Here is a 72089-nt window from a genome sequence, read left to right as displayed (position 1 = left end):
TGGTGTCACCCAGGTCTGGCCTGCAGGCTGCCTGTGGTGTCACCCAGGCCTGGCCTGCAGGCTGCCTGTGATGTCACCCAGGCCTGGCCTGCAGGCTGCCTGTGGTGTCACCCAGGCCTGGCCTGCAGGCTGCCTGTGGTGTCACCCAGGCCTGGCCTGCAGGCTGTTTGTGATGTCACCCAGGCCTGGCCGGCAGGCCGCCTGTGGTGTCACCCAGGCCTGGCGAGCAGGCCGCCTGTGGTGTCACCCAGGCCTGGCCTGCAGGCTACCTGTGGTGTCACCCAGGCCTGGCCGGCAGGCCGCCTGTGGTGTCACCCAGGTCTCGCCTGCAGGCCGCCTGTGGTGTCACCCAGGCCTGGCGTGCAGGCCGCCTGTGGTGTCACCCAGGCCTGGCCTACAGGCCGTCTGTGGTGTCACCCAGGCCTGGCCTGCAGGCTGCCTGTGGTGTCACCCAGGCTTGGCGTGCAGGCTGCCTGTGGTGTCACCCAGGCCTGGCCTGCAGGCTGCCTGTGGTGTCACCCAGGCTTGGCCTGCAGGCTGCCTGTGTTGTCACCCAGGCCTGGCCTGCAGGCTGCCTGTGGTGTCACCCAGGCCTGGCCTGCAGGTTGCCTGTGATGTCACCCAGGTTTGGCCTGCAGGCTGCCTGTGGTGTCACCCAGGCCTGGCGTGCAGGCTGCCTGTGATGTCACCCAGGCCTGGTCGGCAGGCCGCCTGTGGTGTCACCCAGGCCTGGCGTGCAGGCCGCCTGTGGTGTCACCCAGGCCTGGCCTGCAGGCTACCTGTGGTGTCACCCAGGCCTGGCCTGCAGGCCGTCTGTGGTGTCACCCAGGCCTGGCGTTCAGGCCGCCTGTGGTGTCACCCAGGCCTGGCCTGCAGGCCGTCTGTGGTGTCACCAAGGCCTGGCCTGCAGGCCGTCTGTGGTGTCACCAAGGCCTGGCCTGCAGGCTGCCTGTGGTGTCACCCAGGCTTGGCCTGCAGGCTGCCTGTGGTGTCACCCAGGCCTGGCCTGCAGGCTGCCTGTGGTGTCACCCAGGCCTGGCCTGCAGGCTGCCTGTGATGTCACCCAGGCCTGGCCTGCAGGCTGCCTGTGATGTCACCCAGGCCTGGCCTGCAGGCCGCCTGTGGTTTCACCCAGGCCTGGCCTGCAGGCTACCTGTGGTGTCACCCAGGCCTGGCCTGCAGGCTGCCTGTGGTGTCACCCAGGCCTGGCCTGCAGGCCGCTGGTGGTGTCACCCAGGCCTGGCCTGCAGGCCGCCTGTGGTGTCACCCAGGCCTGGCCTGCAGGCCGCCTGTGGTGTCACCCAGGCCTGGCCTGCAGGCTGCCTGTGGTGTCACCCAGGCCTGGCCTGCAGGCTGCCTGTGGTGTCACCCAGGCGTGCTTTGCAGGCTGCCTGTGGTGTCACCCAGGCGTCCTTTCCAGGCTGCCTGTGATGTCACCCAGGCCTGGCCTGCAGGCTGCCTGTGGTGTCACCCAGGCGTGCTTTGCAGGCTGCCTGTGGTGTCACCCAGGCGTGCATTCCAGGCTGCCTGTGGTGTCACCCAGGCCTGGCCTGCAGGCTGCCTGTGGTGTCACCCAGGCGTGCTTTGCAGGCTGCCTGTGGTGTCACCCAGGCGTGCTTTCCAGGCTGTCTGTGATGTCACCCAGGCCTGGCCGGCAGGCCGCCTGTGGTGTCACTCAGGCCCGGCCGGCAGGCCGCCTGTGGTGTCACCCAGGCCTTGCCTGCAGGCTACCTGTGGTGCCACCCTTCCCTGGCCTGCAGGGATTGGGAGTCGTTCTTGATCTGATATCTGGCGACAGTACAAACTTCCTCCCTTTATTTGGAAATGATTACTGCTCAACCAGCTCCTTAATGAACCTTATTTGTGGATAATTAACGTCATTACTGTCATTTGAGAGTGTGTTTGTGCCTAGATAATGAGTGGAACTGCGAAGTCGAACTTGTTATAACTCGGGGTATAATGCTCTCCAGATGATGGTGCGCCACTGAAGCTGTCGTGATCATTAATGCTGGTTATCTGCCACTGGGTTTTCGTCGTCCACACACACACACACACACACACACACACACACACACACACACACACACACACACACACACACACACACACATTCCTCCTGTATATGTTCGAGTACCATTTCATGACCCGATTGTTATTTTCATTTTCTCTCCTTTCTCATGTAAGCAGTATGAGGTTGACGTTTTTCTTATGATGAGGATGTGAGACTGACAAAGTTTTCTCGTGGTGAGGATTGTGAGGTAACAAACGTGGTCAGGATCATGAGGTAAGGACGTGGTCAGGATCGTGAGGCAACACGTGGTTAGGATCATGAGGTAAGACGTGGTCAGGATCGTGAGGTAAGACGTGGTCAGGATCGTGAGGATCAAGAGGTAACAAAGTGACCAGGATCATGAGGCAACAACGTGCTCAGGATCATGAGGTAACATCGTGGTCAGGATCATGAGGCAACAACGTGGTCAGGATCATGAGGTAACGTGGTCAGGATAATGAGGTAAGAACGTGGTCAGAATCATGAGGCAACAACGTGGTCAGGATCATGAGGCAACAACGTGGTCAGGATCATGAGGTAACGTGGTCAGGATAATGAGGTAAGAACGTGGTCAGGATCATGAGGCAACAACGTGGTCAGGATCATGAGGTAACGTGGTCAGGATAATGAGGTAAGAACGTGGTCAGAATCATGAGGCAACAACGTGGTCAGGATCATGAGGTAAGAACGTGGTCAGGATCATGAGGCAACAACGTGGTCAGGATCATGAGGTAACCACGTGGTCAGAATCATGAGGTAAAACATGGTCAGAATCATGAGGTAACAACGTGGTCAGAATCATGAGGTAACCACGTGGTCAGGATCATGAGGTAAAACATGGTCAGAATCATGAGGTAACAACGTGGTCAGAATCATGAGGTAACCACGTGGTCAGGATCATGAGGTAAAACATGGTCAGAATCATGAGGTAACAACGTGGTCAGAATCATGAGGTAACCACGTGGTCAGGATCATGAGGTAAAACATGGTCAGAATCATGAGGTAACAACGTAGTCAGGATCATGAGGTAACATCGTGGTCAGAATCATGAGGTAACCACGTGGTCAGGATCATGAGGTAAAACATGGTCAGAATCATGAGGCAACAACGTGGTCAGAATCATGAGGTAACCACGTGGTCAGGATCATGAGGTAACATCGTGGTCAGAATCATGAGGTAAAACATGGTCAGAATCATGAGGTAACAACGTGGTCAGAATCATGAGGTAACAACGTAGTCAGGATCATGAGGTAACAACGTAGTCAGGATCGTAAGGTAACACGTGGTCAAGAGCATGAGGTAACCACGTGTTCAGGATCATAAGGTAACAACATAACGAGGATAACTGGCCCACCATCATCGACCAAACGCGTCAGTCGTTACCTTACCTGGTGACCTCCTGACCTCACCTATTGTGGCCACCTATCCTGACCTGGTGACATCCTGCCTTAACTCGATGACCTGTCTTTTTACCTGGTGACCTTCTGCCTTGCCCTGGTGAGCTCATGTTCTTACCTGATGAACTCAAATTCTGACCTGGTGACCTACTTGCTTGACCTGGTGACCTACTACCCTGACCTGGTAACCTTCTACCCTGACCTGGTGACCTGCTACACTGACCTGGTGACCTTCTACCCTGACCTGGTGACCTGCTATCCTTACTCGGTGACCTCTTGCTCTGACCTGATGACCTTCCTTAACTTGACGACCTCCTATCTTGACCTGATGGCCTCCTGATCTGACCTGGTCTCCTGACCTGGTGACCTATTGTACATTCTAAATTAGGGGATGCAGTAATAACAAGCGGGAAGTCGTATATCATGGTATGCAGTAATACCAAGCGGGAGGTCGTACATCATGGTATGCAGTAATACAAAGCGAGGGGTCGTACAGGAAAGTATGCAGCGCTTTCAAGCGAGATGATCGTGGGTGGAGGTATGCACAGATCTGAGGGGGAAGTCGTGCCGGTAACGTAACGACATCAGTCACTAGGGGTCGTGATGAGGACATCAGACACGTGGGTCGTGATGAGGACATCAGACACCAGGGGTCGTGAAGAGGACATCAGACACAGGGGTCGTGATGAGGACATCAGACACCAGGGGTCGTGAAGAGGACATCAGACACAGGGGTCGTGATGAGGACATCAGACACCAGGGGTCGTGAAGAGGACATCAGACACAGGGGTCGTGATGAGGACATCAGACACGTGGGTCGTGATGAGGACATCAGACACCAGGGGTCGTGAAGAGGACATCAGACACAGGGGTCGTGATGAGGACATCAGACACAGGGGTCGTGATGAGGATATCGGACACCAGGGGTCATGATGAGGACACCAGAAACATGGGTCTTAATGAGGACATCAGACACCAGGGGTCGTGATGAGGATATCAGACACCAGGGGTCGTGATGAGGATATCAGACACAGGGGTCGTGATGAGGATATCAGAGACAAGGGGTCGGGATGAAGACATCAGACACATGGGCCGTGATGAGGATATCAGACACCAGGGGTCATGATGAGGACATCAGACACCAGGGGTCGTGATGAGAACATCAGACACAGGGGTCGTGATGAGGACATCAGACACCAGGGGTCGTGATTGAGAACATCAGACACCAGGGGTCGTGATGAGAACATCAGACACATGGGTCATGATGAGGACATCAGAGACAAGGGTCATGATGAGAACATCAGACATCAGGGGTCGTGATGAGAACATCAGACACATGGGTCATGATGAGAACATCAGACATCAGGGGTCTTGATGAGAACATCAGACACAGGGGTCGTGATGAGGACATCAGAGACAAGGGTCATGATGAGAACATCAGACATCAGGGGTCGTGATGAGAACATCAGACACATGGGTCATGATGAGGACATCAGACACCAGGGGTCGTGATGAGAACATCAGACACATGGGTCATGATGAGGACATCAGACACCAGGGGTCGTGATGAGGATATCAGACACCAGGGGTCGTGATGAGGACATCAGACACAGGGGTCGTGATGAGGATAGACACTGGGGTCGTGATGAGGTCATCAGACACATGGGTCGTGATGATAACATCAGACACCAGGGGTCGTGATGAGGATATCAGACACAGGGGTCGTGATGAGGATATCAGACACCGGGGGTCGTGATGAGGATATCAGACACCAGGGGTCGTGATGAGGACATCAGACACCAGGGGTCGTGATGAGGACACCAGGCACATGGGTCGTGATGAGGACATCAGACACCAGGGGTCGTGATGAGGACATCAGACACCAGGGGTCGTGATGAGGATATCAGGGACAGGGGTCGTGATGAGGACAACAGACACCAGGGGTCGTGATGAGGACATCAGACACCAGGGGTCGTGATGAGGACATCAGACACCAGGGGTCGTGATGAGGATATCAGGGACAGGGGTCGTGATGAGGACATCAGACACATGGTGCGTGATGAGGACATCAGACACCAGGGGTCGTGATGAGGACATCAGACACTAGGGGTCGTGATGAGGACATCAGACACCAGGGGTCATGATGAGGATATCAGACACTAGGGTCGTGATGAGAACATCAGACACCAGGGGTCGTGATGAGGATATCAGACACCAGGGGTCGTGATGAGGATATCAGACACCAGGGGTCGTGATGAGGATATCAGACACCAGGGGTCGTGATGAGGACATCAGAAACATGGGCCTTGATGAGGGAATCAGACACTAGGGTCGTGATGAGGATATCAGACACATGGGTCATGATAAGGACATCAGACACCAGGGGTCGTGATGTGGACATCAGTGACAGGGGTCATGATGAGGACATCAGACACCAGAGGTCGTGATGAGGACATCAGACAGGGGGTCGTGATGACGACATGACACATGGGATGTGATGAGGACATCAGACACCAGGGGTTATGATGAGGATATCAGACACATGGGTCGTGATGAGGACATCAGAGACAAGGGGTCGTATGAAGACATCAGACACATGGGTCGTGATGAGGACATCAGACACCAGGGGTCGTGATGAGGACATCAGACACCAGGGGTCGTGATGAGGACATCAGACACCAGAGGTCGTGATGAGGACATCAGAGATAAGGGGTCGTGATGAAGACATCAGACACATGGGTCGTGATGAGAACATCAGACACAGGGGTCGTGATGAGGACATCAGACACCAGGGGTCGTGATGAGGACATCAGACACCAGGGGTCGTGATGAGGACATCAGACACATGGGTCGTGATGAGGACATCAGACACCAGGGGTCGTGATGAGGACATCAGACATCAGGGGTCGTGATGAGGATATCAGACACAGGGGTCGTGATGAGGACATCAGACACATGGGTCGTGATGAGACATCAGACACCAGGGGTCGTGATGAGACATCAGACACCAGGGGTCGTGATGAGGATATCAGACACCAGGGGTCGTGATGAGGACATCAGACACCAGGGGTCGTGATGAGGACATCAGACACCAGGGGTCGTGATGAGGACATCAGACACCAGGGGTCGTGATGAGGGTATCAGACACCATGGGTCGTGATGAGGACATCAGACACCAGGGGTAGTGATGAGGACATCAGACACATGGGTCGTGATGAGGACATCAGACACCAGATGTCGTGATGAGGACATCAGACACAGGGGTCGTGATGAGGTCACCAGACACATGGGTCGTGATGAGGCATCAGACACATGGGTCGTGATGAGGACATCAGACACCAGGGGTCGTGATGAGGATATCAGACACCAGGGGTCGTGATGAGGACATCAGACACAGGGGTCGTGATGAGGATATCAGACACTGGGGTCGTGATGAGGTCATCAGACACATGGGTCGTGATGAGGACATCAGACACCAGGGGTCGTGATGAGGATATCAGACACCAGGGGTCGTGATGAGGATATCAGACACCAGGGGTCGTGATGAGGATATCAGACACCGGGGGTCGTGATGAGGACATCAGACACCAGGAGTCTTGATGAGGACATCAGACACATGGGTCGTGATGAGGACATCAGACACATGGGTCGTGATGAGGACATCAGACACCAGAGCTCGTGATGAGGACATCAGACGCCAGGGGTCGTGATGAGAACATCAGACATAGGGGTCGTTATGAGGACATCAGACACAAGGGTCGTGATGAGGACATCAGCCACCAGGGGTCGTGATGAGGACGTTGCAGTGATGACAGACACAGGAACTGTGATGGTTAAGGCCACTGCAGTGATACCAGGAATAGTATGTATAGTATGTATACACAGCTTCATACATCACCCCTTCCCTTTCCCCCCTCCCCAGAGAGTCGTGTGGACAGGACATACATGCAGTATTACCAAGTAGAGGGGTTATTCAGGGAGAAATGCCTGCAGTAATACCAACATAAAGATTGAGGTATACAATCATACTAGACAAGAGGGACGTGGAATAGAATACAAATTGAATGGGTTATGGTAGAGGGAGTTGGAAATGCTTACTGAAGTGGTGATGGATGAGAGGTTTGCACTACCGGCTGAAGTGTGTGGTGATGGAGAGGCAGATAATCCAACTTGTGTGGTGTATGGAGGGGTTTACTGGACATAGTGAAGTGGTGGTGGTGGCTGTGGTGGTTGTGGTGGAGGGAAGTATAAAAGGTCATTCCAGCTGGCTGGGTTGTTAAGGGTTGCTATATACAGTAAAACCCGCGATTGTTGTGGTCGTTGTGTAGTGACCATTTGTGTGTTACGGGGAAAGAATTTTCACACTCGAGTTGCCCAGTCTCTTAACCTTGCATGTGTCCCATGTCCTTACTCACACACACACACACGGAGCGGTTGGTCACATCGTTTACCTGTTTCATTAATGACGAAAACAACTACGATGCTCTGTTTTGTTGTTGTTGTTGTTGTTGTTGTTGATGTTATTGTACCGGCAGGCCGTAGCCAGGCACCGGCGCTTGGTTTTGGACGGTCCATCCCGGTTTCTCGCTGGCTTACCAGACGACCTGCTCTCGTTGGGCAGGTGAAGTGCTTACACCTGGGCAGAGGGAGGCTGACTTGTGTAGATCTTGGGCAGAGGGAGTCTGACTAGTGGAGATCAGAGGCAGCACATTAATGATTAGGGACCAGTGAGGGAAACGTTTCAGTGACAGACACAAATTGAAGACGGTGGTACAGATGTTGGTGTGGGTGGATGTATTAGGTCTTATGACACAGGAGTCGCCTCCTGTCCGCCATATTCGTGATAAACGGACACATTGTGTGCCACACAGTACACTACACTACACTACACCGTGAATGAAGGCTATAAAAGAAAGTTCATCTCACAGTAATCCTGGTAAACATTATCTTTCTAATTCTCACTCTCACTTAGCAGTTCCCCCAGTCTTCACAAGCACCTGTACTTGTTCTGGACTTGTAACTGGAAGTTATGAGCGCGAATGATTCGTCTAAGTACCATGTGGTTATGTCATATGAGTCGACGTCAGTACAGTGTGCTCCAGGTGTGTTGTCTCCTCATATCGTGTCTCACTTGCCCATGTGGCATCGTCTCTCTACTCCTGTAATGAGGGAGTTGATTGCTAGAGTGGTTTCCTGATAATTGTCTCGCTGCGTACTAATATGCGAAGGAATGATCCTCAGCGGAAATAATACACATGTTGGAGTTTCTGTGATGGTCGTATATTTCATTAAGAAAGATAAGCTTCTGAAAATGGAGTGTGAGAGGAAGGGTGAGGGGGAGAGAGGGAGAGGCTGTTCTATCGAGCTGTTGTGGAAGCTGCTAACATAATCCTGCCTCACACCTGCCTGGCTGGCGCCACACCTCATCAGATGGATCATCAACCACAACTGGCGTCACGGGCGAGAAATGTTGCCTGGAGAAAGTCTGGCTACAAGACTGACCATAGCAGGAGAACTGGGAATACCAGAACCTGCTACAGTGCAACGTTGGTGTGGAGGATGGGAGGAGAGTGGAAGTCTTCTAGATCGACCAAAATGTGGCGGACCAGGTATGACCACCGCCGCCGATGATTACATAATCTTGGCTAAGGCGACAAGAACCCCGCTGACAGATGCAGTTGCCATCAGAGAACGACTCTAACTGGACATTTCTCCTGGATCTGTGAGGAGGCGGCTTAACGAGGCAGGGAGTAATCACAGGGACACCGGCTATTAAGGCGGAGTTAGAACCGCCACTGTAATGCCAGACTCCAGTGTGCCCACCAATACGCAAATGAAGGACTCGATTTTTGGAGCGAGGTAATCTTCCCGGACGACAAGACATTATACATCCATCACCCACGGTCCTCCTCCTCTGCTGGCGGACCAACAACACCAGATATGCTTACCAGAACATCTTCCAGGGGACTAGAAGCGGACACGTCACCTGCGACGTGTGGGGACGGATACACACTATACGGCACGGGTCGATTGGCAGACACTGGAGGGAGATTTCAACCGACTATTATCGCAGATTTTACAGCACAAGTGACGGTCCCCTCAGCTCCAGCCTATACTCTCCCGTATCCCGAGGATATAATATTGATGCTGGTATGAATAATGTTTTACTACACTGCATAAACTATGGTTTCTGGTGAATATATATATTATTATTATTGTTATTTTGCTTTGTCGCTGTCTCCCGCGTTTGCGAAGTAGCGCAAGGAAACAGACGAAAGAAATGGCCCAACCCACCACCATACCCATGTATATACATACACGTCCCCACACGCAAATATACATACCCATACATCTCAATGTACACATATATATACACACACAGACATATACATATATACACATGCACACAATTCACACTGTCTGCTTTTATTCATTCCCATCGCCACCTCACCACACATGGAATAACATCCCCCTCCCCCCTCATATGTGCGAGGTAGCGCTAGGAAAAGACAACAAAGGCCCCACTCGTTCACACTCAGTCTCTAGCTGTCATGCAATAATGCCCGAAACCACAGCTCCCTTTCCACATCCAGGCCCCACAGAACTTTCCATGGTTTACCCCAGACGCTTCACATGCCCTGATTCAATCCATTGACAGCACGTCGACCCCGGTATACCACATCGATCCAATTCACTCTATTCTTTGCCCGCCTTTTACCCTCCTGCATGTTCAGGCCCCGATCATTCAAAATCTTTTTCACTCCATCTTTCCACCTCCAATTTGGTCTCCCACTTCTCCTCGTTCCCTCCACCTCCGACACATATATCCTCTTGGTCAATCTTTCCTCACTCATTCTCTCCATGTGCCCAAACCATTTCAAAACACCCTCTTCTGCTCTCTCAACCACGCTCTTCTTATTTCCACACATCTCTCTTACCCTTACATTACTTACTCGATCAAACCACCTCACACCACACATTGTCCTCAAACATCTCATTTCCAGCACATCCACCCTCCTGTGCACAACTCTATCCATAGCCCACGCCTCGCAACCATACAACATTGCTGGAACCACTATTCCTTCAAACATACCCATTTTTGCTTTCGGAGATAATGTTCTCGACTTCCACACATTCTTCAAGGCTCCCAGGATTTTCGCCCCCTCCCCCACCCTATGATTCACTTCCGCTTCCATGGTTCCATCTGCTGCCAGATCCACTCCCAGATATCTAAAGCACTTTACTTCCTCCAGTTTTTCTCCATTCAAACTTACCTCCCAATTGACTTGACCCTCAACCCTACTGTACCTAATAACCTTGCTCTTATTCACATTTACTCTTACCTTTCTTCTTTCACACGCGTTACCAAACTCAGTCACCAGCTTCTGCAGTTTCTCACATGAATCAGCCGCCAGCCGTATTTAGGGAAGCAGTGATGGCTTGCGCAAAAGATGCTTGTGGCATGAGAACATATATATATATATATATATATATATATATATATATATATATATATATATATATATATATATATATATATATATATATACATATATATATATATATATATATATATATATATATATATATATATATATATATATATATATATATATATATATATATATATATATATATATATATATTTGGTTTCAGAAGTGGCAGAGGATGTGTGGATCAGGTGTTTGCTCTGAAGAATGTATGTGAGAAATACTTAGAAAAGCAAATGGATTTGTACGTAGCATTTATGGATCTGGAGAAGGCATATGATAGAGTTAATAGAGATGCTCTGTGGAAGGTACTAAGAATATGTGGTGTGGGAGATAAGTTGGTAGAAGCAGTGAAAAGCTTTTATCGAGGATGTAAGGCATGTGTACGTGTAGGAAGAGAGGAAAGTGATTGGTTCTCAGTGAATGTAGGTTTGCGGCAGGGGTGTGTGATGTCTCCATGTTTGTTTAATTTGTTTATGGATGGGGTTGTTAGGGAGGTGAATGCAAGAGTTTTGGAAAGAGGGGCAAGTATGCAGTCTGTTGTGGATGAGAGAGCTTGGAAGTGAGTCGGTTGTTGTTCGCTGATGATACAGCGCTGGTGGCTGATTCATGTGAGAAACTGCAGAAGCTGGTGACTGAGTTTGGTAAGTGTGTGGAAGAAGAAAGTTAAGAGTAAATGTGAATAGGAGCAAGGTTATTAGGTACAGTAGGGTTGAGGGTCAAGTCAATTTGGAGGTAAGTTTGAATGGAGAAAAACTGGAGGAAGTAAAGTGTTTTAGATATCTGGGAGTGGATCTGGCAACAGATGGAACCATGGAAGTGGAAGTGAATCATAGGGTGGGGGAGGGGGCGAAAATCCTGGGAGCCTTGAAGAATGTTTGGAAGTCGAGAACATTATCTCGGAGAGCAAAAATGGGTATGTTTGAAGGAATAGTGGTTCCAACAATGTTGTATGGTTGCGAGGCGTGGGCTATGGATAGAGTAGTGCGCAGGAGGGTGGATGTGCTGGAAATGAGATGTTTGAGGACAATATGTGGTGTGAGGTGGTTTGATCGAGTAAGTAATGTAAGGGTAAGAGAGATGTGTGGAAATAAGAAGAGCGTGGTTGAGAGAGCAGAAGAGGGTGTTTTGAAATGGTTCGGGCACATGGCGAGAATGAGTGAGTGGAGGGAACGAGAAGTGGGAGACCAAATTGGAGGTGGAAAGATGGAGTGAAAAAGATTTTGAGTGATCGGGGCCTGAACATGCAGGAGGGTGAAAGGCGGGCAAGGAATAGAGTGAATTGGATCGATGTGGTATACCGGGGTCGACGTGCTGTCAATGGATTGAATCAGGGCATGTGAAGCGTCTGGGGTAAACCATGGAAAGTTCTGTGGGGCCTGGATGTGGAAAGGGAGTTGTGGTTTCAGGCATTATTACATGACAGCTAGAGACTGAGTGTGAACGAATGTGGCCTTTGTTGTCTTTTCCTAGCACTGCCTCGCACACATTAGGGGGGAGGGGGATGTTATTCCATGTGTGGCGAGGTGGCGATGGGAATAAATAAAGGCAGACAGTATGAATTATGTACATGTGTATATATGTATATGTCTGTGTGTGTATATATATATGTGTACATTGAGATGTATAGGTATGTATATTTGCGTGTGTGGACGTGTATGTATATACATGTGTATGGGGGTGGGTTGGGCCATTGCTTTCGTCTGTTTCCTTGCGCTACCTCGTAAACGCGAGAGACAGCGACAGAGCAAAATAGATATATAAATATATATATGTATATATATATATATATATATATATATGTATATATATATATATATATATATATATATATATATATATATATATATATATATATATATATATATAAATATATATATATATATATATATATATATACATATATATATATATATATATATATATATATATATATATATATATATATATATATATATATATATATATATATATATATATATATATAACATCATCTTATTAAACTGCATATAATATTGATTTATAAAAGATTAGCTACTTTAGACAATTATATAATTCCCAATTATCTTTAACGTTAGTATCACAGGATAATTCCCCGACACACACTGCTTGGATCATCAGACGGCGGTGTGACGAAGAGCCCGACGTATACAACTTGTGGAGTGGCCTAGTGAGGCGTGCGACCATCCAGAACGTATGGGGAACCATCGTGAGATAGTGGGGGAACGGACGATCACCAAGCTCGTGTAACAGAGCAAGGAAGAGTGGCAGCGTCATCGCACAAATCGGCAATATATCCCGTGCAACACTGTAGCCTCTCCTCCAGACAGACTGCAGGAGGTAATGACAGGTAATGGTGGGTAGAGCAAGCATTAAACTAGCAATTGGCTGGTCACCCCGCGGATTCATATAATACTCCCTCCACCTGTTGCCTGACCCGCTGAACAGAACTAGTAATTCTCTGTAATACTCAATAAAGCATTACTGACGAACTGTGATAGCCTTAATTTTGTGATCTAGATTTTTGTCTAAAAAAAAACCCGCCACTGAAACAACGCGATTTTTTCTGTAATAAGTATCAGAGCTGCATAAATTCTCGTATCATCGTATGTTATTCATAATCATGTATGACTATATCTTCTCTCTCTCTCTCTCTCTCTCTCTCTCTCTCTCTCTCTCTCTCTCTCTCTCTCTCTCTTGCGCGCGCTCCACCAACGTCGTAATTCAGGGGTTCTGGTATTCCCAGTTCTCCTGCTATGGTCAGTCTTGTAGCCAGACTTTCTCCAGGCAACATTTCTCGCCCGTGACGCCAGTTGTGGTTGATGATCCATCTGATGAGGTGTGGCGCCAGCCAGGCAGGTCGTAATTCAGGGGTTCTGGTATTCCCAGTTCTGCTATGGTCAGCTCGGTGGAACAGCCTCTCCCTCTCTCCCCCTCACCCTTCCTCTCACACTCCATTTTCAGAAGCTTATCTTTCTTAATGAAATATACGACCATCACAGAAACTCCAACATGTGTATTATTTTCACTGAGGATCATTCGTTCGCATATTAGTACGGACAGGAACAAGAATTAGGAAACCACTAGAACAATCGTTTCCCTCATTACACTTGTAGCGTGACGTCCCACACGAGGAAGTAAGGCAGTATATGGAGTGAAACACATTACACAATAGGAGCCGACTGCATATATCCATACAATTAGAAATGATACAGTTGTCTTTATAGAAGCGTACGAAAGGAGAAACATTTGGGCACCCACGAATCATGGTCCGTCATTTAAATACTGCACTTTGGTTCCGGCACGTGTGATGTTCACGTGATCATCGAATATATATAAGAAGCGACACTTTTTCCCCCCTCCCCTTCCTGGTTGATATTGCGCTGAACACCGCCGGCACCTCCCTGCAGCGACCAGCAACACCTCCAAGGCCATCTTTCACATGCTGTCTACAAGCCCGTGTCTACAGACGCCGTCTACTTGTCGCCACCCGTGACGACCTTCCTACAAGCATGATGAGCCTCGTGACAGCAAGGACGACGACCCGTCTAGCAAGGCACGACGTTGCCCTCCTGGAGGGACGGTTCGCCAGGTGATGTAAGGCGGGGATTTATGCTCGCCGGGTCCACCCGCCGAGCTTTGTTTACGAGGTAAGTTGGTGTGTTCGATCCACACCTGGCTGGTAGTTACCCCCCCCTCCCCCCTCCCCTACTGACACGACATGGGTACCAGATGACGTGTTACGTGAGGCCAAGTGGTTTAGTGACTATATTCGCACTCTAATTAACTGTACTTAACCCACTATGATAATTAGTTGATCCACCGGTATAATGACTCTAGGTGGCTGTTGTAGGTGATTATGTTGTGCCGTTCAGTATGATTATTCTCTTGGTAGCAATTAATTTTTTTCTTATCTGAATCGTAGTTATTTCATATACACGTGATGCAAGTACTGTTCGTGTGTCTGCCTGAACGCAATAGCTGTCTATAACCACGACTGACCCAAGGATAAGTGTGTGTTTAAGTTGCTATCGTAAAACTGTTGTGTGAAAGTACTATCTGTGTCTTGCTGGCATCTGTGAATGCACATACGTCTTTGATATTGCGTGTCCATCAGTCGAGGTTCGCCGACGCAATGGAACCAGCAGATCTCGCTAGTTTGAAGGTGCGTCAGCGTTACCACAGAACTACGTATATTTCCAGACTTGGCAGTGTTTGTAAACGGTCAGTAATTGCAAGAAAAAAATGAGTGAGCTTTGGGGAAGATAGAAACTGCGACAAAAAACTTACATTTGAAAACAAAAGGTTGCAACGGATTTGCAACATGGCGGGAGAGGCCGTGGGTAAAGGACGACATACGTACGTGGTCGACCAGGCCTACAGTGAGAAGTTTAGGGTATATCCTGCAGGGAACTGTAGGAGGAGGAGGAGGGTATGATTCTACCAGGTACTGCAGGTTGATCGTTCATCTGCTTCGTGGATGGACAGATTTAGATGATCAAGGACATGAGGATACAGGCAGTGCAAGGCGCGTGGAATGAATGAACAGTTCTTGGAAACGAGTCGATTTTTTTTAATGTATGTAGTCAAGTTTAAGATGTGGCATGTGAGGGGACGGTAAGAAACGAAGGTTATCGAAGATAAGGGAGGATGGAGAACCGCTTGATAACATCAGGGATGAGGAAAATAGCATTGGTAAAGGAAGGGCAATATCCTCAGCCTGTAGGGGGACGAGGAGGCGACAGTGGGCAAAATGGAACATAAGGACATCAGCTGAGGGGGATAAGGAGGATGAAGTCGGTAACGTTTATGGGTCTGAAGGCGATCGAAATGTTCAAAGGGCGTGTCATAGGTTGAAAGAGGATCTGGCACACTTGACAGGTTGGCTCTAGCTACAAACTAATGGAAACCGTTTCCTGAGCAGCTCAGTAAATCTGGAACATGATAATGAGGCGTGAGCTGGAAACAAGTAGGTCGATTATGGATTTTGGACCACAAGATCTTGCGTTGAGACCAGGAAGGACATACCTCAGGAAGAGAAAATCGAGGTCATATCGGAAACTCTTGGCACTAAAATAGACCATTTACAGAACAGACGAGTCTCGCGTTTGATCTGCTTTCCCTCCTCGTAGAATAGATTACCTAAAATCAAAGCATAGACAGCCTCTTCTCGTGAATCATAATGTATGACTGATCAGTATGTTGATCGTACATTAATCGTGAATTATAATCGAATATCAGCAGGATGAGCTGTCACGATACAAGTGTCATATATTCACCTTCCAGTATAGTGCGAACGAAATAATAGTAAGACACACTTAGCCATGGTAGAAGGACGCTTGTGTCAAACGTGAATCACTGTAATGACCTGTGACAAGTTAATTTGCGGTGCGGCGGCTCATACTACCTAGTTAGCAGCTTCATTAATCACCGGTGCCACCGCTGACTGTGTCGCTTACGACTGCGTTGCAAAGTTGAGACCAGAGGGTTGATTGGTTTGCGAGGAGCAGGGGAAAGAACGTGATTGGCCGAGGAATGAAAGCGAGACTGTGGACTGAGACAGAACACAACAGAAACTCGAAGCACTGGGTCCGTTTTCAGGCCACACAGGCCTTAGGGTGTTCTAATTTTTCTTATCTTCTCGTTTCTGTGATTGTATGCGCCAGTATCAGGCAGCACGTTAGAGTGGACGAGCTTTTGTGGTTTTCCAGCACTGGCGTGATGTCTTGTGATTTCTCTATCCTGCATGGCAAGCTTTCCTCTAAGAAGCAAACTTCTATATATGTTTTGCGTCAGAGATTACAAACGTCAGCGAGGGTTATCGTAACTCTCATTAGGGACACATAATACGAAATGAATGTGGCTTTTTTTTTCTTTTACGTCTGCTAAGACGGCCCAGGCTACTAAACACGTTAATGACGGTCATTACCCTGCATACATAAACAACTGGGCCTAAGCCAGGTGCCTACTTTATCGATCAACGCCAAGGGGAGGATAAACCGCTAGGTGAACTGCAGGTCGATTGCCCCCTCTTCCCTCAGTATTCGAACCTATACATGCCTGTCTGGGTGTCGGGGGTAGTGTGAAGTCTACTTTGAAAGTGGTGGAGGTTGGTATGGAACCCATGGCAGACTACAATGGGCTCGAAGGTCCGTACGGTGCCGTAACGCAAGCCGTAGCGTCAGGTTATATCATCCCTGAGGGACCATTCAAAGTATGTGAGACGGTTAAGACCCAGGTCTGCCTGAAGTTCCGAGTATCCCAAGTCTGCTGTGTGCCTGTGAACTACTGGGCAGTGTGTATTCTCTATATGTTTGGGGATTAAGACACAACATCATTTCTAATCGGTGTATTTTTGCTTTTGTTGTTTACATTTCTTTAGATATGAAAGGTAACTTGTTACTGAATTTTTGTTCGTGTAGTGGTGGTTTGTGTAATCCCTTCACACAGTCAGGTATCGCACTGGATTACCGACCGAGATGTAACTATGAAGATGAGGGTATAATATCAGGGATGGAGAGGGACGCCCTAACTTAAAAAGTTAGATATAAATGGATTAGAAAGCTAAGAGGAGGTTCTTAAGGCGGGACTACAAGCAGGTAGACGGCGAGGAATTCAAACGGGTGTATATCTAAAGAAAGACAGATCGAGGGAGGAGCTGACGAGATTGAGAGAGAAAGGAGAGGGTGCTAAAGAGGTAGGTCAATGATAACCATAAATGGCAGATTTCCGTCGGATGTGTCACAAGAAGAATTAGCCAAGTAAGGTCGTTGTTAACGATCATGTGAATTGATATTTGGTGGGAAATGAAAAGAAACTTGAAGGATCGAGTGCAAGAAAGTCAGACATGATAGGGAAAGTCGCAACTAAACTCATCTTAGAACATCAAATCACACGTGGTTTCCCCACAGGTGTATATGATAGCAAGATACTGGAGAGAGAACATGGTTTCCCTGGAGGTATATACGATGGCAAGTAACTGGGGAAGAACGTGGTTTCCTCAGAGGTATAGACGGTAGTAAGATACACGAGAGACCATGCTTTTATCTAGATTATACGATATCAAGAGTCAGGAGAGAGAACATGGTTTCCCAGAGATATACACGATAACAAGATAACAGGGTAGACAGAAGATGGGGAGGGTAGGTAGGTCTTGCCTCATCTAGTGAGTTGAACTATAGATTTCCATGAGGACATTTGAACCAATCGGGTCTGCTTCTCTCTCTTCCCTAATCCATAGCTTCCTCTCCGCTGTTCCACCACAGTCCTCATTGCGGAACAGCTCCCCCCAACCCTCCTCCTAACCTCCTTCCATCATCCTACCAACAGCGGGTGTTCTACTTTATCGTTTTCTTTTAGTCTGATTTGTGCCGGTGTCCCTGGCAAATTTATAGTGCACCCCATGCTCATCCTGTGAGCGGTAGCGCCAAGGGATTACAGGGGTCACAAAGGGTCTTACTCAGACCCCAGTGGGTTGATATTACATGCTACAATGCGTATCTCGGTACATACATTACTATGACCCTCTGTCCTTACCTTCTTACCCCGTTCACTCGTGTTCTAATAATCACACCACACTAACTCTTCCTTCTCTTATCTTTCTGGTATCATTTCTTTCTTTCTTAAACTAACTATAGCTCGTTCCTCAGTTCGGACCTGTGCAATGTCTCAGAAGAGGGAAGCAGTAACCAGGTTAGATTTTGATGGTGCAAACACTCGATTTCTTTCTAAAGTCTTTGTCGAGGAATTGTTCATATCCTTCTGTTCAACTTCACCATAGTTCAGCCCAGTGATGTACACAAATATTTAAAGACATGAAGATGACAGATAAACATTAACTCGTTGGTATTGTTTGTGTTGATAGTAGAACCAGCACATCATGCAGAGGATATATAACGTACAGATACTGAATCTGAAGCTTAACGAATATGAATACACGCACGAAAAAAGTGTAAATTTTGAATTTTGATGTGTACGTGCATACCTAAACAGCAAAGGAGAGTTGACGAATGGAGGTGGAGACAGAGGGTAACTGAAGAGGAACTGTAGGGAGTCTGTGAAGGAAGAAGAGTCGTAAAAGACTGCTAAAGGAGCTGGAGATAAAGAGGATCCCTAAAGTGAGTGCGGTTGGGGTGAGGGCGGTAAAATAGGAAACACAACTGAAGAGTGAAATTGAAAAGGGGACACGCAGGAGGCGGGATCGATGATGGTTGATGCTGAAGGCCAACAAAGGAATGGGGGTGGGGGGGTGGGGGGGGGGGGGTGGGAGAGAGAGAGACATCATCTGTGCTAATGATCAAACTGGGTTGGGGAGGGGGGAGGGGAGGGGGGGGGGGGGTTGGCAGCACCAGACTTAAAACATCCAGTTCGCTCACTGTGTAAACACCACGACTGGTGATGATGAGTACGGGCAAGGGGCATGGTAGATTAACTCCTGGAGTATGACGGTACGACGCTTGAGCACGACGAAGGCACGATACTTGAGCACGACGGCACTACCCTTGGATAAGATGCCATGGCTTTTGACCTGACCCAAAGGCCAAGCCATCATATTCAAGGGTCATGTCATCTTGCTCAAGAGCCGTACCGTCGTATTGTGCCTGTTGACGTAAACTGTTGTGTTCACGAAACCCAGTGTAGCGTATACAGCTAACAATCCCAGTGTAGCACAGTATACTTCACTTTTCCTCTGTGTAACACTATATATGCTGCAGTGCAGTATAGAAAACTGCGGCTCATAGCTATTAGTTTATTTACGATCGTAACTCCTTTCTGAAAGGGTTCTGGTGTTATCCCAGGAGCCCCCCTCCCTCTTTTTATTTTTCCCGAAAGGCTCTTGCAGCTGCAAGCTACACTGCACTCAGTAGCAGGGCTAGGATGAACCTACCTAGAAGCGAGAAGTTCTCTGACTACTCTATACTCTGTCTCGTCTAATTGTGATGCAGTCTCGTTCTTGGTGACTTCAACTCGCTGTAGAACCTCAAGCAAGCAGGGTCCGGTAACACGTTTTTGTAACGCAAGATAATGCTCAACGACGCAGTCCACTATTGTGCTACATAGTACCTTGTAGCACAAGGCAGTACATTATAATGCCAACTGCCGAACCATATTGTAAACAAAAAACATAAGAAAGGTTGTTCAAGACACACCCAGCTACCCAGGTCAACCCCCGCCACATGACCCCTCCTTAATCACTGTCCCTTACAATGGTTATGGCCAGACAAAGCGGACAGTAGTTGGTGCATACAGATTGGTGCTGGATGGCGGGAATCAAGTTTGATGTTGGAATCTAAATAACTTAAGTACTGGCACCTGATGAGGTGGATTCTCTCCACGAAACATGTCGTGCCATATGTATAGAAAAATTACATGTTAAATGAAATTGTTTGAACTACTGAAGAGTGATTTCACCTTCATATATCTATCTAATCATCATACTTAACCGCTGTTTCCCGGGTCAACGAGGTAGGCAAGAAACGGACGAATGGCCCGACCACACACACACACACACATACACACACACACACACACACACACACACACACACATAAACGCCCATATATATATATATATATATATATATATATATATATATATATATATATATATATATATATATATATATATATATATATATATATATATAGGTAGGCAAGAAACAGACGAATGGCCCGACCACACACACACACACACACATACACACACACATACACACACACACACATAAACGCCCATATATATATATATATATATATATATATATATATATATATATATATATATATATATATATATATATATATATATATATATTATTCCTGGGGATAGGGGAGAAAGAATACTTCCCACGTATTCCTTGCGTGTCGTAGAAGGCGACTAAAAGGGGAGGGAGCGGGGGGCTGGAAATCCTCCCCTCGTTTTTTTTTTTTAATTTTCCAAAAGAAGGAACAGAGAATTGGGCCAGGTGAGGGTATTCCCTCAAAGGCCCAGTCCTCTGTTCTTAACGCTACCTCGCTAATGCGGGAAATGGCGAATAGTTTGAAAGAAAAGAAAGAAAAAAAAAAAAAAATATATATATATATATATATATATATATATATATATATATATATATATATATATATATATCCCTGGGGATAGGGGAGAAAGAATACTTCCCACGTATTCCCTGCGTGTCGTAGAAGGCGACTAAAAGGGGAGAGAGCGGGGGGCTGGAAATCTTCCCATCTCGTTTTTTTTTTTTTAATTTTCCAAAACAAGGAACAGAGAAGGGGGCCAGGTGAGGATATTCCCTCCAAGGCCCAGTCCTCTGTTCTTAACGCTACCTCGCTAACGCGGGAAATGGCGAATAGTTTGAAAGAAAGAAAGATATATATATATATATATATATATATATATATATATATATATATATATATATATATATATATATATATATATATATTCTTTTTTTCTTTTTCTTTCAAACTATTCGCCATTTCCCGCATTAGCGAGGTAGCGTTAAGAACAGAGGACTGGGCCTTTGAGGGAATACCCTCACCTGGCACAATTCTCTGTTCCTTCTTTTGAAAAAAAAAAAAAAAAAAAAAAAAATATATATATATATATATTGGTTCTCAGTGAATGTAGGTTTGCGGCAGGGGTGTGTGATGTCTCCATGGTTGTTTAATTTGTTTATGGATGGGGTTGTTAGGGAGGTAAATGCAAGAGTTTTGGAAAGAGGGGCAAGTATGAAGTCTGTTGGGGATGAGAGAGCTTGGGAAGTGAGTTAGTTGTTGTTCGCTGATGATACAGCGCTGGTGGCTGATTCATGTGAGAAACTGCAGAAGCTGGTGACTGAGTTTGGTAAAGTGTGTGAAAGAAGAAAGTTAAGAGTAAATGTGAATAAGAGCAAGGTTATTAGGTACAGTAGGGTTGAGGGTCAATTCAATTGGGAGGTGAGTTTGAATGGAGAAAAACTGGAGGAAGTGAAGTGTTTTAGATATCTGGCAGCGGATGGAACCATGGAAGCGGAAGTGGATCATAGGGTGGGGGAGGGGGCGAAAATTCTGGGAGCCTTGAAGAATGTGTGGAAGTCGAGAACATTATCTCGGAAAGCAAAAATGGGTATGTTTGAAGGAATAGTGGTTCCAACAATGTTGTATGGTTGCGAGGCGTGGGCTATGGATAGAGTTGTGCGCAGGAGGATGGATGTGCTGGAAATGAGATGTTTGAGGACAATGTGTGGTGTGAGGTGGTTTGATCGAGTGAGTTACGTAAGGGTAAGAGAGATGTGTGGAAATAAAAAGAGCGTGGTTGAGAGAGCAGAAGAGGGTGTTTTTGAAGTGGTTTGGGCACATGGAGAGAATGAGTGAGGAAAGATTGACCAAGAGGATATATGTATCGGAGGTGGAGGGAACGAGGAGAAGAAGGAGACCAAATTGGAGGTGGAAAGATGGAGTGAAAAAGATTTTGTGTGATCGGGGCCTGAACATGCAGGAGGGTGAAAGGAGGGCAAGGAATAGAGTGAATTGGAGCGATGTGGTATACCGGGGTTGACGTGCTGTCAGTGGATTGAATCAAGGCATGTGAAGCGTCTGGGGTAAACCATGGAAAGCTGTGTAGGTGTGTATATTTGCGTGTGTGAGTTTATATAAAATATATATATATATATATAAAATTCATACTTGGCTGTCTTCATCCATTTCCCGTCGCTACAACCCCCACAGGAAATAGCACCCCCCCCCCCCCCCCACCGAGAGGAAGCGCCAGAAAAAAAAAAAAAAGGGCCATATTCGCTCACCCTATAGCTTTTTATATGTAATGCACCCAAAAACCCCAGCTCCCCTTTTTCCCCCTCCAGGCCCCACAGACCTGTTTCAGTCTATTGACTACGTCGACCCCCGGTATACCACATCATATATATATATTATATATATATATATATATATATTAAAATATTATTTAATTTTATATATAATATTTTTTTTTTTTTTTTTATATAAAAAATAATAATTTTTAAAAATCTGGCAGGGGAGGGAAAACATGGAAGCGGAAGGGGAAATCATAGGGTGGGGGAGGGGGCGAAAATTCTGGGACCCTTGAAGAATGTGGGGAAATTTTCGGAACTTTTTTCCCGGAAAGCAATCAGTGTGTAGGTTTGCGCAGGGGTGTGGGGATTTTTCCAGGGGTGTTTAATTTGTTTAGGGTTTGGGTTTTGTTAGGGAGTAAATGCAGAGTTTTGGAAAAAGAGGGGAAATTTAAAGTCGGGGGGGGATGAGAGAGTTTGGGGAAAGTAAAGTTGTTGTGTTCGCTGATGATCAGCGTGGTGGCTGATTATGTGAGCAGAAACTGCGGAAGTGGTGATGAGTTTGGAAAAAGTGTGTGAAAGAAAGTTAGGGTAATGTGAATAGAGCAAGGTTATTGGGTTTACGTGGGGGTTGAGGGTCAATAAAATTTGGGGGGAGGGGGTTTTTTTGAATGGGGGAAAAATGGGGGAGTGAAGTGTTTTAGAAAATCTGGCAGGGGAGGGAAAACCATGGAAGCGGAAGTGGATCATAGGGTGGGGGAGGGGGCGAAAATTCTGGGACCCTTGAAGAATGTGTGGAATTCGGAACATTTTACCCGGAAAGCAAAAGGGGTTTATGTTTGAAGGAATAGGGGTTTCCCAACAATTGTTGTAGGGTTGCGAGGCGTGGATATGGATGAGTTGTGGGGCGGGGAGGATGGATTTTGCTGGAATGAGATGTTTGAGGACAATGTGGGGTTTTGTGAGGTGGTTTGATCGAGTGAGTTAGTAAGGGTAAGAGAGATGTTTTGGGAAATAAAAAGGGTGGTTGAGAGACCCGAAGAGGGTGTTTTGAAGTGGTTTGGGACTTGGAGAGATGAGTGAGGAAAAGATTGACCAAGAGGATATATGTATCGGAGGGGGGGGAAAAACGAGGAGAAGAAGGAGACCAAATTGGAGGTGGAAAGAGGGAGTGAAAAAGATTTTGTGTGATGGGGGCCTGAACTGCGGGGGGAGGGTGAAAGGAGGGAAAGGGAAATAGAGTGAATTGGAGCGATGGGGTATACCGGGGTTGACGTGCTTTTCAGTGGATTGATCAAGGCATGTGAAGCGTCGGGGTAAACATGGAAAGCGGTGTAGGGTGTATATTTGCGTGTGTGGACGTATGTATATACATTTGTATGGGGGTGGGTTGGGCCATTTCTTTCGTCTGTTTCCTTGCGCTACCTCGCAAACGCGGGAGACAGCGACAAAGTATAATAAAAAAAATAAAATAAAATATATATATATATATATATATATATATATATATATATATATATATATATATATATATATATATATATATATATATATATATATATATATTCATACTTGCTGTCTTCATCCATTCCTGTCGCTACACCACCACACAGGAAATAGCACCCCCCCCCCCCCCCCCCACAGAGAGGAAGCGCCAGAAAAATGAAAAAAAGGGCCATATTCGCTCACCCTCTAGCTGTCATATGTAATGCACCGAAACCACAGCTCCCTTTCCACATCCAGGCCTCACAGACCTGTTTCAGTCTATTGACTACGTCGACCCCGGTATACCACATCATATATATATATATATATATATATATATATATATATATATATATATATATATATATATATATATATATATATATATATATATATAAATGTATATATATATATATATATATATATATATATATATATATATATATATATATATATATATATATATATATATATATATATGTATATATATATATATATATATATCATTTTATTATTATTATACTTTGTCGCTGTCTCCCTCGTTAGCGAGATAGCGCAAGCAAAAAGGAAACAGACGAAAGAATGGCCCAACCCATCCACATATTCATATACATAAACGCCCACACACGCACATATACATACCTATACATTTCAGCGTGTACAGACATATACATATATACACATATACATATTCATACTTGCTGCCTTCATCCATTCTCGTCGCCACCCCGCCACACATGAAATGGCACCCCCCTCCCCCGCGCGCGTGCGAGGTACCGCTAGGAAAGACAACAAAGGCCACATTAGGCCAAACTCATTCTCTAGCTGTCATGTTTAATACACCAAAGCCACAGCTCCCTTTCCACATCTAGGCCCCACAAAACTTTCTATGGTTTACCCCAGACGCTTCATGCCCTGGTTCAATCCATTGACAGCACGTCGAACCCGATACACCACATCGTTCCAATTCACTCTATTCCTTGCACGCCTTTCCCCCTCCTGTATGTTCAGGCCCCGATCCCTCAAAATCTCTTTCACTTCGTTCTTCCACCTCCAATTTAGTCTCCCACTTCTCCTCGTTCCCTCCACCTCTGACACATATATCCTCTTTGTCAATCTTTCCTCACTCATTCTCTCCATATGACCAAACCATTTCAATATACCCTCTTCTGCTCTCTTAACCACATTCTTTTTAGTACCACGCATCTTTCTTACCCTTACATTACTTACTTGATCAAGCCACACATTGTCCTCAAACATCTCATTTCCAACACATCCATCCTCCCCGCATAACCCTATCTATAGCTCACGCCTCACAACCATATAACATTGTTGGAACCACTATTCCCTCAAAAATACCCATTTTTGCTCTCCGAGATAACGTTCTCGCCTTCCACACATTCTTCAACGCTCCCAGAACCTTCGCCCCCTTCCCCACCCTGTGACTCACTTCCGCTTCCATAGTTCCATCGCTGCTAAATCCACTCCAAAATATCTAAAACACTTCACTTCCTCCAGTTTTTCTCCATTCAGTCATCCCTGCGCGTCGTAGAAGGCTATCACAAAGATCGGGCAGGTTGCTCACAGGGAAATCGATATCATCAGTCCCATGTGTTCCGCACATGTTGCACGGCGAGGGAGTTTTACACTTGTGGGACCCTAACCCTTGAACATTACATTCTGTTATATACAACCTCTTAAACGTCTGTATGTTGTCCACATTTAGCACCTCCTTGTTCAGCTTCTTCCATTCATCCACCACTCTATTACAGTACTTATGTACATCATTTCTAGCAAGTTTTATTGAGCTTAATTCATGTTATGTCCTCTGGTTGTTCAATCCCTACATCTTTCGAAAACTGATCAAAGCCCACATCATCAATCTGGCCGAAAAAAAAGACTTTTAAGGCTGTGAACAGGTCGCCCCTCACTCATCTCTTCCACGGTGGCTTTGACACATGTGCGAGTGTGTGTGTGTGTGTGTGTGTGTGTGTGTGTGTGTGTGTGTGTGTGTGTTTACCAAATGGCGTCCTAGCTTCGTCTATTTGATGTATATCAACTGACTTATATTTTTCTCTTGTCTCTCCTCTGATGTGACTATTGCACGAAAGTGCACTTGGAACTTATCGGGTTTCATTTTCCCCGTGGACTCATAGGAATATATATATATATATATATATATATATATATATATATATATATATATATATATATATATATATATATATATATTCCCTGCGTGTCGTAGAAGGCGACTAAAAGGGGAGGGAGCGGGTGGCTGGAAATCCTCCCCTCTCGTTTTTTTTTTTAAATTTCCAAAAGAAGGAACAGAGAAGGGGGCCAGGTGAGGATTTTCCCTCTAAGGCCCAGTCCTCTGTTCTTAACGCTACCTCGCAAATGCGGGAAATGGCGAATCGTATGAAAAAAAAAAAAATATATATATATTTATTTATTTTGCTTTGACGCTGTCTTTCGCGTTTGCGAGGTAGCGCAAGGAAGCAGACGAAAGAAATGGCCCAACCCACCCCCATAAACATGTATATACATACACGTCCACACACGCAAATATACGTACCTATACATCTCAATGTACACATATATATACACAGACAGACACATACATATATACCCATGCACACAGTTCACACTGTCTGCCTTTATTCATTCCCATCGCCACCTCGCCACACTTGGAATACCATCCCCCTCCCCCCATATGTGAGCGAGGTAGCGCTAGGAAAAGACAGCAAAGGCCCCATTCGTTCACACTCAGTCTCTAGCTGTCATGCAATAATGCCCGAAACCACAGCTCCCTTTCCACATCCAGGCCCCACACAACTTTCCATGGTTTACCCCAGACGCTTCACATGCCCTGATTCAATCCACTGACAGCACGTCAACCCCGGTATACCACATCGATCCAATTCACTCTATTCCTTGCCCGCCTTTCACCCTCCTGCATGTTCAGGCCCCGACCACTCAAAATTTTTTTCACTCCATCTTTCCACCTCCAATTTGGTCTCCCACTTCTCCTCGTTCCCTCCACCTCCGACACACATATCCTCTTGGTCAATCTTTCCTCACTCATTCTCTCCATGTGCCCAAACCATTTCAAAACACCCTCTTCTGATCTCTCAACCACGCTCTTTTTATTTCCACACATCTCTCTCACCCTTACATTACTTACTCGATCAAACTACCTCACACCACACATTGTCCTCAAACATCTCATTTCCAGCACATCCACCCTCGTGCGCACAACTCTATCCATAGCCCACGCCTCGCAACCATACAACATTGTTGGAACCACTATTCCTTCAAACATACCCATTTTTGCTTTCCGAGATAATGTTCTCGACTTCCACACATTCTTCAAGGCTCCCAGGATTTTCGCCCCCTCCCCCACCCTATGATTCACTTCCGCTTCCATGGTTCCATCCGCTGCCAGATCCACTCCCAGATATCTAAAACACTTTACTTCCTCCAGTTTTTCTCCATTCAAACTTACCCCCCAATTGACTTGACCCTCAACCCTACTGTACCTAATAACCTTGCTCTTATTCACATTTACTCTTAACTTTCTTCTTTCACACACTTTACCAAACTCAGTCACCAGCTTCTGCAGTTTCTCACATGAATCAACCACCAGCGCTGTATCATCAGCGAACAACAACTGACTCACTTCCCAAGCTCTCTCATCCCCAACAGACTTCATACTTGCCCCTCTTTCCAAAACTCTTGCATTCACCTCCCTAACAACCCTATCCATAAACAAATTAAACAACCATGGAGACATCACACACCCCTGCAGCAAACCTACATTCACTGAGAACCAATCACTTTCTTCCTACACGTACACATGCCTTACATCCTCGATAAACACTTTTCACTGCTTCTAACAACTTTCCTCCCACACCATATATTCTTAATACCTTCCACAGAGCATCTCTTTCAACTCTATCATATGCCTTCTCCAGATCCATAAATGCTACATACAAATCCATTTGCTTTTCTAAGTATTTCTCACATACATTCTTCAGAGCAAACACCTGATCCACACATCCTCTACCACTTCTGAAACCACACTGCTCTTCCCCAATCTGATGCTCTGTACATGCCTTCACCCTCTCAGTCAATACCTTCCCATATAATTTACCAGGAATACTCAACAAACTTATACCTCTGTAATTTGAGCACTCACTCTTATCCCCTTTGCCTTTGTACAATGGCACTATGCACGCATTCCGCCAATCCTCAGGCACCTCACCATGAGTCATACATATATTAACCTTACCAACCAGTCAATAATGCAGTCACCCCCTTTTTTAATAGATTCCACTGCAATACCATCCAAACCTGCTGCCTGGCCGGCTTTCATCTTCCGCAAAGCTTTTACTACCTCTTCTTTGTTTACCAAATCATTTTCCCTAACCCTCTCACTTTGCACCACCTCGACCAAAACACCCAATATCTGCCACTCTATCATCAAACACATTCAACAAACCTTCAAAGTACTCACTCCATCTCCTTCTCACATCACCACTACTTGTTATCACCTCCCCATTTGCGCCCTTCACTGAAGTTCCCATTTGCTCCCTTGTCTTACGCACTTTATTTACCTCCTTCCAGAACATCTTTTTATTCTTCCTAAAATTTAATGATACTCTCTCACCCCAACTCTCATTTGCCCTCTTTTTCACCTCTTGCACCTTTCTCTTGACCTCCTGTCTCTTTCGTTTATACATCTCCCACTCAATTGCATTTTTTCCCTGCAAAACTCGTCCAAATGCCTCTCTCTTCTCTTTCACTAATAATCTTACTTCTTCAATCCCACCACTCACTACCCTTTCTAATCAACCCACCTTCCACTCTTCTCATGCCACAAGCATCTTTTACGCAATCCATCACTGATTCCCTAAATACATCCCATTCCTCCCCCACTCCCCTTACTTCCATAGTTCTCACCTTTTTCCATTCTGTACTCAGTCTCTCCTGGTACTTCCTCACACAAGTCTCCTTCCCAAGCTCGCTTACTCTCACCACCCTGTTCACCCCAACATTCACTCTTCTTTTCTGAAAACCCATACAAATCTTCACCTTAGCCTCCACAAGATAATGATCAGACATCCCTCCAGTTGCACCTCTCAGCACATTAACATCCAAAAGTCTCTCTTTCGCGCGCCTGTCAATTAACACGTAATCCAATAACGCTCTCTGGCCATCTCTCCTACTTACATACGTATACTTATGTATATCTCGCTTTTTAACTTTCTAAAATGGGAAACAGAAGAAGGAGTCACGCAGGGAGTGCTCATCCTCCTCGAAGGCTCAGACTGGGGTGTCTAAATGTGTGTGGATGTAACCAAGATGTGAAAAAAGGAGAGATAGGTAGTATGTTTGAGGAAAGGAACCTGGATGTTTTGGCTCTGAGTGAAACGAAGCTCAAGGGTAAAGGGGAAGAGTGGTTTGGGAATGTCTTGGGAGTAAAGTCAGGGGTTAGTGAGAGGACAAGAGCAAGGGAAGGAGTAGCAGTACTCCTGAAACAGGAGTTGTGGGAGTATGTGATAGAATATAAGAAAGTAAATTCTCGATTAATATGGGTAAAACTGAAAGTTGATGGAGAAAGATGGGTGATTATTTGTGCATATGCACTTGGGCATGAGAAGAAAGATCATGAGAGGCAAGTGTTTTGGGAGCAGCTGAATGAGTGTGTTAGTGGTTTTGATGCACGAGACCGGGTTATAGTGATGGGTGATTTGAATGCAAAGGTGAGTAATGTGGCAGTTGAGGGAATAATTGGTATACATGGGGTGTTCAGTGTTGTAAATGGAAATGGTGAAGAGCTTGTAGATTTATGTGCTGAAAAAGGACTGGTGATTGGGAATACCTGGTTTAAAAAGCGAGATATATATATATATATATATATATATATATATATATATATATATATATATATATATATATATATATATATATATATATATATATATATATATATATATATATATATATATATATATATATATACATATATATATGTATATATATTTATATATATATATATATATATATATATATATATATATATATATATATATATATATATATATATATATATATATATATATATATATACAAGTATCATGTCTTTAACCTTATGAATATATGCGCGCGCACACACACACACACACACACACACACACACACACACACACCATTCTAAGTTGTGTGTGTGTTTGTGTCTGTGTTTGTGTGTGTTTCTCTAAATTTTTCTGTCTTTTTCATCGAGCTGTTACCATCTTTGATTCTCTCTCTCTCTCTCTCTCTCTCTCTCTCTCTCTCTCTCTCTCTCTCTCTCTCTCTCTCTCTCTCTCTCTCTCTCTCTCTCTCTCTCTGCCACAAATTATGCCTGTCTATCCCTCCCTCCCTCCCTCTCCTCCTCCCACACCAGTAAGTTAGGCCGGCTACAAATCTCTCTCCTCGCACTCACTCTTGCAAACTTGCCACTCGAGAGTCTAATTCATCCTCGCAACTTGGCCCGTTCCTCTAAACTTATGGTGCCTTTTAGCCATTTCATCCACGCTTTTCCGCGAGGCTGGCCGGCTGGCTGGCCGGGAAAAGGAGAAATTTTCCTCCTTTTTTTACCTATACCAATAGACCTGTGGAAGGCGCAAGATAATGTCCTTATCGATCACGTATGTTAACTCTAGTATTGTGGTACATTTTCCCATTTTTTTTCCTAGGTTTATTGTTCTCTTTTTTATGATTTGGGTTTTCGCTTTTTCAATGACTGCTGGCTTTACTAGGAAGCCACAGGCGGAGGAAGTGCTCACTTCTTGAGGTGAGGATAATAGACTCGCCAAGTGGGAAGGATTACCTCCTTATGGACTCCTTTCTCCTCCTGATGGTTCACTTCCTTTGGCCGAGGCAGCAGCAGCAGCAGTAGCCGCAGTAGCAGTAGCAAGTGATTTAGCTGGGTTTACTGTTGGTCTTGCTAGATTATAGCTGGTTTGCTAGGTTATAAAGACCGTCTGAGGCCAGGTGGGCAAGTTGCAGCAGAAGCAGCTGGTCTGGTTATGTCACAGGGAGTGTCTCAGGATCAGCTGCCAGTGAAGACCTTCAGAGAACCTTTGCTGACCCTCGGGCAGCTGCCATCTGTCACTGGTCGTGTTCAGTGGGGTAGTTGAGGCTGTGGCGTCCTTCTGATCAGCGTGTAGACAGGGGGCAGCGGTGGCCTGGCCCTTGATCTAATACCTATGGGTCAAGTCAAATGCAAGGCCAAACATACCCAAGGGTCACACCGTTGTGTTCAAGGGTCGCACACTCGTGTTGAAGGATCGTATGGTCGTGTTCGAGTACTTGGGTTCTGCAACGTTCAGACCCAATCTTAGAAAGTGAGACTCATATTCACTCAGTTGGTTGCCCAAGGTAAAGGGCACAGGTGGACCAGTATAACGCTTCTCAGCAACATTTATCCTTTTCGCTCGATAACAGGAAACAGATGCTCTAGGAGTCGCTCCATAGTGTTAGCAGGTCGCGATCACCGAAGCCTAAGGAGACATGGCGGGCCCTGTGGAGGGCCTAGCCCACAGGAACACCTCCACACACTCTCTAAGGCAGACAGAGGAAGCCCGTAGCTACAGCCTTATTTAACCAGATCGAGGCTAAACCGCTGAAACATCCGTCGTCCCTGGAACAACACAAGAGACATCTTTCGGCTCACCTGGAAGACGAGTGGGCAAAAGGAGCTTAGAATATTCTTATCTCTTACCAACCAAGAATATTAACTGATGTTAGTGGATCATTCAGTCACTGGGGCTGTGAGGATCTTTCCGAGAATACAAGTAATCAATATAATAGTATCGAGTCCTGGAAAGATATCCAACACACTTCAGTGCGCTGCGCCTGAGTCCTGGTGGTCGCTGGAACCTGTTCTCAGGTTCCTATATTTATCAGACTGCTTTTATAAAGATAAAGCTTCATAGCTATCATAAAGCTGACGAAAATGTAGGCTTTATAGCACCATAAAGCTAACTAGAAAATGTTTCATAGCTATCATACAGCTAACGAGAAGATAAGCTTTATAGCCGCCATTAAGCTGACGGAAAGTCAAGATTCATATTCACCTGAGGAGACAATAAATATCTAGCTTCATAAATACCTTAAAACTGATAAGCTTGATATTTACCATATAATAATAGATGACGAAAATGAGTTTCATTATCACCATCAATCTGATTGAAAGAAAGACATCACATTCACCTTAAAGCTTACAAAACAGCTTCATATTCAGCATTAAGAGAATGAGAAAACATCATATTCACCACAAAGCTTTAGGTTTGAAAATATTCATATTCATCATAAAGCCAAGAGACTGAAAAGCTTCATTTTCACCAAAAAAGCTGAAGGGACAGTAAAGCTTTATATTCGTAACAAAGCTGAGGGGACGGTAAAATAATCATATTCACAACACGACTGAAGGCAGAGTAAAGCATCATCTTCACCACAAAGCTGAAGGGACAGTAAAGCATCATCTTCACCACAAAGCTGAAGGGACAGTAAAGCTTCATCGTCACCACAAAGCTGAAGGGACAGTAAAGCTTCATCGTCACCACAAAGCTGAAGGGACAGTAAAGCTTCATCGTCACCACAAAGCTGAAGGGACAGTAAAGCTTCATCGTCACCACAAAGCTGAAGGGACAGTAAAGCTTCATCTTCACCATAAAGCTGGAGAGACAGTAAAGCTTCATCTTCACCGTCAAGCTAAAGAGGCAGTGAAGCTTCATATTGACAAGCAGTCGGTAACGTCTTTACAGTCTCCTTTCAGAGCAAATCTCGCGGGACAAAGACAAGACGATCAAGGAGTCAACTTGGACTGCTCACCTAACTGCAGAGTGTCGCGTTTGTTGCCATAAATTTACGGGTTTATGCACAAAGTTTCGCAATTCTCAGACCTGAATTCACTTCGAAACTTCCAAGTTCCCAGATCCTCCTTATAAAGTGAGGTCCTAGAGTCAGCCGAAGACGCCCTGGAACATGTCGAGATGTTACACTAGAGGACTGCAGAGGTGAGGTGACTACTGCCTCACCCTCTCTCTGTATAGCATATAGATGGAGGTAGTACTTCACTTTACCCTTTACATACCTGCCTACCTACTTACGAGTACCTACCACTAAAGTTTTGCCAATAAGTAGGGCTAGCGCGTACCGCTGGCCGCGGGGATTCTTGCAGAGTTCAAAATAAAGGGAAGTGTTTACGAGCTGTCGAGTGTTATGGGTAGACGGAGAGAGAGCGTGTGTGTCTGTGGATTGCATGCCAGCAACCCACGTGTATGTGAGGCAGGAAAGAAAGGAAAAACACAGCAATCTAGGCCAAGGAGGAGAACTTGACAGCTGGTTTACTCGCTAACCTTCGTTAGTACAAAGAAAGTAGTGCCTCTCTGGTTGGTGGAAGCTTACCACCTGTACCACTTAATCTAAGAGAAGAGGGAGAAGAAAAGGGTTGAGTTAAAACTGTGAATTTGTGTGACCTTCTAGTTGGCTGGTTGATTCCGTTTTAGGCCAGGGTTATTAAGGCCGTCAACATCAAGCCATAACCGCCAAATGGACAAATATTTAAGACCTTCTTCAGGTCTTAAAGATAATTCAAAGACCACACACTTTCTCACTATGTATATGGTGTGACTTCATGCCTTTGTAGGAAGGATATATATATATATATATATATATATATATATATATATATATATATATATATATATATATATATATATATATATATATATATATATATATATATATATATATATATATATATATATATATATATATATATATATATATATATATATATATATATCCCTGGGGATAGGGGATTAAGAATACTTCCCACGTATTCCCTGCGTGTCGTAGAAGGCGACTAAAAGGGGAGGGAGCGGGGGGCTGGAAATCCTCCCCTCTCGGTTTTTTTTTTCAATTTTCCAAAAGAAGGAACAGAGAATTGGGCCAGGTGAGGGTATTCCCTCAAAGGCCCAGTCCTCTGTTCTTAACGCTACCTCGCTAATGCGGGAAATGGCGAATAGTTTGAAAAAAAAAAAAAAAATATATATATATATATATATATATATATATATATATATATATATATATATATATATATATATATATATATATATATATATACTACCACTTTGATGCTAGAATTGTGTGTGTTGAAATTCCAACACATGCTTACATAATTCTTTGATGAAATTAGTAAATTTGGAGGAAAAAATATTTTTCACCCACCGTGATTTTTCTGTCTTTGTTCGACGGGAAATATGTATATATATATATATATTTTCCTGCAAAGTTCCCCGTGTTATTAAAGAATACACGAGAACGTGTTGGAATTTTTAATGCTGAGAAATCGTGCGGTCAAAAGTAGTAAAATACACCCGAAATTATTACCTAGTCCCCATTTCCAGCTTTTGTACTTTTCTGCCTTCGAAGGACTTTGTATTTGAGGTTATGAAATCACGCCAGCAGCGGAGAACCCGACGAAATCTGGTGGCCGCCTCCCTCAAGAGGTACTTGACTGTCATAAAAAGCCCCGGAGCTTAGTGGTGCTTTGAGCCTGACTAGAGAACCACGTTTTGCCATCATGAAGAAGAAATGAGTGAACCTGTGGACGAAACTTTCCTCAGTTCCGCTAGAAGACTTCGGGGGGGAGGGGTGGGGGGTGGGGGGAGGAGGGTTGAAACCAAGCCTAGCCTAGCCACCTCGCGGTAATGTTGTGTTGTTGTTGTGGTCGGCATGGCGACGCCCATTGTGATGTATTCCACGAGCGAAGGTTTGTGTTCTCCACCAGCTATAGTCGGAGTCTCGAGCCCTCGTGAAATTGAGGATCAGAAGATATCCCAGCGGCCCCGTGAACGAGACCGCTCGGGGGATCTTACTGATCCCTGGCTATCGTCCCGGGCTAGCCACCCACCCCCTCATCTTGTGTCGGCACCTACCCACCTACCGAACCTAAACTTGCAGCGTTCTTCGTTCTCTCTCTCTCTCTCTCTCTCTCTCTCTCTCTCTCTCTCTCTCTCTCTCTCTCTCTCTCTCTCTCTCTCTCTGTTTCCTTAAAACGCTATTTCCTACAGAAACGATCTACGAAAAATTTTCCGGAGCCTAGCCCAGCGGCACATTTCTATGCATCACCCGACCCCGGCCTCTCGCACCGATACATTGCCTCTCTCTTTTCTTACACTCACCGCTAAACTTTTTGCATTTTAAGATACTTTCAAGGATTCAATTTCGAGAGACCCTGTGTTTGTAGACGTGTAACTGATTATATTCGGTTTTATAAAAGGACCAGGATTGATAACTACGACGGTAAAGAAGCACTCGACATTTGTAGCGTCGGAAAATTTACACCCACATACTGATGATATGAAATCGAAAATTGATAAACTTTATCTCTAAGAGAAATAGGTTTATCCCAAGACCAATATTTTGTTACCGATATATATATATATATATATATATATATATATATATATATATATATATATATATATATATATATATATATATATATATATATATATATATATATATATATATATATATATATATATATATATATATATATATATATATTTTTTTTTTATTTTTTTTTTTTTTTTTTTTATTTTTTTTTTTTATACCTCGTCGCTGTCTCCCGCGTTTGCGAGGTAGCGCAAGGAAACAGACGAAAGAAATGGCCCAACCCCCCCCATACACATGTACATACATACGTCCACACACGCAAATATACATACCTACACAGCTTTCCATGGTTTACCCCGGACGCTTCACATGCCTTGATTCATCCACTGACAGCACGTCAACCCCTGTATATCACATCGCTCCAATTCACTCTATTCCTTGCCCTCCTTTCACCCTCCTGCATGTTCAGGCCCCGATCACACAAAATCCTTTTCACTCCATCTTTCCACCTCCAATTTGGTCTCCCTCTTCTCCTTGTTCCCTCCACCTCCGACACATATATCCTCTTGGTCAATCTTTCCTCACTCAATCTCTCCATGTGCCCAAACCACTTCAAAACACCCTCTTCTGCTCTCTCAACCACGCTCTTTTTATTTCCACACATCTCTCTTACCCTTACGTTACTTACTCGATCAAACCACCTCACACCACACATTGTCCTCAAACATCTCATTTCCAGCACATCCATCCTCCTGCGCACAACTCTATCCATAGCCCACGCCTCGCAACCATACAACATTGTTGGAACCACTATTCCTTCAAACATACCCATTTTTGCGGGATAATGTTCTCGACTTCCACACATTTTTCAAGGCTCCCAAAATTTTTGCCCCCTCCCCCATCCTATGATCCACATATATATATATCCCTGGGGATAGGGGAGAAAGAATACTTCCCACGTATTCCCTGCGTGTCGTAGAAGGCGACTAAAAGGGGAGGGAGCGGGGGGCTGGAAATCCTCCCCTCTTTTTCTTTTTTTCAATTTTCCAAAAGAAGGAACAGAGAATTGGGCCAGGTGAGGGTATGTTTATAGTAAATGTTTATAGTTGTGTTACTGGAGTGATAGTTTTCATACATGGTGCTTTTGACAAGAAAATAGTGAAATTGGAAAAAAATGTAGCTTAGACATTGAAGCTTATTGATACAGTGGTTAAATTGATGAGAACTACTATTGACGTTTGTGTAAATAAATTAAACATTTCCTTTCCATAGCCAGAGGTTGAACCATTATGTGACATTCATTTTTTCATTTCATTTCAAGCTAGAAGTTTCAGTTTTTCTAAATTGTTTCTTACATTTTTCACATGTATATATATGTGTGTGTGTGTGTGTGTGTGTGTGTGTGTGCGTGTGTGTGTATGTGTATATATATATGTATACTATCCCTGGGGATAGGGGTGAGAGAATACTTCCCACGCATTCCTCGCGTGTCGTAGAAAGCGACTAGAGGGGACGGGAGCGGGGGGCCAGAAATCCTCCCCTCCTTGTATTTTTTTAACTTTCTAAAATGGGAAACAGAAGAAGGAGTCACGCGGGGAGTGCTCATCCTCCTCGAAGGCTCAGATTGGGGTGCCTAAATGTGTGTGGATGTAACCAAGATGTGAAAAAAGGAGAGATAGGTAGTATGTTTGAGGAAAGGAACCTGGATGTTTTGGCTCTGAGTGAAACGAAGCTCAATGGTAAAGGGGAAGAGTGGTTTGGGAATGTCTTGGGAGTAAAGTCAGGGGTTAGTGAGAGGACAAGAGCAAGGGAAGGAGTAGCAGTACTCCTGAAACAGGAGTTGTGGAAGTATGTGATAGAATGTAAGAAAGTAAATTCTCGATTAATATGGGTAAAACTGAAAGTTGATGGAGAGAGATGGGTGATTATTGGTGCATATGCACCTGGGCATGAGAAGAAAGATCATGAGAGGCAAGTGTTTTGGGAGCAGCTGAATGAGTGTGTTCGTGGTTTTGATGCACGAGACCGGGTTATAGTGTTGGGTGATTTGAATGCAAAGGTGAGTAATGAGGCAGTTGAGGGAATAATTGGTATACATGGGGTGTTCAGTGTTGTAAATGGTAATGGTGAAGAGCTTGTAGATTTATGTGCTGAAAAAGGACTGATGATTGGGAATACCTGGTTTAAAAAGCGAGATATACATAAGTATACTTATGTAAGTAGGAGAGATGGCCAGAGAGCGTTATTGGATTACGTGTTAATTGACAGGCGCGCGAAAGAGAGACTTTTGGATGTTAATGTGCTGAGAGGTGCAACTGGAGGAATGTCTGATCATTATCTTGTGGAGGCTAAGGTGAAGATTTGTATGGGTTTTCAGAAAAGAAGAGTGAATGTTGGGGTGAAGAGGGTGGTGAGAGTAAGTGAGCTTGGGAAGGAGACTTGTGTGAGGAAGTACCAGGAGAGACTGAGTACAGAATGGAAAAAGGTGAGAACAATGGAAGTAAGGGGAGTGGGGGAGGAATGGGATGTATTTAGGGAATCAGTGATGGATTGCGCAAAAGATGCTTGTGGCATGAGAAGAGTGGGAGGTGGGTTGATTAGAAAGGGTAGTGAGTGGTGGGATGAAGAAGTAAGAGTATTAGTGAAAGAGAAGAGAGAGGCATTTGGACGATTTTTGCAGGGAAAAAATGAAATTGAGTGGGAGACGTATAAAAGAAAGAGACAGGAGGTCAAGAGAAAGGTGCAAGAGGTGAAAAAAAAGGGCAAATGAGAGTTGGGGTGAGAGAGTATCATTAAATTTTAGGGAGAATAAAAAGATGTTCTGGAAGGAGGTAAATAAAGTGCGTAAGACAAGGGAGCAAATGGGAACTTCAGTGAAGGGCGCAAATGGGGAGGTGATAACAAGTAGTGGTGATGTGAGAAGGAGATGGAGTGAGTATTTTGAAGGTTTGTTGAATGTGTTTGATGATAGAGTGGCAGATATAGGGTGTTTTGGTCGAGGTGGTGTGCAAAGTGAGAGGGTTAGGGAAAATGAGTTGGTAAACAGAGAAGAGGTAGTAAAAGCTTTGCGGAAGATGAAAGCCGGCAAGGCAGCAGGTTTGGATGGTATTGCAGTGGAATTTATTAAAAAAGGGGGTGACTGTATTGTTGACTGGTTGGTAAGGTTATTTAATGTATGTATGACTCATGGTGAGGTGCCTGAGGATTGGCGGAATGCGTGCATAGTGCCATTGTATAAAGGCAAAGGGGATAAGAGTGAGTGCTCAAATTACAGAGGTATAAGTTTGTTGAGTATTCCTGGTAAATTATATGGGAGGGTATTGATTGAGAGGGTGAAGGCATGTACAGAGCATCAGATTGGGGAAGAGCAGTGTGGTTTCAGAAGTGGTAGAGGATGTGTGGATCAGGTGTTTGCTTTGAAGAATGTATGTGAGAAATACTTAGAAAAGCAAATGGATTTGTATGTAGCATTTATGGATCTGAAGAAGGCATATGATAGAGTTGATAGAGATGCTATGTGGAAGGTATTAAGAACATATGGTGTGGGAGGCAAGTTGTTAGAAGCAGTGAAAAGTTTTTATCGAGGATGTAAGGCATGTGTACGTGTAGGAAGAGATGAAAGTGATTGGTTCTCAGTAAATGTAAGTTTGCGGCAGGGGTGTGTGATGTCTCCATGGTTGTTTAATTTGTTTATGGATGGGGTTGTTAGGGAGGTAAATGCAAGAGTTTTGGAAAGAGGGGCAAGTATGAAGTCTGTTGGGGATGAGAGAGCTTGGGAAGTGAGTCAGTTGTTGTTCGCTGATGATACAGCGCTGGTGGCTGATTCATGTGAGAAACTGCAGAAGCTGGTGACTGAGTTTGGTAAAGTGTGTGAAAGAAGAAAGTTAAGAGTAAATGTGAATAAGAGCAAGGTTATTAGGTACAGTAGGGTTGAGGGTCAATTCAATTGGGAGGTGAGTTTGAATGGAGAAAAACTGGAGGAAGTGAAGTGTTTTAGATATCTGGGAGTGGATCTGGCAGCGGATGGAACCATGGAAGCGGAAGTGGATCATAGGGTGGGGGAGGGGGCGAAAATTCTGGGAGCCTTGAAGAATGTGTGGAAGTCGAGAACATTATCTCGGAAAGCAAAAATGGTTATGTTTGAAGGAATAGTGGTTCCAACAATGTTGTATGGTTGCGAGGCGTGGACTATGGATAGAGTTGTGCGCAGGAGGATGGATGTGCTAGAAATGAGATGTTTGAGGACAATGTGTGGTGTGAGGTGGTTTGATCGAGTAAGTAACGTAAGGGTAAGAGAGATGTGTGGAAATAAAAAGAGCGTGGTTGAGAGAGCAGAAGAGGGTGTTTTGAAATGGTTTGGTCACATGGAGAGAATGAGTGAGGAAAGATTGACCAAGAGGATATATGTGTCGGAGGTGGAGGGAACGAGGAGAAGAGGGAGACCAAATTGGAGGTGGAAAGATGGAGTGAAAAAGATTTTGTGTGATCGGGGCCTGAACATGCAGGAGGGTGATAGGAGGGCAAAGAATGGAGTGAATTGGATCGATGTGGTATACCGGGGTTGACGTACTGTCAGTGGATTGAATCAAGGCATATGTATGGGGGTGGGTTGGGCCATTTCTTTCGTCTGTTTCCTTGCGCTACCTCGCAAACGCGGGAGACAGCGGCAAAAAAAAAAAAAAAAAAAAAAATATATATATATATATATATATATATATATATATATATATATATATATATATATATATATATATATATATATATATATATATATATATATATATATATCTTTGTTTCTTTTCATACTATTCGCCATTTCCCGCAATAGCGAGGTAGCGTTAAGAACAGAGGACTGAGCCTTTGAGGGAATATCCTCACCTGGCCCCCCTTCTCTGTTCCTTCTTTTGGAAAATTGAATATATATATATATATATGTATATATATATATATATATATATATATATATATATATATATATATATATATATATATATATATATATATATATATATATATATATTCTATTTATTCATTTATTTATTTATTTATTTATTCATTTATAAAAAATAGATAATATACAGATATTTGGCTCTAGGTGATTTTTTCCCGCTGAAGATCAGTAGATTTGGTCAGCGACCGCTCACGTTAGCCTAGTGGGCCTTGACCAAAATCTTAGTAAAGGTCAATGGTATTTCTACCCAGTGTTTGATAATCGCTTCCCTAATGACCACTTTTATGCCAAGTTAAATGGGACCCTATACTAATAACTCCACTTTAAGACCAGAAATTGTATCCCAACAGAACTGACTCTACTTACAGACCAGTAAAATCATTCACGCACAACTAATTCAAGGCCAGTAATAATATCCCAGCACAACTAACTCTACTTCAAGACTAGTAATAATATCCTAGCACAATTAACTCTACTTCAAGTTTAGTCATATCAAACGATCACCACTAACTCTACTCAAAGACCAGTATCAACCTCTAACTCTCCCAGACCAGCAACATTAACCACTTACCATTAACTCTGCTTCATGACTGATTAATTCAGCTTGATTAATGATTACTTCAGTGATCAATGATAGATCTGTCTCGTGACTAAAGTGATTAATCTATCAACAATTCTATTAATTCTGCTTCAAAATCAGTGCTGTCAAGCAGTCAAGTTCGCGACCAACTACACAAAACTATCAACAGTGACGTCAGTAAGTATCGTCTACAACAAATAAGGGTCGAGGTCAGGAACAGCCCAAGACCACAGATACCATCCTCAGCTTTACCTTGAGCATCGTCAATACATGGCATCTCTTGGGGGAGGGGGGTTAAGAGCCACCAGTTGTACTCCGTGGCTACTGCTCTCTCTCTCTCTCTCTCTCTCTCTCTCTCTCTCTCTCTCTCTCTCTCTCTCTCCTCACACCCCCCCTTGATGCCATAAGTAATATCGCCCCTCCACTGATTTCATTCTTTGGAAAATATTTCGCGACACATCTATCATGTCCCTCGTAAATCCATTATTTTTAGGCCCGTCCATCACATTCTCTTCTCTGTTCTACCCTCAAGATGGAACATGTGCTTCATTCCATTTCCCGTCCTTAGTGTCATCATTTCTTCTCCCTCCAGAATCCTAAGCTTGCATCCTTCCCAGAGCCTCCAATACTGCCGTAAACCTGCTATTGTTTTCTCTAGGACAGGTTAATGTCTCCCAGGAGACGAGCGCCGACGCTAGCTCTCCTAATGCTGACGTACTTCTCCGAAGGCGATCCCCTGATAGAAAAGACGTTCTTACAAGATTCCTAAAGTTATCCTTTGAAATAACTGCATTTTCCACTTCGGGACAGTCTATTTCTCCTACCTAGATCGTCGCCATAAACACCAGTAAAGAAAGAGTCAGAGAATGAACACAGTATAATGGTATTAACTAAACCACGAGAGCATGGAACCTCCATCCTGTGATTTAGAAGGCGACGAAATGCGTGTGCGCACCACGCCATTAACGATGGTGTGGTCCTTGTGCCAAATGTATCCGTTTTCTCTGCAATTACGACTTGTGTCCGGAGACTCTACCAGTGTGAGGGACTCGCCACAAAGCCAGTGGCCACAGGCAACAGGCACTTGGTAGAGTGAATGGCTAATATGTTTTGCTCTTTTCGTTCCTCTGCTTCACCCTCTCTCTCTCTCTCTCTCTCTCTCTCTCTCTCTCTCTCTCTCTCTCTCTCTCTCTCTCTCTCTCTCTCTCTCTCTCTCTCTCTCTCTCTCTCTCTCTCTGATTTATTCCCGTTCTCTTTCTCCTTCCTGGACCACGAGTTCAATAAAAAGGCTTCCCAGATCCCAGTGGGTCCGCTTGACAGAGTCCTCGGCAGGTCGCCGGCTCTGATTGGTACGTGTGTGTCCGTGTGCGAAGCAGATCCGTATGTATGTCCTTAGATGTAATGGCAACCAATAGTTTACCGGCCATTCAGCCAGAATCTACAACATAGACCTCAAAGATGATAGTCGGTGGGAGGAAAAGCGCCAGACCCAAGTCACCATCCACTTTCGGGACATGTGACTCATGATCCTTTGTGCTACCATCTTCGAAAGAATGATTAAGTAGAACTTCCCTTGCTGCTCAAACGATACGGCACTGGCAATACTAACAGCCGGAATTGAATCGTCCTATGAGCGAGTGGAGGTTCCTGTCTTTTCCATTTTTTTTTCTATCTACAGAAGCTTGACCTTCGAATAGGGAGACATGCTAAGTAAAACGAACAACAACAGACCACTGTGTCCTTCTGAAGCTGTTTATGCCACTGTAAGAGATCAGAAACATCAGAGATTAGTGTGGTAAGAGCAGTTCCGACAGATGACTTAAGGAAAAATGCCTGAAAGCCTTTTATATGACTATGGGAGGCGAAAATGATATCAGTCGTGGACTTCAAGCGAAGTATTGTCAAGACTGTTGTCAACCACGCTTATGGTGCTGGTTTCAACCATTTGATAAGAATTCTGTCGAAGAAAAAGTATTTTGCCTCCTCTGAAGTAAAGCATCTGTTCACGAGCATGTATCCAGTATCCAGTACTGTGAGTGAGCAGACAAACCTACCTAAAGTAAATCATCAGATCGATATAATCAAAATCTTGATAATAGAATTGAATGCCTTTGGTAAATGACCTCTCAACAGTTTCTTTTACAAGCAAAATGTTGAAGTCGTCTGGTCGGCTCTCATAGGATTTATTTTTTCTCAGGGAATCACCTTGGTTGCCCGACTCTGTACTTTTTCCATTCTCTTTTTTTTCAAACACGGAGGAAGGGGTGGGAGGAGGGGGTGAGGGGGGGGTGGCAAAACTGAAGACAGTATTCAAGGGGGGGACGCACCAGTGAACTGTGCGGTGTTTGGGGTAGTTCCTTGAGTTCGAGTGCTTTACTTTCTGAATCCCAGAATTTTGTTTGGCTTTTTATCAATTGCTTCTATACACCGCATACTTGGGTTTAGGGTATAATGTACTATAACACCTCAGTTTTTCACCTTTAGTAGTTCAGCAGAATTTATACTGTAGCTTACCATATTGTTTTTACAGCTTGTGTGTGCAAGTTTGCACTTACCGATAGCATCATCAGTTTGCAACCTGTGATTTCGGTCCATAATTTGTGTACGTCAGATTGCAGCTCCTGACGTTCAGTTTCTGATGTGATTTATTTGCCAACTTAGTATACTGCCTTTAAATTCTGATATGTAACACAACATCAACATCATTATCAATGTCATTGTCATGAGAGTGGGTCCCAAAACTGATTCCTTGTGGCACACCAGTTTTTACATCTAATCTTTCTGAGGTTGGACCATTAATCACCATTCATTTACGGCCAGTCACCTAGTTCTTTAACCATCGAAATACAACCCAGTCTATACCGTTTACCTTAATTTTTATTAGTAATCTTTCATATGGAACTTTATCGAATACTTCCTGAAAATCTAAATAGATGACATTACCTTATCCTCATAGATTAAGAGAAATTAAGCAAATTTGTCGGAAACGAACGATTTCGTCGAAAACTATGTTGAGATTTGTTGGTTTAGTGTTGATCCTCATGAATGATATACTTTCATGTCTCGAGTGGTGATTTTCATAAGGATATCAACTACGAACCTTTTATAGGTCAGGCTAACTGGATGATGATTTTTTGGTTGCGACCTATTACCTCTTGAATATCGGTGTTACTTTTGCAAAACTCCATTCATCTGAAAATTTCCCCGTAACAAGTGATTTATTGAAAAGAGCAGTCAAGGGCTTCATTATCTCATTCTTAGGTTCTATTAGTGTCTTAGATAAAACTTATCTTGTCCTGCCGTTTTATTTACTTTCATTCCTTTCAGTGCAGTTAGGACAGGGTGCACATAGTCTCTCTTCGCTTATACAAAATTATTACAATCAAAGCAGTAAAAATACAATAATACATCTTTTTTCATATCAAGACATGTCATGTTTTACCTGTGCACATAGTCTCTCTTCGCTTATACAAAATTATTACAATCAAAGCAGTAAAAATACAATAATACATCTTTTTTCATATCAAGACATGTCATGTTTTACCTGTGGTCTGTATGTTATGCTCTGTATTATCGGCTGCCAACGATCAATCTGAAAGAAAATGGTGACTACGCAGCAGGAACAAGCACAATGTGTCATTTGGTTCACAGGGCTGAAATCAGAAAGGACCTACTTCTCAATATGGTAAGGACCCTCCCTTTAAACTTAGCTTTATGAACTGACTGACAGACCTTGATGTGGTCGCTTCATCGTTTCAGAAGAACCGGTTGCCAGTGTCCAAGAGGCCTTAGAGAGTCTGTCCTTCGAGCTGTACGTCAGCTCCAGCTGCCTCCGTTAACAATACACAAAGAAGACAAGTAGAGATCGAACCCGCACTGACATCAACATTATGAGGAAAGATATATCGACCAAACATAGACTGAAGTGAGATATCGCTTGGAGATGCTGCCTGCCACATACAATGTACTTCCTGAGGTGTACTGAAGAACACAAGGAACTTTACAAGTCGTGTAACAACACAAGAAACACCACATCGTTGTATCGTGATTGTTTTTGGATGTAACGATAGTCCGTTATCGGAAAGAGACTTCAGAAAGACCTTGTATATCTTGGACGTGAATGTATGTCGCAAATGTTCCATTTTAGCATTGGCGCTTTTTCTACGACATAAGCTAAGTCTTCAGATGAGGACAAAAAGATTATCAATTTTTGGCTTCATTGTCTTGAACTACCACTCGGCTTCCTCTGTCAAGAGCAGTCCAAAGATCATGAGAATTTGCAAGTCTGAAAATCTGGTACTTTTTCACGACTCTCGTGTTGACCAGCTTTACCAGCACGCGAAAAATGTTGACGTTAATGTTGGTATTGCGCTGTTGAGGAAGAAGAATCCTTTGTATGAAATGACGCTTCATTCCCATGAGCTTCGTAAAGCCACTGACAGACCACGCCGTTGGCTGGTTGACTGGTTAGTTGGGTATTAGGCTCATCAACTGCCAGGGTCATTAAAAGCCGTCAACGTCAAGCCACATCAGGTACACCCGCCAACCGAAAAAATCTCTAACACCTTCTTCAGGTGTCAAGGATGATTGTAAGACCACATACACTCTCATTATGTATATGGCCCATGGCAGTCCATTCGAAAATATCAGTTCATATACCCCAGTGCAGTAGGGAAGGAGGGAAGAAGGGGAGGGGGGAGAAGAGTGGGTGATTGGTGCAAGACAGAAGTGAGTGAGGTTTGCTGTGGGGGGTAGAGAGAAAGAGAGAGAGAGGGGGAGGGGGTAATGTGCGGTGGTTGGGGACAGGTTTAAGATTCTATTTACACTCTCCAAGAAATCTATAACAGGAGGCGCTGCACACGAACAACGCGCGTGTGGCTGCTGACCTTGAGTGGCACGACCATCTCTTGGACGGGAAGAAAGGCTCGGGTAGTTACCGAGGAGCCAGACGGAGTTAGGAGGAAGGGTAACGAAGTGGGAAATAAACAGAATGTAGATACGGTAGAGCGACACGATGGTGCATTAATCATAGCACCTCCTGTTATACATCTGGTGGTGAGGGTGAATCTTGAAATCTCACCTTCCTCCTGCATACATATTCCTCCTTCCTGCCACTTCCCCACGTCTTCTAACCCAACCTCCCCTCTCCCACCACTGATTTCGCGTGACCCTACCTTGCGTCAGTCATCCACTTCCCCTCCAGCTTTGTGACGGAGTATAGGGGCTGGTGTTCTGATTTTGGTCCGTTAGTGACATGACAAAACTCGTGAGAACGAAATGTCATTTCACTGAAGGACTTTATCACAATATTGTGTTTCTAACATTCTAAGCAGAGTTGAAACTTGCCTCAAGGGGGATTTGTCCCAGATCACTTATACCAAACCTTTTCCCTGGGAAGAGAATTATAGACACAATTCTCTTTGTACCTAGAAATAAGTCTATTACGTTCACATCACTAGATGATTTCTCAAGAAATTGCATTAAGACATAATCAAAAAGGTTTGCGTAGAGTCCACGCCAGGACCTACTGGAAAGGACTTTTCCCCACAAAAAGACAACGGCGTGTTCGAATTTCCTATTATAATGTGAAAAAATTTCTGCTAACTGGTCAAAAAGGCTTTCGTCTAAGTTTGGTGTCTGAGGGGCTGCTTGCATGTTAATCATGCAAGCAGGGAAGCCTATCTTTAGTTGCCACAAAAGTGGAGTCTATATCATCAGCAGCTGAAATATCTTTTTCAGTGCATGATTAAGATATGTAGACTTTACTAAGAGCAATACACCACGACCTACTTTGTTACTGTTAGATAGAATGTTATCCAGGAATTGTCTGTTTGGCAAGGGGACATCTGTTCTTGATATATAACCATGTTCCAGTCATACCGATAACATCGTAATTTTCTATTAATGCAATTGTCTCTTACTCTGCAAATATGCTTCGTAAGTTGCGTGCATTTGCATGAAATATTCTAAAGAATGAATGATGATCATTGAAAGAAGAATTCATGGAAAGATTCTGTTCCACACTGGCTGCGAGATGACTCAAAATGACGAGTAAAGATATCAGTGAGGTGTCGTCCTCATTTCGTAAACACATCCAGCTGCACCTCAAGTGTATGAACTGAACACCATCTGTAAACAAAGGTGAACTTGTCGATTACTGAGGCTTCACCCCAGGTTGGAGAAGGATTTCTCGGTGGCAGTCCTTGACAGTAGTCCTGAGGTTAAAACGTTTAGTTTTTTCTTCTGTCTGAAGCGACCGACAAGCTTACAATATTTCTCGAGATGCTCCTCCGATCTTTCCCAGAGGATGCTGATAGTACCATCACAGACGTCCTATACCTCGTCAGCCACAGCTGGGAAACTGGAAAGCAATATCGTTCACGGCAGGAAAAAAAAAAAGTTCCTGACACAACTTTGGATGTTGAAGACATCGACCAGCCTCACTTCGTGTTCATTGTCCTCGCCCTCAACCAAAACCTGAAAACGGTATTTTTTTGTTAGTAGCAACAATGGTATGTTACTGACAGTACTTTGCACCACTTCGAGCTACTTCTAATGGTCGGTCGGTCTGGTGAAGAAGGAATAGTTTGAGGTGTTGCAGCTCCCGCACCTTTACTCCCTGCGGTTAGCAGCTCCTTCATTCCCTGACACACACAGTAACCTGCTTTCAGCGAACTTTGCAAGCATCGGTTACTCTGCGGGATAATTTTTCGACAGCACTAGGCAACTTTTCCTCCAGAATCCGTCTATTTTGGCAGGAGCTTTATAAGTTCGGCTCGAAAACAAACTTCACCAATTACCTTAAGCTCAACAAATGTTCCGGCTGGATACCAATAACCAGCTGAACTTGCACAGACATACCCGTGAACATGGAGTACTCATGAATATGCGATATATGCCAGTTAATAACGTGTAATTTGAACATACATTGAAGTATGGATCAACGGTGAATTTCGCCTGTGAGTCCAGCCTGGAATACTTGTCGTTTCCAGGCCAGGACCATTTGCCTGACTGACTGCTTGACTAATTGGCTGATGAGACTGAAATTATCGACTATTCATGGGAGACTGGGATGCCTCTCAACCGGGTTTAACCTGTGGTAGCTTTGGCGACCACCCTCTTTTGATGAAAAGGAGAGGCCAGGTAGGACCTGGATGTCTCTCAGTTCGAGGCAATAATGGGTCCAAATGTCGGTCAGGCTGTAGGAGTATGATTTCGTCACACCACATGGGCCGGCCGAGCTGGTCGCAGGAATGGGATAAAAAGAACCAGGCATGAAGAAATGATTGACAGACCTAAGGTGCGCGAGGACGAACACATCCCGGAGCCCGACTAGTGACCGGTCGTTGTTCAGTGTCACACAAACCCCCACCCTCACACACAGTGACGGTGTTTATTCCATTATTTGTAAAAACAGATAATATCTCTCATAAATCACTTGCAAGCACAGTAATCAACGGCCATAAAGACGCAACCAATTCGTCCGCCTGGTCCCTTAGTGCCTCTACAAGACAATACGGTTATTACGATTCCTCCGCCGTCATAACTCACGACCCTTGTTGCCATTCCGGCGTCAGCCATCGCCTTTGTTTATAATCTCAACAGCGAGAGCCACGGGGATAGAGCCAGCAGCCATACCCACCTGCCTCTTCTGGGACTCTATTAAAGCACCTTGTGCGTGTCTGAAGGGCAATAATAGTAAAATAATGTGTATTAGTTTTCATGGAAACGCTGCACCTGGAGTGGGATATTGCCATCCGGTGCTCCCGCTTCTTTAATTTTCTCGGGAGGTGGAAAATTTTTGAAACTCTAGCAATACCGCATAATACTCCAATATATATACATTTTTTGTAATGAATTAGTGGGTTAGGGACCATTCCACTGACATTAAAAGTGGTCCCTGGTGAGGCAGTGGTGGCACCAGGCATCACTGCTGGCCAGCGGCGTTGACGATGGGCTCTTTACGGTGGGGGACAGTAGGTTCTCTAGGGTGAAGAACAGTAGTCTCTGATGAAGGAACTTTGACTGTATAGTGTCACTCTGTGACACTCAGACAAATTTTCATGGGCAACCTGTCTCACTGTGACCATCGCATTAAGCACCCGGCAATGTGTGACCTCCCTTGCCTCCCACAGGTCACCGACGCCTCTCCCTCGTTGCGAGTCATTCGGCTGCTGTGTTCTCCGCCTCCATCACTTCCCAGGACTTGCCTTACTGACCTGACCTCGCTGCCGCTGTCAACTCAAGCTGTCAACTTGGCCTTAAGACACACAAGCGCAGCAATCAGCGCCTTGATGACATCTCATGCCATGACACTGACCCAGGGAGTCCTTGACACTGATCCAGGGACCCCTTGACACTGACCCAGGGACCCCTTGCGGCTTCTCCAACCCCGTCGGTGGCAGTCCACCCCCTGGCACCTGACACTGCTCCTTTTTTACCATAACACTGCACCTTCAGGAGCGCCATGCCGTGACTCCCCTCACCCCTTTGTACATTACCCAGAAAAGTAATGTTGTTGTTGTGCGTCAGTATCCCTCTCTCGATTCCATCACTCGACAGTAATGAATTATAACACACCCCAAAAACGCCATTGAATAGGCTTTATGGAGTGAGGGAAGGAAGTCTCTCTGGGGTGAGGAACAGCAGCTTCTCTCGAGTGAGGAGCGGTAAGCTCTTTAGGTAAGGAACAGTAGCTACTGAAGGGTGAAAGGAGAGTAACCTCTCTGGGTTGAGGAGAAGTAGCATTCCTGGGATCAGGAACAGTAGCTTCCACGGAATGAGAAAGAGAAACTTTTCTCGGGTGAGGAACAGTAGCATCTCTGGGGTGAGAAACAATAGCCCACCTGGGAAGATGGAACAGGAGCCTCTTTAGGGTTAGGATGACACCAACAGCCCGACATCTCACTCAGCCCACGTCAAGAGCCTGATTAATTGTCTCATTATAGGGAATGGTTCCTGCCTGCACACGCTCTCTCCCAGGCTGTTGTGGTGGGGAGGAAGTATGTGATTTCCCCACTGGATTATCTGTTTGCTCACGCGGGGAGGCGAGCGTTACACTCGGGCTCCCGTCTTTTAACCTATACTTCCTTTTAAATACGAACTTCTCAAGCGTCTGTTGCTCCACACATTCAGCTCCTTCTCGTGTTCTGTTCATGTCTCCCCCACTATAGAGGTATTTCTTTCGTAGTCTTTTCTTCTTTACTTCGTGTGTTATTTAGTTGCCTTGCCTCCCACGGTTTCCGAAGATTTTGGCTGACTAAAATGATCACTTAACTCTAGAAACGTGAGAGTTGTAATTATGTCTGTCCCGTCTCCCCTCCAGCGTGGCCAGATCTATGGCTGTAACCCTCCCCTCTGTAGCCCATTTCCCTGATATCAGGTACAGTCTATGCTGACCTCCTGTGGACCTTCTCTATCAAATCTTATAAGTCTCTTTAGACGGCGAGTCTAGATTGGTCTGATGTATTATAGATATCTTTACGAATTATTGTCTTCGTTTATATACCCCTGGCCAGCACTAGCAACAGTTGTATCATTGTATCACGACCTACAGTCAATACAGCTACAGCTATTTTGCATCCTACAGCCGACATTACTGTATAATTCTTACAAAGTCACCAACATCACCCACACATCACCACCACCATCAGTCACAGCGTCACCAACATCACACACACATCACCACCACCACCAGTCACAATGTCACCAACATCACCCACACATCACCACCACCACCAGTCACAATGTCACCAACATCACCCACACATCACCACCACCACCAGTCACAATGTCACCAACATCACCCACACATCACCACCACCACCAGTCACAATGTCACCAACATCACCCACACATCACCACCACCATCAGTCACAATGTCACCAACATCACCACCACTACGATACATGCTGGAGACTGCACGTGTCTCATCTTCACCACACCAATATGACTCATCATTATTACCCATCCGGTGAGTTTAATGATCTCATTCTTTACACATTTAATTAGCCTCGTAATGAGTGAAAGAAATGAGGCCAATCACTTCTACTATAAATGCTGGCTCAGGGAACCTCATGGCTATCGGGGATATATAATATTATTATACATATCAGTTGTTTAATTTGTTTATGGATGGGGTTGTTAGGGAGGTAAATGCAAGAGTTTTGGAAAGAGGGGCAAGTATGAAGTCTGTTGGGGATGAGAGAGCTTGGGAAGTGAGTCAGTTGTTGTTCGCTGATGATACAGCGCTGGTGGCTGATTCATGTGAGAAACTGCAGAAGCTGGTGACTGAGTTTGGAAAAGTGTGTGGAAGAAGAAAGTTAAGAGTAAATGTGAATAAGAGCAAGGTTATCAGGTACAGTAGGGTTGAGGGTCAAGTCAATTGGGAGGTGAGTTTGAATGGAGAAAAACTGGAGGAAGTGAAGTGTTTTAGATATCTGGGAGTGGATCTGGCAGCGGATGGAACCATGGAAGCGGAAGTGGATCATAGGGTGGGGGAGGGGGCGAAAATCCTGGGGGCCTTGAAGAATGTGTGGAAGTCGAGAACATTATCTCGGAAAGCAAAAATGGGTATGTTTGAAGGAATAGTGGTTCCAACAATGTTGTATGGTTGCGAGGCGTGGGCTATGGATAGAGTTGTGCGCACGAGGATGGATGTGCTGGAAATGAGATGTTTGAGGACAATGTGTGGTGTGAGGTGGTTTGATCGAGTGAGTAACGTAAGGGTAAGAGAGATGTGTGGAAATAAAAAGAGCGTGGTTGAGAGAGCAGAAGAGGGTGTTTTGAAGTGGTTTGGGCACATGGAGAGGATGAGTGAGGAAAGATTGACCAAGAGGATATATGTGTCGGAGGTGGATGGAACAAGGAGAAGAGGGAGACCAAATTGGAGGTGGAAAGATGGAGTGAAAAAGATTTTGTGTGATCGGGGCCTGAACATGCAGGAGGGTGAAAGGAGGGCAAGGAATAGAGTGAATTGGAGCGATGTGGTATACCGGGGTTGACGTGCTGTCAGTGGATTGAAGCAGGGCATGTGAAGCGTCTGGGGTAAACCATGGAAAGCTGTGTAGGTATGTATATTTGCGTGTGTGGACGTATGTATATACATGTGTATGGGGGGGGTTGGGCCATTTCTTTCGTCTGTTTCCTTGCGCTACCTCGCAAACGCGGGAGACAGCGACAAAGTATAATAAAAAAAAAAAAATATAATATCAGTCTGAATGATACGAGGAAAGGAAAAAACTGAAGAATTATGATAAATGTATTTCAATATTGACTTGCGTGTTTGCTTTTCTGGGACGTTAGTAGCAGTGTTGTGTGTGTTTGTGTGTGTGTGTGTGTGTGTGTGTGTGTGTGTGTGTGTGTGTGTGTGTGTGTGGAGGGACAGGAGGCCAACAAAGAAGGTACCAGAATTAAGAAGAGATTTGAGATACTGAGAAAGGTTAGAGGCCTTGAATTCATCCATCATGGAAGAGAGAAGAGCGAGGAGTGACGTGACTACAACCCTCAAGTTTCATAACGTAGACTGCAAACAGTTAGAAATATACGAGGAGAGATATGATGAAGAACTTACACAACGGTGGTGGTTGAATGGAATCAACTGGAGGACGGCAGTGTGAATGTGGACAACTGTAGACAAGTTTAAAATGTTAAACGGCAGTATAACTTTCCCTCCCCTCACAGTGCAAAGAGGTAACAACTGTGTGGCAGAATTCCCTCTGAGCCAGACCCCCCCCGCTCCCCACACGACCGGGGGGGGGGGGTCTACTGATGTAGTCAGGAGCCGTGTGGCTAGGCTGTGTTTGACCGCCTTCAGACTGAATTATTCATTTCAGAAACAAATCCAACAGACGGAGTAGCTGCTGGCAACCCGGCCAGGAGCCCGCAGCGCGGCATTCGGCCAAGCAGCTTACAAGTTCAAATTTGTCTTTCAATTCTTTTGGACGAGACAAAACGTCTCGTTGTGAGGTTCACAGACACATGAGCTCCCAGTAGTGTCATTCGCTCTTAAAGTTTTGCAACCATAGAGTCTGATGTTCTTCCCTAATGATACTCTGTCTTGCCTTAAACCCAGACACGAATATTTAGGTCCCTCGTACTTACTCATCACCAGGGACAAATGACCGCCTTGTGCCGAAAATCTGACTTTCCCGTCTACTGAACTAGGGTGTCGGTCGCACCGATGCCGTGAATCACGCGACCAAGTCAAGTGAACCTAGCCTGAAGCGTCCTCATGATGGGCACAGACACGCTGGCCACAAGTCATCCAAGATGTCTCCTCGAGAGATGTCACCCTGTACGCTAGCATTGCCTCAAGTCTTTGGTGATCTTCAGGCAACAGTTCATCTACTTTAGGCTTCAAGTGGTGATCACAGTTGGCCCGTAAGTCTACTATGTTCACGAGGAACTAAGACAAAGAGTAGAAGAGTCTCAGACCTGCGTTAGCAGAAGTCGAACGGGAACTGTGTCGGATACACCAAACAGTGCACTACTCTGGTAGTTCTTGCAGTCCACGGTGTCGCGCACAACCTCCCTCTGAGGACGGGAGTTATGTCGGCTCCTTCATTTCCACAGACAAAAGTAAGATGGACAAACGTCACTCGGTAAAAAAGCCTCCCTTTAGCCCCATTGACTATGTCCTCATCACTGGTGCTACAACATAATTGAACTCTACTTTTTGGAGCCACCCAATTGAGAGGCTCAGCCATGGACCTTTGTCTCGATTCCTCGTCCCACTAGACGTCATCTTTTTTGTCAGTGTCAGCTAGACGTGTGCCAGTTATGTTAATATATTTAGATCGAGTGGCTGGTGCAGTGGAAATCGTGATGTTGCTGAGTGTGTGGTGGTGGGGGGTTGGGGGGGGTGATATAACTATCTTTCCCTAAGATATCTTTTTTCTTCTTATACTACCGTGGCGACCAGTCACAAACAACCGGGTCTTTTCACGGCTTTCGCCTGCGAGGACTTTAACGAGGTCATGCGCTGATTCCGTTCGTCTTCCGAGGGAGTCGTCCATGTATTGTTCAGAAGACATACTGCGGGATTGTTTCAGGGACGTGTCTCCTCACCAGAGCCATCTGTCAGTCCTCCAACACCATCTGTTGCTAGACTGATGCACTGATGTTACTGGCGCCATCCATTCCTGGCCTGGTGCACTCATACGACTGGTGTCGTTCGTTGCTGGTACGGGGCACTAGTACTGCTGGTGCCATCTGGTGCCGTCCTGGTGATAACACACACGCGTATCATTATACAGCTGGTCGAGGCGGAGGGGTGGGAGGTACTACTACCGACACGTAGTGTGTCACATTGGAAGATCTGAATTCATTAGGGTATCCCCTTAGTACCTCTGGAGGAGGAGAATGCCCAACAGTGAACCAGAGTTATGGTCCTGTTCAGATATTCCTTAATGAAATCCCACCACTGTATGGAAAGTCTCTCTCTCTCTCTCTCTCTCTCTCTCTCTCTCTCTCTCTCTCTCTCTCTCTCTCTCTCTCTCTCTCTCTCTCTCTCTCTCTCTCTCCCTTCATTTCGAACATCATAGTCATATTAAAGAAGACGGATAAACCAGCTCAAGATCCGTGTAATAAATGGCTCCTGAGACGAGGCCCATTGCTCTCGGCGCTCCAATAACACTGTAAAGATGATTCTGGGAACTCTCAACATTTAGGGCAAACTGCGTCATATTTCGGGCTGCGTGTCTCCCGTAGCGGAGCGCTGCTGGTATCTGTGCCGCTGCTTTATTAGTTTTCCTATGCTCGTGTCGCTCGGCCGCAGTTTTCGCTCCTCACTTAAAGGGGCTGTGATGGCGCGGCATCCATATAATCGTGACGAACTTCGGTATAATGAAAGTTTCTCCTCTGTTAATCTCTGGCGTCTTTAGAAATGTTGTGAAGGATATGTTACGTTCTTTTAGTTTTTTAGTGGTATTTTCTTGGTATGTTTGATGTCACTCTGTTTGTCTTCCTTGCTTTGTATGTGTGTATATATATATATATATATATATATATATATATATATATATATATATATATATATATATATATATATATATATATATATATATATATATATATATATATCATCCCTTGGGACAGGGGAGAAAGAATATTACTCACGTATTCCCTGCGTGTCGTAGAAGGCGACAAAAAGGGGAGGAAGCGGGGAGCTGCAAAATCCTCCCCTTCCGTTTCTTAATTTTCCAGCAAGAACAGAGAAGGGGGCCAAGTGAGGATATCCCCTCTAAGGCTCTGTCCTCTGTTCTTAACGCTACCTAGCTAACGCGGGAAATGGCGAATATGCATGAATATATATATATATATATATATATATATATATATATATATATATATATATATATATATATATATATATATATATATATATATATATATATATATATATATATATATATATATATATATATATATATATATATATATATATATATATATCCTTGTCTTCCTGTACCCGTCTCTCTATCTTCGTCTACTGTTCCCCTTTATCTAGCGACATCTTTCCTATCATGTGGTCTGACAATAGCATGGTTCTCCAACATAGATCACCCAGAAGCCACTTCGACCGTTACACATCCTCCGAATTCGTCCACCTGTCCACTGGCGCGCGTCCCAGTCACGCGGGAATACGTGGGGCAGCCAGACAACACAGGATCCGATGGTCTATGTCGGGGTTATCTACTGGAGGACAGGTTATTCAATTCCTCGTGTACTTAGATGTAGACGAGATCATTAAGCAGAAGGCTCCCACTTTACCTAAAGACCTGAGACTACAGTCGTATCTCATACGGTCTCTGTACCTGATATTCTCATACTGTCTCTGTGCTTGATATTCTCATACGGTCTCTGTGCCTGATATTCTCATACTGTCTCTGTGCCTGATATTCTCATACGGTCTCTGTGCCTGATATTCTCATACTGTCTCTGTACCTGATATTCTCATACGGTCTCTGTGCCTGATATTCTCATACTGTCTCTGTACCTGATATTCTCATACGGTCTCTGTGCCTGATATTCTCATACTGTCTCTGTACCTGATATTCTCATACTGTCTCTGTACCTGATATTCTCATACGGTCTCTGTGCCTGATATTTTCATATTGTCTCTGTACCTGATATTCTCTGAATAATACTAGATGACTTGAGGGAGGCGTCGAATCTGATACGTTCGACCTCTTGAAGCGTCTTACTTTCATCCTCGTCCACAGGTAAATTGGTTTCTCGAGCTTACAACACCTTTCACGAAGACTTCAGTTTCGCTGTATGATTCTGAGGAATTTAGTTCGTTAACGGAAGATAAGGATTGAAATGAGATAGAGTTCAAAGTATTTTAAGTTTATTTCATTTACTATGAAGACTTAATATTAAGTGTGACAGTCTCTCTTTCTTTTTTCCATCTTATGGTTTGCAAGAGATTCCTTCTCTAAGTGACGATGTCTCGTATTTTCCTGCGAGACTTCTGAAACCTTTTAGAACGACTCTCTGACCCCACAGCACGACGGTACGACCCTTCAGTACACTGCTGGCCTGGGCCTTGTCACCTGCTTGTGAGGGGTCGTGCTCGAGGGAGGTGGAGGTGGTGGTGGTGGAGAGGTTCATATCAAGGAGCCATACATCACCAGGGCCAACATTAAGGCAAGACAGAGCGGCCGGCTACTCGATACCAGCCGCACCGGCCCACGAATTTGCTGGAGATTTTCCGTAACTTATTTATTGATATTGGATCCGGCGAGGACACAATTGGCCGCCTCACCCAGGGAACTTTTCCTGCATATCATCCCAGAGTGGCCGCCACCGCCACCACCACCACCACTACCACCACACTTAACCTCGCCCAACACCACCACCATCAACACTACTCCTTACCCATTCCCACTCCACCATCACCACCAGCCCCTAATACCACACTCCCAGCAGCGCCCACACCACCACCACATTTCACTTCTCTCCACCACCACAGCTAAACCACACCATCACTACGCCTCACTCTCCCTACCACCACCATCACCACAAATCACCCACCCCCACCACCACTGCCACAACTTAACTATCCCCACCTCCACCCCATCACCCTTCCTCACCCGCCCTCACCACTAGTCCTCACCCACCCTCACCCTTACCACCACACCACCACACGTCACCCTCCATATTTCCACACCTCATCCACCTGCAACCACTGTTGTTCAGGCTGGAACCAACCATATCGTTCAGGGGAGATCAGAGGAAAGCTCTTATAAGGTTCTTACGGGAAAGTTAAAAAAGAAAATCCATAGAAAGGTGTTGATAATAAGTGTTCCGTGTTCTAGCTGTGATATTATCTTACGTAGAGTTCAAGGAATTCATCATACAGCAGAGGGTGTCTGTAGGTCTACGAAGATGACTACATAATCTGTTAGATCTACGAAGATGACCTCATAATCTGTTAGATCTACGAAAATGACTACATAATCTGTTAGATCTACGAAGATGTCTACATAATTTGTTAGATTGTCCTATTGGAAAGAGGACTGTAGACACTAAAGACAGCCTTCATCCAAACCGGTTTGGTAACGCAAGGCTAAGTAGGAATTGACGTAGGAGAATGAAGCAGGTGCTTGTTAGGCCAAAAGAAAAACCCGGTCATATCCACCTAGAATGACGGTGACTGCATCTTCTGTGTCAGGCAGCGTCCTGCAAGACCTGAGGACAGGTACCTGACCTCGGAGATAAGAGATACGCTCACGTTATCTGTCCTACCGGAACATCAGCGTGTTCTCCCACCAACACCAAGAGAACTGAACATGAGACGTGATGGTCTAACAAGCACAGATACCTGGTGTTGTACCTGGACCCAGAATGACTACTACAGGTCATCACTTAGTAGTATAGTCTGCCATTATAAGACGTGATTGTATCAGTGAAGATTGTCTACACAAGGTAGATGTAGGTGTGTCTAAAGACTCTACACAAGGTAGATGTAGGTGTGTCTAAAGACTCTACACAAGGTAGATGTAGGTGTGTCTAAAGACTCTACACAAGGTAGATATAGGTGTGTCTGAAGATTGTCTACATAAGGTAGATGTAGGTGTGTCTGAAGACTCTACACAAGGTAGATGTAGGTGTATGAAGATTGTCTACTCAAGGTAGATGTAGGTGTCTCTGAAGATTGTCTACACAAGGTAGATGTAGGTGTGTCTGAAGATTGTCTACACAAGGTAGATGTAGGTGTGTGTGAAGATTGTTTACGCAAGATAGATGTAGGTGTTTAGACTCCTTAAACAACGTATAAGACCGACATTGCTCTGTATGATGGGAATTAAGTTACTGGTAAGAACCAGAGAGGCAATGATTGGTAGATTTAAAGACCCCAGCTTAAAGGCAGACCTCACGACAAATGGCCACACGAGTAACAGACTAATTAATTTAATTGACGATTGTTTTTTCAGATTAAATGATGGAGGACGTAACGAGAGGTAGGAACTTTATTTTTGAATTTACTTTCGTGCACGTGCTGTGACTTAATCAACACGAATGAGGTCAGTGAAAAGCGAGGTAATAGCGATGTAAATAGAATCCAGTTCGCTGTGAATTACAGCCTCGATCTCGAGAATAACATGATACAAAACTTTGTCAAAAATGCCCCAAAGACACACGGGTATATTGACTGAATTACGCTTGTAGACGTGGACATAATCAAGACGTGGAATAACGTCAAGAGAAATGACTTCCCCTTCAGAGACAGAGTCCTAAGGAACGTGTACAAGAGAGTAGTGTGAACCATGTGTCACGCTCGAACACTAGACATTAGCAACTATACAAAGCCTAAAAGAAATGGATTCAGGATATTTAAGTTGAACGGCAAAAAAAAGAAAAAAGACTCATGAAATGTACATAAAAAGAACAAAGAGAGTGTACAGGAATAGAATCAGAACCAATAAGAAAAAACTGAAAGGATTTCTCACAATGAAAACAATAACCTTAAAGATTCCTTTAACTACATTTGACGCAAGATTAGAAATCCTATCGATCGAGCCATAACTCACCGAAGATGGCATCTTACAAGTCATGACGACGAAGGACGTCCTTCAAACATACTACATCCACAACAAGTATTCTAGGAAAATACAATGAAAAGCTAGACGCAGAATGTTGGATAGCACGAAGTTCTTAAATGTCGAGAGAATTAAATGAGAATAAGTCAGCTGGTCCAGACGATATGTCTCCCAGGATACTGAAGAAAATGAGCCGACAAATAACATTCCCGATCACCATAGATTTCAGCAAAGCGCAACCAGAAGGGAAGCACGGAAAGACGAGAAGCTTGATGACGTAACACTGATCTTCGATAGATAGAAATGCACCTCAGATGATTGTCCACTCAGCCATACCTGTTACAAAAACGTAAAAAGCTTTTGAAAGATATAAGATTATAACCAATTATCAGCATAGGTATAGATATGAAAGGTTATGTTTAACGAATCTAACTGAATTCTTCGTTCATATGTATAATAACTAGGACTCCACAATGTTAGGTCCTATGCAAAGTAAAAGTCCTTGTCATTTCAGTAATACAAGTCTATGTTTCGGTAGATGACTGGCTCACAGACAGGGACAAGGAATGCTATGACCTAGAGTAGTGTGTGAGTGGTTTCACGTGACAAGCGAGGTGCCACAAGGCTCTGTCGTGGGACCTCATACATTCCATCATCTACATCAACGAACTGGAGACGGGACTCGCTCGCACTGAGTATGCTATTTGGAAACAGACTTAAAAACGTTAAGCTAATTTCTCTGAAGAATATAAGCACAGACTCCGAGGACAACAAATAGACTTTTCAAAATGATGATATCGACAAAATGAAAAAGCTCGTCACATTAGGTGGCGACTCAGTGACCAGAAAAATGGTATGAAATAGAAAAAAAAATGATGGAATAGCAACGTAAGCAAGAGCCTCCTTAGATGTTTTAGAACACTGACATATACCACCACCGGGTGCAATGAATGCAAATACTCTCAATACCTCGGAAGCAAAGCTAGACAAATATTTACTACGCAGAGGAAAAAATGAACTTATTGTTCTTTTTCAGAGCTCAGCTTTAGAGAATCACTCCACAATCAAATTAGGGAATCTTTGCCTATTTACACTTTCTCATAGAGTTCTTATGGCAGTGTCCCTCCTCCATATTACGTGGTATTTTCTCAGCTCTTGTTCTGATGGCTGTTGAGTGTTGAGCCGGAGGGAGAGGTGGGTGGGGGGTGACTTCTGTTCTGATTTTCTGTCTATATTACAAACGGAATCAATATCTTAAGATAACTTCCTCAAGTATCATCATGTTCTCTTTATCTGGTAATTCGACGAATTCTCCGATTACCATGCTCGTACCACCACCACCACCACAACTCAACAACCACCATCCCTCATCCATCACCACATCTTACTCACCATCTTCTACCATCACCACCAAACCTCACCCATCACCACCACCAGCCACATCTTACCTGCTATTCCCCTGCCAACCACGCTTCCACCATCACCACTAGTCCACTGCCACACTTCACCCAACATCCCTTGAGCCATATTCCTCCAACCCTACCATAACCATACCTTACCCCATACTACCATACTCCCACCACTCCTTGCCCACCACCTCCTACTACTATACTTCATATCACCATCACATTTCACCCACCACTGTGTTGTCCCACACTCCAACCGCCACACACCTCACCCACATCACATCACATTCCCAGAACCGGTGTTGTTGATATGTTAGATTCAGCGGTACTTACAAATAGAGACGTAATGAGGAGCTGTGAGGTCGGGGAAGAGCTAACAAATAACGATCAAAATATAATAAGACGCACTGAGCTGTAGGTTCGATTTCAGTCAACACCAAACATGAATAGACTTGGATGAGCAGACCCTGGTTGTCTGCGCCACACGATTCAAGTAGCATGAACTGGGTCAGGGTGTTGGTGGCGGACACAGCTGAAGATATGTGGAGGAACTAAGAAACTGCAATCCTTCCCCTTGAGGAAGGTCAGCTGCTCTAGAATGGGTCAAAGGGAAGGAGAGGTTAGGCTGGGTATCTAGAGATACATATGTTTTTTAACCGATTGTACGGTGGCTTACAGGCTCTTTTAAGTCAAATGACAGTCTAATACGACCATATATACACTTAAGGTTACAAAGAGAGGATAGGAAGAAAATCAGAACCAGCGAGAGAATTTGAAATTTGAGAAAAGAATGTCGCAAATCAGAATCAGAAAGAAAAATAGGAAATCTAAAAAAAGTCTCTCATTGTCAAGCATTTGAAAATTCTTCAGATACTTTAAAAGCTAGAAATTTTTTTGAGGATATTTTATTCCTATTATCGTGTATACGTTGTATACACGATAATTTGTACACGACATATTTGTATACGTTGAAATGTATAAGTGTGTATATGTGCGTGTGTGGACGTGTATGTATATACATGTGTAAGTGGGTGGGTTGGGCCATTCTTTAGTCTGTTTCCTTGCGCTACCTCGCTGACGCTGGGGACAGCGACAAAGTATAATAATGATAATAATGAATATATATATATATATATATATATATATATATATATATATATATATATATATATATATATATATATATATATATTATTTTATTTTGCTTTGTCGCTGTCTCCCGCGTTTGCGAGGTAGCGCAAGGAAACAGACGAAAGAAATGGCCCAACCCACCCCCATACACATGTATATACACACACGTCCCCACACGCAAATATACATACCCATACATCTCAATGTACACATATATATACACACACAGACATATACATATACACATGCACACAATTCACACTGTCTGCCTTTATTCATTTCCATCGCCACCTCGCCACACATGGAATAACATCCCCCTCCCCCTCATGTGTACGAGGTAGCGCTAGGAAAAGACAATAAAGGCCCCATTCGCTCACACTCAGTCTCTAGCTGTCATGCAATAATGCCCGAAACCACAGCTCCCTTTCCACATCCAGGACCCACACAACTTTCCATGGTTTACCCCAGACGCTTCACATGCCCTGATTCAATCCATTGACAGCACGTCGACCCCAGTATACCACATCGATCCAACTCACTCTATTCCTTGCCCACCTTTCACCCTCCTGCATGTTCAGGCCCCGATCACTCAAAATCTTTTTCACTCCATCTTTCCACCTCCAATTTGGTCTCCCACTTCTCCTCGTTCCCTCCACCTCCGACACATATATCCTCTTGGTCAATCTTTCCTCAATCATTCTCTCCATGTGCCCAAACCATTTCAAAACACCCTCTTCTGCTCTCTCAACCACGCTTTTCTTATTCCCACACATCTCTCTTACCCTTACATTACTTGCTCGATCAAACCACATCACACCACACATTGTCCTCAAACATCTCATTTCTAGCACATCCACCCTCCTGCGCACAGCTCTATCCATAGCCCACGCCTCGCAACCATACAACATTGTTGGAACCACTATTCCTTCAAACATACCCATTTTTGCTTTCGGAGATAATGTTCTCGACTTCCACACATTCTTCAAGGCTCCCAGGATTTTCGCCCCCTCCCCCACCCTATGATTCACTTCCGCTTCCATGGTTCCATCCGCTGCCAGGCCCACTCCCAGATATCTAAAACATTTTACTTCCTCCAGTTTTTTTCAATTCAAACTTACCTCCCAATTGACTTGACCCTCAACCCTACTGTACCTAATAACCTTGCTATTATTCACATTTACTCTTAACTTTCTTCTTTCACACTCTTTACCAAACTCAGTCACCAGCTTCTGCAGTTTCTGACATGAATCAGCCACCAGCGCTGTATCATCAGCGAACAACAGCTGACTCACTTCCCAAGCTCTCTCATCACGAACAGACTGCATACTTGCCCCTCTTTCCAAAACTCTTGCATTCACCTCCCTAACAACCCCCTCCATAAACAAATTAAACAACTATGGAGACATCACACACTCCTGCTGCAAACCTACATTCACTGAGAACCAATCACTCTCCTCTCTTACTACACGTACACATGCCTTACATCATCGATAAAAACTTTTTACTGCTTCTAACAACTTGCCTCCCACACCATATATTCTTAGTACCTTCCACAGAGCATCTCTATCAACTCTATCATATGCCTTCTCCAGATCCGTAAATGCTACGCACAAATCCATTTGCTTTTCTAAGTATTTCTCACATACATTCTACAAAGCAAACACCTGATCCACACATCCTCTACCACTTCTGAAACATCACTGCTCTTCCCCAATCTGATGCTCTGTACTTGCCTTCACCCTCTCAATCAATACCCTCCCATATAATTTACCAGGAATACGCAACAAACTTATACCTCTGTAATTTGAGCACTCACTCTTATCCCCTTTGCCTTTATACAATGGCACTATGCACTCATTCCGCCAATCCTCAGGCACCTCACCATGAGTAATACATACATTAAATAACCATACCAAACAGTCAACAATACAGTCACCCCATTTTTCAATAAATTCCACTGCAATACCATCCAAACCAGCTGTCTTGCCGGCTTTCATCTTCCGCAAAGCTTTTACTACCTCTTCCCTGTTTACCAAATCATTTTCGCTAACACTCTCACTTTGCACACCACCTCGACCAGAACACCCTATATCTGCCACTTTATCATCTAACACATTCAACAAACCTTCAAAATACTCATTCCATCTCCTTCTCACATCACCACTACTTGTTATCACCTCCCTATTTACGCCCTTCACTGAAGTTCCCATTTGCTCCCTTGTCTTACGCACCCTATTTACCTCCTTCCAGAACATCTTTTTATTCTCCCTAAAATTTACTGATAGTCTCTCACCCCAACTCTCATTTGCCCTTTTTTTCACCTCTTGCACCTTTCTCTTGACCTCCTGTCTCTTTCTTTTATACTTCTCCCACTCAATTGCATTTTTTCCCTGCAAAAATGGTCCAAATATATATATATATATATATATATATATATATATATATATATATATATATATATATATATATATATATATATATATATATATATATATATATATGTATAAATATATATATATATATATATATATATATATATATATATATATATATATATATATATATATATATATATATATATAAATATATATTTCTAAAATGGGAAACAGAAGAAGGAGTCACGCGGGGAGTGCTCATCCTCCTCGAAGGCTCAGTGTGGGGTGCCTAAATGTGTGTGGATGTAACCAAGATATGAAAAAAGGAGAGATAGGTAGTATGTTTGAGGAAAGGAACCTGGATGTTTTGGCTCTGAGTGAAACGAAGCTCAAGGGTAAAGGGGAAGAGTGGTTTGGGAATGTCTGGGGAGTAAAGTCAGGGGTTAGTGAGGACAAGAGCAAGGGAAGGAGTAGCAATACTCCTGAAACAGGAGTTGTGGGAGTATGTGATAGAGTGTAAGAAAGTAAATTCTCGATTAATATGTGTAAAACTGAAAATTGATGGAGAGAGGTGGGTGATTATCGGTGCATATGCAAATGGGCATGAGAAGAAAGATCATGAGAGGCAAGTGTTTTGGGAGCAGCTGAATGAGTGTGTTAGTGGTTTTGATGCACGAGACCGGGTTATAGTGATGGGTGATTTGAATGCAAAGGTGAGTAATGTGGCAGTTGAGGAAATAATTGGTATACATGGGGTGTTCAGTGTTGTAAATGGAAATGGTGAAGAGCTTGTAGATTTTTGTGCTGAAAAAGGACTGATGATTGGGAATACCTGGTTTAAAAAGCGAGATATACATAAGTATACTTATGTAAGTAGGAGAGATGGCCAGAGAGCGTTATTGGATTACGTGTTAATTGACAGGCGTGCGAAAGAGAGACTTTTGGATGTTAATGTGCTGAGAGGTGCAACTGGAGGGATGTCTGATCATTATCTTGTGGAGGCTAAGGTGAAGATTTGTATGGGTTTTCAGAAAAGAAGAGTGAATGTTGGGGTGAAGAGGGTGGTGAGAGTAAGTGAGCTTGGGAAGGAGACCTGTGTGAGGAAGTACCAGGAGAGACTGAGTACAGAATGGAAAAAGGTGAGAACAATGGAAGTAAGGGGAGTGGGGGAGGAATGGAATGTATTTAGGGAATCAGTGATGGATTGCGCAAAAGATGCTTGTGGCATGAGAAGAGTGGGAGGTGGGTTGATTAGAAAGGGTAGTGAGTGGTGGGATGAAGAAGTAAGAGTATTAGTGAAAGAGAAGAGAGAGGCATTTGGACGATTTTTGCAGGGAAAAAATGCAATTGAGTGGGAGATGTATAAAAGAAAGAGACAGGAGGTCAAGAGAAAGGTGCAAGAGGTGAAAAAAAGGGCAAATGAGAGTTGGGGTGAGAGAGTATCATTAAATTTTAGGGAGAATAAAAAGATGTTCTGGAAGGAGGTAAATAAAGTGCGTAAGACAAGGGAGCAAATGGGAACTTCAGTGAAGGGCGCAAATGGGGAGGTGATAACAAGTAGTGGTGATGTGAGAAGGAGATGGAGTGAGTATTTTGAAGGTTTGTTGAATGTGTTTGATGATAGAGTGGCAGATATAGGGTGTTTTGGTCGAGGTGGTGTGCAAAGTGAGAGGGTTAGGGAAAATGATTTGGTAAACAGAGAAGAGGTAGTGAAAGCTTTGCGGAAGATGAAAGCCGGCAAGGCAGCAGGTTTGGATGGTATTGCAGTGGAATCTATTAAAAAAGGGGGTGACTGTATTGTTGACTGGTTGGTAAGGTTATTTAATGTATGTATGACTCATGGTGAGGTGCCTGAGGATTGGCGGAATGCGTGCATAGTGCCATTGTACAAAGGCAAAGGGGATAAGAATGAGTGCTCAAATTACAGAGGTATAAGTTTGTTGAGTATTCCTGGTAAATTATATGGGAGGGTATTGATTGAGAGGGTGAAGGCATGTACAGAGCATCAGATTGGGGAAGAGCAGTGTGGTTTCAGAAGTGGTAGAGGATGTGTGGATCAGGTGTTTGCTTTGAAGAATGTATGTGAGAAATACTTAGAAAAGCAAATGGATTTGTATGTAGCATTTATGGATCTCGAGAAGGCATATGATAGAGTTGATAGAGATGCTCTGTGGAAGGTATTAAGAATATATGGTGTGGGAGGCAAGTTGTTAGAAGCAGTGAAAAGTTTTTATCGAGGATGTAAGGCATGTGTACGTGTAGGAAGAGAGGAAAGTGATTGGTTCTCAGTGAATGTAGGTTTGCGGCAGGGGTGTGTGATGTCTCCATGGTTGTTTAATTTGTTTATGGATGGGGTTGTTAGGGAGGTGAATGCAAGAGTTTTGGAAAGAGGGGCAAGTATGAAGTCTGTTGGGGATGAGAGAGCTTGGGAAGTGAGTCAGTTGTTGTTTGCTGATGATACAGCGCTTGTGGCTGATTCATGTGAAAACTGCAGAAGCTGGTGACTGAGTTTGGTAAAGTGTGTGGAAGAAGAAAGTTAAGAGTAAATGTGAATAAGAGCAAGGTTATTAAGTACAGTAGGGTTTAGGGTCAAGTCAATTGGGAGGTGAGTTTGAATGGAGAAAAACTGGAGGAAGTGAAGTGTTTTAGATATCTGGGAGTGGATCTGGCAGCGGATGGAACGATGGAAGCGGAAGTGGATCATAGGGTGGGGGAGGGGGCGAAAATCCTGGGGGCCTTGAAGAATGTGTGGAAGTCGAGAACATTATCTCGGAAAGCAAAAATGGGTATGTTTGAAGGAATAGTGGTTCCAACAATGTTGTATGGTTGCGAGGCGTGGGCTATGGATAGAGTTGTGCGCAGGAGGATGGATGTGCTGGAAATGAGATGTTTGAGGACAATGTGTGGTGTGAGGTGGTTTGATCGAGTGAGTAACGTAAGGGTAAGAGAGATGTGTGGAAATAAAAAGAGCGTGGTTGAGAGAGCAGAAGAGGGTGTTTTGAAGTGGTTTGGGCACATGGAGAGAATGAGTGAGGAAAGAGATGCAGGAGGCATCACATGCCCTGATTCAATCTACTGACAGCACGTCAACCCCGGTATACCACATCGATCCAATTCACTCTATTCCTTGCCCTACTTTCACCCTCCTGCATGTTCAGGCCCCGATCACACAAAATCTTTTTCACTCATCTTTCCACCTCCAATTTGGTCTCCCACTTCTTCTCGTTCCCTCCACCTCCGACACATATATCCTCTTGGTCAATCTTTCCTCACTCATTCTCTCCTTGTGCCCAAACCATTTCAAAACACCCTCTTCTGCTCTCTCAACCACGCTCTTTTTATTTCCACACATCTCTCTTACCCTTACGTTACTTACTCGATCAAACCACGTCACACCACACATTGTCCTCAAACATCTCATTTCCAGCACATCCATCCTCCTGCGCACAACTCTATCCATAGCCCACGCCTCGCAACCAACCAACATTGTTGGAACCACTATTCCTTCAAATATACCCATTTTTGCTTTCCGAGATAATGTTCTCGACTTCCACACATTCTTCAAGGCTCCCAGAATTTTCGCCCCCTCCCCCACCCTATGATCCACTTCCGCTTCCATGGTTCCATCCGCTGCCAGATCCACTCTCCGATATCTAAAACACTTTACTTCCTCCATTTTTTCTCCATTCAAACTTACCTCCCAATTGACTTGACCCTCAACCCTACTGTACCTAATAACCTTGCTCTTATTCACATTTACTCTTAACTTTCTTCTTTCACACACTTTACCAAACTCAGTCACCAGCTTCTGCAGTTTCTCACATGAATCAGCCACCAGCGCTGTATCATCAGCGAACAACAACTGACTCACTTCCAGAGCTCTCTCATCCCCAAAACTCTTGCATTCACCTCCCTAACAACCCCATCCATAAACAAATCAAACAACCATGGAGACATCACACACCCCTGCCTCAAACGTACATTCACTGAGAACCAATCACTTTCCTCTCTTCCTACACGTACGCATGCCTTCCACCCTCGATAAAAACTTTTCACTGCTTCTAACAACTTGCCTCCCACACCATATATTCTTAATACCTTCCACAGAGCATCTCTATCAACTCTATCATATGCCTTCTCCAGATCCATAAATGCTACATACAAATCCATTTGCTTTTCTAAGTATTTCTCACATACATTCTTTAAAGCAAACAACTGATCCACACATCCTCTACCACTTCTGAAACTACACTGCTCCTCCCCAATCTGATGCTCTGTATATGCCTTCACCCTCTCAATCAATACCCTCCCATATAATTTACCGGGAATACTCAACAAACTTATACCTCTGTAATTTAAGCACTCACTCTTATCCCCTTTGCCTTTGTACAATGGCACTACTCACGCATTCCGCCAATCCTCAGGCACCTCACCATGAGTCATACATACATTAAATATATATATATATATATATATATATATATATATATATATATATGTATATATATATATATATATATATATATATATATATATATATATATATATATATATATATATATATATATATGTATTTTTTTTTTTGCTTTGTCGCTGTCTCCCGCGTTTGCGAGGTAGCGCAAGGAAACAGACGAAAGAAATGGCCCAACCCACCCCCATACACATGCCTTGATTCAATCCACTGACAGCACGTCAACCCCGGTATACCACATCGCTCCATTTCACTCTATTCTTTGCCCTCCTTTCACCCTCCTGCATGTTCAGGCCCCGATCACACAAAATCTTTTTCACTCCATCTTTCCACCTCCAATTTGGTCTCCCTCTTCTCCTCGTTCCCTCCACCTCCGACACATATATCCTCTTGGTCAATAATTCCTCACTCATTCTCTCCATGTGACCAAACCATTTCAAAACACCCTCTTCTGCTTTCTCAACCACGCTCTTTTTATTTCCACACATCTCTCTTACCCTTACGTTACTTACTCGATCAAACCACCTCACACCACACATTGTCCTCAAACATCTCATTTCCAGCACATCCATCCTCCTGCGCACAACTCTATCCATAGTCCACGCCTCGCAACCATACAACATTGTTGGAACCACTATTCCTTCAAACATACCCATTTTTGCTTTCCGAGATAATGTTCTCGACTTCTACACATTCTTCAAGGCTCAAAGAATTTTCGCCCTCTCCCCCACCCTATGATCCACTTCCGCTTCCATGGTTCCATCCGCTGCCAGATCCGCTCCCAGATATCTAAAACACTTCACTTCCTCCAGTTTTTCTCCATTCAAACTCACCTCCCAATTGAATTGACCCTCAACCCTACTGTACCTAATAACCTTGCTCTTATTCACATTTACTCTTAACTTTCTTCTTTCACACACTTTACCAAACTCAGTCACCAGCTTCTGCAGTTTCTCACATGAATCAGCCACCAGCGCTGTATCATCAGCGAACAACAACTGACTCACTTCCCAAGCTCTCTCATCCACAACAGACTTCATACTTGCCCCTCTTTCCAAAACTCTTGCATTCACCTCCCTAACAACCCCATCCATAAACAAATTAAACAACCATGGAGACATCACACACCCCTGCCGCAAACCTACATTCACTGAGAACCAATCACTTTCCTCTCTTCCTACACGTACACATGCCTTACATCCTCGATAAAAACTTTTCACTGCTTCTACCAACTTGCCTCCCACACCATATATTCTTAATACCTTCCACAGATCATTTCTATCAACTCTATCATATGCCTTCTCCAGATTCATAAATGCTACATACAAATCCATTTGCTTTTCTAAGTATTTCTCACATACATTCTTCAAAGCAAACACCTGATCTACACATCCTCTACCACTTCTGAAACCACACTGCTCTTCCCCAATCTGATGCTCTGTACATGCCTTCACCCTCTCAATCAATACCCTCCCATATAATTTGCCAGGAATACTCAACAAACTTATACCTCTGTAATTTGAGGACTCACTCTTATCCCCTTTGCCTTTGTACAATGGCACTATGCACGCGTTCCGCCAATCCTCAGTAACCTCACCATGAGTCATACATACATTAAATAACCTTACCAACCAGTCAACAATACAGTCACCCCCTTTTTTAATAAATTCCACTGCAATACCATCCAAACCTGCTGCCTTGCCGGCTTTCATCTTCCGCAAAGCTTTTACTACCTCTTCTCTGTTTACCAAATCATTTTCCCTAACCCTCGCACTTTGCACACCACCTCGACCAAAACACCCTATATCTGCCACTCTATCATCAAACACATTCAACAAACCTTCAAAATACTCACTCCATCTCCTTCTCACATCACCACTACTTGTTATCACCTCCCCATTTGCGCCCTTCACTGAAGTTCCCATTTGCTCTCTTGTCTTACGCACTTTAATTACCTCCTTCCAGAACATCTTTTTATTCTCCCTAAAATTTAATGATACTCTCTCACCCCAACTCTCATTTGCCCTTTTTTTCACCTCTTGCACCTTTCTCTTGACCTCCTGTCTCTTTCTTTTATACGTCTCAAACTCAATTTCATTTTTTCCCTGCAAAAATCGTCCAAATGTCTCTCTCTTCTCTTTCACTAATACTCTTACTTCTTCATCCCACCACTCACTACCCTTTCTAATCAACCCACCTCCCATGTGTGGCGAGATGGCGGTGGGAATGAATAAAGGCAGACAGTGTGAATTTTGTGCATGGGTATATATGTATGTGTCTGTGTGTATATATATGTGTACATTGAGATGTATAGGTATGTATATTTGCGTGTGTGGACGTGTATGTATATACATTGTGTATGGCGGTGGTTTCGGCCATTTCTTTCGTATGTTTCTTTGCGCTACCTCGCAAACGCGGGAGACAGCGACAAAGCAAAATAAATAACTATATAAATAAAATATATATATATATATATATATCCTTACCACATCCAGGCCCCACTGAACTTTCCATGGTTTACCCCAGACGTTTCACATGCCCTGATTCAATCCATTGACAGCACGTCCACCCCGGTATACCACATCGATCCAATTCACTCTATTCCTTCCCCGCCTTTCACCCTCCTGAATGTTCAGGCCCCGATCACTCAAAATCTTTTTCACTCTATATTTCCACCTCCAATTTGGTCTCCCACTTCTCCTCGTTCCCTCCACCTCCGACACATATATCCTCTTGGACATTCTTTCCTCACTCATTCTCTCCATGTGCCCAAACCATTTCAAAATACCCTCTTCTGCTCTCTCAACCACGCTCTTTTTATTTCCACACATCTCTCATACCCTTACATTACTTACTCGATCAGACCACCTCACACCACATATTGTCCTCAAACATCTTATTTCCAGCACATCCACCCTCCTGCGCACTACTCTATCCATAGTCCACGCCTTGCAACCATACAACATTGTTGGAACCACTATTCCTTCAAACATACCCATTTTTCCTTTCCGAGATGATGTTCTCGACTTGCACACATTCTTTAAGGCTCCCAGAATTTTCGCCCCCTCCCCCACCCTATGATTCCCTTCCGCTTCCATGGTTCCATCCGCTGCCAGATCCACTCCCAGATATCTAAAACACTTTACTTTCTCCAGTTTTTCTCCATTCAAACTTACCTCCCAATTGACTTGACCCTCAACCCTACTGTACCTAATAACCTTGCTCCTATTCATATTTACTCTCAACTTTCTTCTTTCACACACTTTACCAAACTTAGTCACCAGCTTCTGCAGTTTCTCACATGAATCAGCCACCAGCGCTGTATCATCAGCGAACAACAACTGGCTCACTTACCAAGCTCTCTCATCCCGAACAGACTGCATACTTGCCCCTCTTTCCAAGACTCTTGCATTCAACTCCCTAACAACCCCATCCATAAACAAATCAAACAACAATGGGGA

Source organism: Panulirus ornatus, chromosome 34 (assembly GCF_036320965.1).
Source record: "Panulirus ornatus isolate Po-2019 chromosome 34, ASM3632096v1, whole genome shotgun sequence".
Classification (NCBI taxonomy): domain Eukaryota; kingdom Metazoa; phylum Arthropoda; class Malacostraca; order Decapoda; family Palinuridae; genus Panulirus; species Panulirus ornatus.
Note: the sequence above shows the minus strand (reverse complement) of the source record.